At 40.5% G+C, this 72,089-nt stretch overlaps 2 protein-coding genes across 2 annotated transcripts; both read left to right on the forward strand.

The window, feature by feature from the left end:
* Window positions 1–28,999: 28,999 nt before the first annotated feature.
* On the forward strand, window positions 29,000–31,519 carry LOC128298673 (chorion peroxidase-like). Its single transcript, XM_053034443.1, has 7 exons — window positions 29,000–29,096; window positions 29,176–29,263; window positions 29,329–29,661; window positions 29,728–30,766; window positions 30,830–31,018; window positions 31,086–31,275; window positions 31,353–31,519. Exons 1-7 carry the CDS (start codon window positions 29,000–29,002, stop codon window positions 31,517–31,519), a joined length of 2,103 nt encoding a protein of 700 aa, XP_052890403.1.
* A 1,398-nt stretch (window positions 31,520–32,917) lies between these two features.
* Window positions 32,918–35,222, forward strand: LOC128309482 (chorion peroxidase-like). Its single transcript, XM_053045887.1, has 6 exons — window positions 32,918–32,937; window positions 33,013–33,345; window positions 33,408–34,446; window positions 34,520–34,708; window positions 34,798–34,987; window positions 35,056–35,222. Exons 1-6 carry the CDS (start codon window positions 32,918–32,920, stop codon window positions 35,220–35,222), a joined length of 1,938 nt encoding a protein of 645 aa, XP_052901847.1.
* Window positions 35,223–72,089: the final 36,867 nt, after the last annotated feature.

The raw sequence follows: 72,089 nt of genomic DNA on the forward strand, positions 1-72,089 counted from the left end.
TAAAATGTCACCCATTTTTTTTCCTCCTGGAGTGTTGCGATTTAAACTTCTTCTTTTAGCTTTTTTGTTTTTGTTTTCAAACTACACACACCAACAAGGTCCACCCTTGGCTGAGTGAAACGATTTGAGCATTATTTGTGTCGGAAGTTTCTGTTTTGGTTTGTGTTTTGAATTGATTTCAACACAATTGCAAATTTCTGTAGGGTCAAAATTCTAAGCTGTCTCAGGAAGGAATTCGTTTCCGACAAACACAGTCATAACGCTGCTACAATTGGTCATAGGGGAAATTGGAATTGTTTTTAATTACGCTAGCAACATTATTATCTAGTTAGTATATTTATCATCTTTCTCTTACCTTAAAAGATATTAGAGTCAACTCACAACTTTAAGGATAACATAAAACATGCAAATATTTTGCAAATCATTTCCGAGTATTGACTATACGCAATAGCCAATTGATATTTGATTATCTAAAACGAAATCTAAAAAATGAAGAACGCAAACCCTCCTGAGTATCGAGTCAGTAAGATTGAAAAGTAGCTGACCAACTTTGATCCTTCCTTGAAAAATAATTTTCTTCGACGAAAAGCTCTTCCAGCTGAATAGAACATAATGAAAAAGGTTAATAAAGCAAAATGAATTTGAAAACCGCATCCTTAAATAGCGTACCCAAATCCTTATATGTTGCGATTAGCAAATTAGCGGGTACAAATAATGTTTCTCCTACTTTTCCATCAAAGTGAATGTTAAGAAAAACCAACAATCCATTATCGAACGGATCAAAACAAATTTGATGTGTCGAAAAGGATAACGTTTTGATACGTTACAAGCAACTCAACATCGTTTCATGCCGCTGGGGGTTGCGTACTTTCTTGAATCATTTTTGTGGGACCGATTCCTTTTTGAAAACTATTTCATTTTCGATATTGTGCTCAGGAAGGACCATCACACGGGTACATAAAGGTCAAGGAAACCAGAATTAGCGGACATAGACTTCCAAGGATGTAATGGACTAAGACGACGAAGAAGTTTTTTTTATTATAAAACGAAACGATTCAGCTCTTAACATGGTTCGAAGATTGTATTGATGCAGTAATTTTCATATCTTTTCATATCTTATTCTTTTTATTTCTAAACTTTTAAGATTTTTAATTCACGTTTAGGTGATAAAGGCGTAGATTAACTTCGTATTGAAAAACAATTTTTATTTTTCGGTGATAAATAAATAGGAGGGGAAAAAATTCTTTCCCATTGTTGTACTTCCACTGCTGTTCTAAATCATTCGCATGACCTTAATGTTCAAGGTATGATCATTATTCTTCCAAGTTTTTGTTCCTTTCGGTCATTTCGACATTGCTTTCACGGCTTTTGTTCTACAGTAGAAAACCAATATTTAAAAAAAAAGAACATACTCACAAGATTCCAAATAAAGAAACCATAAATTTTTGACCAACTGCCTGCCTTTCGGCACCACTCTTGAGAGATATTTTTTGAACGGCAAGCAGTTTATTATGCAAAAAACCACCGAGTGCAACGCCACGTATGGAAGACCTAGTGGTTCGAAGGCCAACAGGATAATCGAGCCAATAATTCACTCTCAACTTCAGGCTGTGGAGTTGTGGTTTATTTAAAAGAAAAGTGAGAAAGGGTAGCAGTAGATCGTGATTCAACGTACGATGTAGCATATGCATGAAGCATCGAGTGTTAGATGGCAAGATATTAGCAGCATTTATGATCGACTCTGAAAGAAAGTGTGTTGACAAAAAAATCAGAGAAAAAAACACTTCGACATGCTAACAATCAAAACATAGGTAACGTAATGCAACGTTGAAGATGATTTCCAAAACTTCAACTCTCACAAATCGGATTTAATCTTACGAACCTACAGCATGCCTTTTTATTGTTATCCTTCCGGATGGAGCTAGCAGTCTTAATGTGTGGGTTTACGAATTATGCTTGTGTGCCGTATAACCTTACCAATATGACCCTGTTCTTGTTGGGTTCTTACACTCCTTTGCACCCAATTACAGCAGAATGAGAAACGCGGAACTAAGGTACCGGTGTTTTATTGTTAAACTTTTTTAAACACGACCAATAAAAGCTTCCATCCTAATATCCCCGTTCGTTCGGTGAACATTTTGCACGGAAATGCAACACCCAAAAATAAGAGGTTGTAATGCTCTGACAGAATATAGCGTGGCTATTGTTTTTACGCATTGGCACATGACGGGAAAAGGCGAATTTGTGGGAACCATCAAACAACGGAATGCCCGATATATCCCGGATACAGTGCGTCACGCAATTTTTTAACATTTCACACATAGTTTGCAGTTCGTCATGTGGGAACTGTAGCGTTATACTGTTTATAAAATTTATTGTATAGTTTTATACAACTACAGTTGACTTTTTTTTTTCGTTGACTTTCCGAAGTTAGAAATATTTGACCAGCATATGCAGAAGTATCGAGTTCATGTAGCAATATTGGCTTTGTTTATGTTTTTTTTCTAGATGAACTGGTGGAGGTGAAATCTTCCACACTTGTAGTATTTTGTCCTATACGTAAATGTTTCTGTACAAAGCGCGCACGATGAATCCATTCACCATTTCGGAAAGTTTTGCAAGCACTATACCACTTTAACATCGAATATCCTGTAAATGATTTAAGTTTAGATAAATATGACGAATCATGTTTTTTTTAATCAGTGTTATGGTACTTCTATGGTGTTTATATCCTTCTATTCAAACATTACTGATGAACCAACTGCACTATTATTAAATTATATTTGCTACTGACGGTAGTATCCCGGCAGAAATGTTGAAACTTACTGTACCGTTCGAGTTTGGCTGTAAAGGCCACATTGAAGAGCCACCACTAGGAGTAATGATTTATGAACCACAACAGCGATGCTGCACACCAGTCACCAGTTTTCGAGGAGCGCCAGGTATGCTCTCCATGCCACACATCCACCGGTTCGCCTGTACCCTTCCGGCCCACACGAAACCAACCCACACATCCCACACATGTCATTGATTAACGATTCGAGCATTTGGCAAGAGAGTTTTGCTTTATCGTTTATTGCCCTGTGCCTTCCCGCTATGGAGGCAAAATCTGGAATCAGCAATCGGCCCACCGTTTCCGCTTGCCCTTCCTTTCCTTTGCTCTGTTGTGTAAAGCTCCTTGCCCGCTATCGTGTAGGATGGAGTGGTTGGAGATCCGCAGCGGGGTTCGGTTGTTTGGTGGTAAAAAAGGTTAATTGCTCGTAAAATGTCTGCCGTAATTAGCGGCTTAGACGTACGGTTTTATTGAACCTAATTACAGCGTCAAGCGGGGCAGCTTCCGATGGTCGATATATTATCCCGTGCCAGGAAAACTTGGATGCGTTTGGCAGCTGGTACTCGGGTTACTGTTTTGCACTGTACCGGTGTAATTTCGGATGTGCTTCATGGTATGGTGGTAATGATTAAACAATCAGCCCAAAACGTGAATCAATGGACAGCCGAAGGGTTTAAAAATGTAACCAGATGTAATATCAATTCTGTTGAGCGAATAATCGATTACCGTTCAGTGCGTTGCAATTGAACGATGCAAGCGGTACGTTCGTCATCGAGTTAAAGCCGAAACTGATGTGCGTATCATAATCAATGTTGTGGTCTAGATTGATGTGCACTATTTGGTAATTAAACGTGAAATGACTAATTGAAGGTGTTATAGAAAATATTAGAAACTAATTAGTATCATATCAAATGATGCAGCAAACAGTGGTTTCTTGTATAACATATAATCATAATATCTGATTTTTCCGAAAAATAATAGTTGCAATGTTAAATAAAAATAAACTAATCTGATGGTAAAATTGGAAACATTTCTGGATTTGTTTTCGAGTTGAACTGGATTATGCAGAGGTATATGTAGTCGCCTGTTCAAAGGTTTACACATGTTTGAATAGATTTTCTGCAAAGTTTTCTTAACTCTAACACTTGTAAAGCATTTCCACTTGGCGAATGTGTCATTTTACAAATTATAATCCTGAATCAAATTCATTTTTAACAATATTCGGGAAGTGGGGTGGATGCCGAGTACACATACACACCTTTTAGTTCATCAGGAAAAAAATCTAGAAAAGGATCGTTCTGCATCAATTGAACTTCAACCGTAGTTCATTTCACCTGTTGAATATAAATTTGAATATACAAATCTTATGACGTATCTAGACACATAGCTGCCAAATTGCTTCAATTCTAGTATCGTAAACAATAAATGATAAATGTGTACATATGATCGTTTGATTAGAGCTACTCGTTCACCTGCCATTTTATCTTCGATATGACTCGTCAGGTTTCACGAAAATTGCCAACTAAGCAGAAACTTGTACAATGCTATGGTGTGTTATTTATTCATTAAGGTCTCTTCCTTCTGAGCTTCCAATCCTTATAGCTTCATGCCACATTAAGCCCACCATCGAGTTCGTAATTCCCAGTGGAAAAGTGTATTGACTTTGACTGTTGCGATGTTGAAAGAAAATGCAGATCAAATCCAGACAAAGAAAGCTTATCATCCAATCAAAGGCATCAATCTTGGCCCGTTCGATACTGTTGTGCATTATGTTTGTTCATTCACAATAGGGGCGAGATTCACCATCCCTTACGGTATTGTTTCAAATTTGTCCTGAAACGTCAGCATGTCAGCAGTGGGATTATTGCTCTATCTTTCTGTGGCCACTCAAACAAAAAAAACCCCCTCCGTGCAACACTCACGTGCAATATGCTAAGTGGACGAGTGGCCCTCTCCGTTATGCTTAAGCTAAAATAAATAGGGAGAATATTTATTCAAACCATTCCACCATTCCATTCGCGCTGAATGGGTCGGATGGTAGAAAAGGGTTGCGGTGCGCTTTTGGCCTCTTCGCTTGGTCTTATCTTTCGTTCGGATTTTTTTCTTCCGTTTTTCATTCGCCAGCAATCTGTTGCTATCAATCGACATTGTAATACACTGTCTACCGTACGGAGAGTTTCCTTCTTTCCGAATGAATCCGAAATCCCAACGATCGAGGTGGCACATCGAAACCATTCCTCGGGCGCTGTTTTCGAAACGCTGTTAGGTTTTTCTTCCTTCCTTCTTTTCTTCCGTCGACCAATCATTCTTTTCAATAGCTGACTAATCCTTGATTTGGCTCCCGGCGGTGTTTTCTTTTGTGCTCCATTCCTGCTCTGACTATTTTGCATACCGTTTGGTTCTCTCACTGCTGCACTGTGTTTCAAGGGCTTGTGTGCTTTTCCACGAATGGGAAACTTTACACATGAACTGCTTGCGGGTATTTCTGCAACTAATGCAGTTCGAATGCAACTGGCAGAGTTAGAAGGTATGCCGTGGGAGTGGTGAGGAAAAGCTTAAAAATAAAAAATAAACCCCCAAAGCTCATTTGCTCATTGACGCTTAGATTTGCGGCGCATGAGAAAACCATAGCTGAGGATGGAATGAAGTGTGAATGTGGAAAAAAACCAGCTCTGAAAATCTATTTCGCTGCATAGGAATGGATGAACAGTAATCGAACATTTGCCTTCGGGGAGTTTTACATCCGACGTTTGTGCGATCGATTAATCGAAAAATCTCGTACTGCAACACGGACCGAATCGGCAACAAGAGCTTTCAAATTGAACGGAGTGACGCAAAAGACGTATTCACAATCATTGGGATCCACAAATGAAGAAAAAACCTACAATAAAGGTGATGGAAAAAACAACTGGTATGACGTTCATTAGCGCTTAAACCCCTACTGTACACATTCATCGCAAACTGAAGCGAGGATTGTGCACGTGGAGTGGAAGCGACCATCGTCGTTCGTAGCAGATTTGTACGTTGCATGTGCAATAGATATGTTCCTCCCTACGAACCGGTTGGTTAATGAAAAACGGTCGCGACAAAGCGTGACACTCGCCAACACACTATCGCTTCTGTTTTCCGTGACGGAACGTATGGAACGGCAATGGAAGCGAATGGAAGAAGACTTTGCCTTGAACCGTTTTCACCATAAATCAAGTGGTCTTTAGCGGTGACGGTGAACGACGGTGGTACGAAATCTGCCTCCCGGTTGAGTGACAGCTTTATGTCGAGAGAAATGTATTTTTGCTAATGAAAAGGAAACAAGAGATTTCTATTTCGTTTTGTAGTTCGTTTGGATTACAAATATAGGTGCTTTTGTTTTCAGCAGAGAAAATCTTCTTTCAATAAGCTTTTCCACTGGACACACTTTTTTCCCAGAGAAGGAGTTGACAGCATCATTGTAATTCCTTTCACACAAATATCTTAATCATAGCTATAAATTAATTCTAAAATAAAAAAAAAACACAATTTAAAATACAGTATAAATTAATATGTGCCATGATTACGAATGAGAGAAAAAAATGCGATGTGAAATAAACTTTAAAAGGAAAGTTTTATTTGTGATGCATTTTCTTATACAATCGTTAAGATTTGAAGTCTTTAAGGGTTTAGTAAACTTTAAAATTATTACAAATTCCAATCACTTATACATTCTATTAAATTTGCAATAAAATTTAAAGAGGTAGTTCTCGATATAAATCGGTTATGTTATGGTTATGGAAAACTTTCTAGAGTGGCATGATTTTATGATACATAAAGCTTTGTACAAAGATATTATTAACTTGTAAAATGTCCCCTTGTACCTTGATAGATTCCAGCTAAAGAATCAATAAATGGGTCCAACTGAATTCGAAAACCTTGCAAGTCTAAGTATATTTCGTGAAAAAAAAAACAGATTCTATGATGTACAAGTTACCCAAGTGTTCAACGATTAGAATAGTTAGTTTTAAAGCATCTGCTGTATAATGAGCAATGCGTACAATAATAATAGAAAAGATGGAAAACATAGAGGTACAAAAATGCAAAAACATCCCATCCTGTTTAAAGACATGTTTCACATAGAAATTCACAATTCGATTATTCTAACCTAAATGAAATGAATGAAAAAAAAAGAAATAAAATAAAATGTACTAAGAAAATCAAAATATTACACCATCTTCCCCCAAATGAGTCCTTTACAATGCTTAACTGTGCTGTTATTTTTGGCCCAGTAACAATTATGACGTTTTAAGCGCTGGTTGTTTTCACTTGGTCAACGATGTTTTAAGTGGAAAAATCTTTCGATTCGCTTTTTAAAAATTAAAATACAGAAACTTGAACCTGATTGCTTATTGAATAACCGATCGATCGATGCTTATATCAAAACCCCACAACCCTGGCAATGAAACTTTGTTTCGATGCCGAACGGGTGTGTTCCTACTGCTGCTGCTGCTGCTGATCGAATGTAACAGAACGCTTCCCAACGCGGGTGTGTATCCTTTTCTGCACCCGAACAAAACCAGTGATGCCCCGAGGGTAGGCCACGATTAGCAACCCAGCTGGAAGTTTGCAATTTGGAAATCCCGTTCCGAGGCTGCACAAAACTTTCCCTTTGAGGTGAGGAACGTACCGGAAACGGGAACCAGTGACATGGAATGTCTTCTTCAATTCCGGCTTCCAAACCGGGAGGGGGAGTTTTGGTTGTGCGGATGGGCCCAGCAGTCCCTCAAGTGATTTATAACTCCGTTAAGTAGATGAAAGCTAGATAATGTAATTGAAAAGGATACACCGGTGGCACTCGCGTGTTTTCGAATCTTTTGCGCGGATGGCGGTGTCGGCATGGTTGGCAGGTATGTGGCAGCAGGGTATACGTCTTGAAGGTTGGAGTTCGTTCCATGTGCAGGCGGAACGTTCCTCATTCGGCACAACTGACACGGAAGATGAGCGCTGACGGTTTGCCTCTGTTCCAGCTGCCAGCTCCCCAGAGGACAATTCTATTGCCGCAGGCGATGGAAGCGAACGCTTGTGAGCGAGCGGCAGCGTCGGGAAGGCTGGGGGTGAAATCATAAAGCAATAAAATTTAGAACGTGACAGCCAGCACCGCCAGCACGAGAACGGCACTGGTGGAGTTAAGAGCAGTTTGAAACAGAACTTTGCGACAGCGTCGAATCGCCGGCAAACGCTGGCATCCGTAGTCGTCGTCAACAGTTGCAAAAGAGCTGGCCCCGGGTTCAAGTGGAGTTGATTTCTTTTGCCGATACAAATAAAATATTATGTGACATTATATTGTCCCCGAGTGCTCAGGTTCTCGTAACGGTGGTTCGCAACTTCCAGGCAGCGACAACCGGCTACGAACGGAACCATCTACGGTGGCTTCACGTTGGCGTGATGGCACTGTAACGATAGCTAGTTTACTATCCAACAAAGTTGAGCGAAGAGCGAAGGGCTACGAGAAATTGAACCATGTTGACCGAAGCCGGAGTCGCGTAATGGCTGACAGATGCTGCCAACTCGTGCCACACGTTCGAACCATTTACTGTCTCTGCCCTGGTGTAGACCTTGGGTAGCCCTTTTCTGCTGCCGTCATCGGTACCGGTTCTTTGTCTCCCCAACGCCGATCTCAACGCGATTGTTTACTCAAGTTGATCCTTTCATCTTATTTTTCGATCGCTTTGGGGACGCTCCCGGCGCTCCCTGGAAAAAAACACACACACCTACACATGTGGGGCCACGGTTCGGGATTTAATCCTCTTGTCGGTGAGCAACGGCGGTGAAGATTGGTTTGAGCTATCGAAGGATGACAGTCGGAGTAGCTTATCGATAAGCTATTAGATTACGTACAAGACTGCCAGACACATGGGTACACGTGGGGTTCGTGTACGCGTGTGTGTTGATAAATCCTAATGAAGCAAAAATGTGTCGTACTAAAGTGACCCACGTCCCACGTATCGCTCCAGGTTTCGTGTTCGTTAGGAAGATAGACTTTCTATGTTCCCTTTTAGCCGTCCACACTCAAGGGTGAAACCGGCCTCGGACATGTTTTCTTCCCCATTCTTTGTTTTGTTTGTTGCCACCGCATCGTCTTTGTGACTTAAATTGTAATTTGTGTGTGCGAATAGTTCATAAATTGTGAACTTTTACCATTTGTCTTGGCCAACAACTGAGGGCCAAGCGATGGTCGTCACCTCACCCCTCCCAGGCGCGCCACGGTGATTATGACGGACGGTTATGGTGTGTATTAATTTGTCGTTTGTCGCTTCCCGCCGAACCACTTACCAGGTGTGAATGGAGCGTGCGAGTGTGTTGGTGTGTGTGTGTTTTTTTTTTATTTTGTACCAGCGACACCTAATTGAACCGGAAGCAGGACATTAATTCTTCAAGCAAGTTCTTCCACAACAGTCCTCTTCTGCGTGTCATGTTATGGGTTTGGGGTTTAGTTCCTTTTTTTTTCTTCTGCATGTTGGAAAATGTAGAACGATATGGTTTCGTGGTTTAGCAAACGAGCAAACAGGTGGCGAAGTGATGTTAGATAAGAGTTGGAAGATTTATTGCGGTATAAATTGATGGTACACGTATTTTTTCAGTACGCGGTAATGCATTTTAGTAATCAGTAAGGAGAATACGGGAATGAATTATTACCGGACGAATAATTTGAAACCACAAATGTGTTGCTGGGAGATGGTTCTATGAAGGAGACGACTGAATCTCCCTTATTTTACATTTAGTAGCACAATATGATCATTAAACATAGGTTATCACGTAGATACCACTCAATTATGCTTAAAACTCGTTCGGAAGAAACGCGAAACCCTGCAGCAACCATTCATTCATCGACGTATCTCATAAATCCTCCGAACTTAATAAAGAGCAGCTGTACAATGGCAATTCCCAATTCAAACGTACAGCCGAAATTGAAAACTACAAATGAAGTGGAAACTGCCAAAGGTTTCATTACTCCGCAGGTAGCATGAGATACAGAACACGAACTATGATTGGCAACGAATCAGTTGTGTAGCGATGGGAAACATTTACCAATCGATATTATTTTTCCCTTTAAAAAAGTGCTTCGATGGAATTACTCCCTGTACTGTGATCAGCCTGTGTAGAATCTCTTGCTTATAAGTTTGCACAATGGTAGCTGATTTCTTTCGTGTATATTATTCTGACTCAAAATGATGCTAGTGCAGAGAGAGATTGCCGCTGCAAAACACACCCTTAATGCTCCTGGAAATGATTCATCTGTTGCAGTTTTAGTAATACATAATGTGACAGAGGATGAAACGTACTATTTAAAAAAGAATAAAGGATCTACTGTACACGTTCCCACAGTGTTTCGTTGTCCTTGAGCGAAAATAAATCTTATCTATAGCATTTCGAACGGTTCTTGCTCGGTAACAGAATCAACACCGGCTTACTTCTCGCTTACTTTTGAACAGTTTCTTCCCCCGTTCTGTTTGATTACCTGTCAAGAGCTTAACGGATTTGACGAGGATTTAGTTCAACACTGGTGGGCCGCGTTGTAGCTCGCTCAGCAAAACCTTCTGCTTTTCAAAACCATTGCGGTAAATGTGTTCCTATAGGATGATTTTTTTTACTCAATATGAGAATATGAGATTCTGTTTTTTTATCAATTAAGTTTGTTTTCATTCATCCATTTTCCAAAATATATAATTTTAAACGCTCATCGGAACTTTTCCAAGGGAGCAAAAGAGACAAAAGATCAATAAATTTGTGGCATACATTAGGAGCTTAATAATGTATTATTGTAAGTTTATTACACTGGCGAATAAAACTTCTTAAAAAGGTAATTCATTTTTGATAGATGGGTCTATATTGAAGTTTATTGAAATTTCCAGGAGAATACGACACATGCATTCATTGTAGTGAAGGAAAATAGAAAAGATTAAATGAAAGTATGCACTAATTCTGTCTGTATGTTTTGAAAAAAACTTGTCTTCAGCTCGTTGACTGACAGGAGTTATTGTTTGGTATAAAAACACATTATTGCTTAACATAAAAAGCGATTAACATAGTCTTTTCAAATGAGATCAGATTACAGAAATTCAATTCCAGCGCATCACTTTGAATATAAAAGCACACTTTTCACACTGTCAGCTTATGACCTTTATGTTGTTTGTGTTGTTGTATTTGTGTAGATATTCCAAACAATCATACTTTTTATTCTAGCCAGGGCTTTGAACAGTGCCCGTTGCAAAAAAAAAACGCGACGAGTATAAAGTAAATGGAACAGCAAAGTCACACCGGAAATCAACGCTCAACGGTGGAACAGATCGGAACGTAAAAATCAATCGAGAAGTTTCGTTGTTTTCACGAACGGTTTTCATTTGCGGTTCGGTTTTGTGGGGCCAACTTTTTGTGACATTCGATTTGCATTCCGCGATCTCATTTGCCGGTTCACCGGCTCGGACTTTGTTCATCCAATGGTGGTAGGGAACGTCGGGAGGGTCTGTCAGGAAGCATCCTTCTACTTCTCTGGCAAGAGGAGCTTTTTTTTTTTACTACAGAGGCCTTATCGTGGGGAACTTTCTCGGCCACCTTTCACCGACACACTCACATTCAATTTAGTGAAAATCCATCTATCCGTTCAGGTTCAGAAACTGGCAGCGACCAAAGGGAGGATGAGTGGGAAATTGGCTTTTTTTTGTTTTACCTTTTGTTTTGTACACCGGTTTATCCCTCCCTCCGAAGGTGCTATTTGCTGTCCAATGGAAATGCCGCGTATGCGTCGCCTTCATTTCCAATACCGGCTCACAGTACGAATACGAACAATCGTCTCCTTGTCGGAGGCTGTTGGGGGATTCCATGTGCGGGAACTCCGAGTCAAAATTGAGGTTGAGGATTGAAGCTTTTCTATTTGCTCTTGTACCCCTCCGGCAGATGATCCGGTTCGGTATGGCAACGGGCAAGTTGTACCATCGACCGGACGTTTTGGGGATTGTACATTGAAAAGCAATTAAGAGTTTCGTTTTCAATCACGGTTCCCATTCCGGGGTGGTGATAGTACGATCGACAAACGGGTAGGAATGTGGCAATGACATTCGGAATCACCGTTTAAAGATTCTGCAACGTATTCAGCGAATACCATAATTATGTCGTACGGTTTTTCGACGTGTACTGTCGACGAAATCAGCTTGATGTTATTCAGGGTTGGCATTAACATCTAAATTAAATGGCAAGGAATAATGGCGTAAATATACACTGTTTTGTTGGTTTGTAGCATACGAATTCCAATATTCGCTTTAAAAATACTAAAACCTGTAAAGTTTCATTTTATAAGTAAATAATATAAGCGAGAGCATAAGTAGCATTGCATAATAGATCGTTGTTTAACATCAAGTGATTACAAATAAGTTTGCCTCGTGGGTACAGACAAACGGCGAAAAAATGACTCAAGGGTACGATAGTGTTGGTTGGTGTGATATTCTTCGAACATTAAATTAAAACATAATTTCCTACGGTGGTATTGAATTTTAATGGGCAAATGTAAAATTATGAAATGTCGTTCCAAACCTCATTGCCGTTGGAAGGAAGCTTATTTTTCGCCATTTCCCTCGTGAAATTAAAAATGAAAATCAATTACGTAATAAACGGGTGCAAATACTTTTAATCAAATTTCATGAAATTTCCAACACACAGCCTTATGCTTAAATGACGTCAAGAAAATGTTATAAGAGTTTTAAGAGACTTATTGTAGCGTTTGTAAAAAAATCAATATGAAAAGGAAAACATTTGATAAAGCGCATCAATCGAACTTTCGTATCAGTGGTGTAGTGCCTAAAAGAAATTTTTCCAAAATTAAAAAGAAAAGATTCACTGTGATGGCATGTTGAAGGCTAGCAAAGGGTATAATGAAATACATGAAACATACTTCTGATCCGCTTATAAAACTATGCTCAGCACTCATAAGTGTAAAGTAGTATGGACCAAGCATCTCTCCAACCACTGCCAATAGTTGAGTTTGTAATAAAAGATGAAAACTCTTGCGTCGTAGCAGTTGCGCCACAGTTGCAGGCACAGTGTATTGTGAACTTATTCTGTGCCGTTGTTCTCATAAATTGTGTAAATTATGCTGTGATGCATCGTGGAAAAGCAATTGAAGTTGTTTGATTCTTGAATGAAGCTGAATAGCATTAACATTATTTTCGTTGATTTTTTTAATAAATACCTCGGGAGCTGGATATAGTAATAAATGGTAATTTAATTCATGGGTAAAGATTTACCATGGTTAAAGAGATAATGAAATCCAATTATGATCGAAAAATACGATATCTATAGGTATAGTTTAGATTCAGGTAACTGCTAAGGTATGTCAGAAAAAATCAGAAAAATCTCATTGTTAATGACAACGGAAATGACGTTTGTCTATTTGGGCCAAGCAAAGGACAAGGCAAAGGCAAAGGACAAGGCAAAGGCAAAGGCAGGAGATCGTACCTTTGAATTCATGCGAAAATCACTGATAAGCTGAGAACCATAAGCATTTATAGGGTACTGAAGGCTTACCAGCTTTTTTCAAATGCGAATAACTGAAGTAACAATAATTATTTTGTATAATCCTATTTCTGCCTATATGTGTTATACTGTCCTATATCTGCCTTAAAGGTATGGACTTGATGCAAAACGTACAAACGATCATTTCTTAGTCACGATGGAGAGGGTTTGAGGGTCAGAAGGATTTGTGGCTTGAAATTTGCGAAGGACAATGGATGAACTGTTGGGTTTAGCTTTACCAATTTTATTTGAGAGCACTTAGACACTAGTACTGTTCGCCTCGGCGGTCGGAATAATAATAGAATCTATCTCTCGCTGCGATCTTCCCTGTTCCCTGTTCCGTTAATTTTCGGCCCTATTGATTAGCTTCTATGTCCTCTCCTTTTTCATTTACTTCCTATCGTTATCCTTTTCTAAAAAGGCGAACTCTAGCGGACGCTAGCCTAACGTCGTGATTGCAAATACTGGTGATACAATGCCACTTGGCCACAAAACGCAATTGCAGGTGATATAATCAACACAGAACCATTCGAATGAAGAGCTCTATGTGTTACATGATAAACTCTCTCAGCCTAGCTCTGATAGAAATGATTAAAGAATCTACCTTGTGAAATCTTTTTAGGGGGTAGGATGAAATTCCCAGATTATGTTGAGCATTAAACCATTTTCTTTTCATACAATATATTCGAAGCATTGCATATTCCAACAAATTTACTGTGTCACAATTTACAATTTATTAAAACTAACACCTGAAAAGGCGTTAATAGTGTATTGCGTTACGGAAAATGATCCTTTTTGCTTTTCACAACACATGTTTTCGAACAACATTGCAGATGCTATTTCCTAATCGTTTGAAGCAGTTAAAATACTTGTTAACAAAAAAGCAGCAATGTTTAACCGCCAGTACCGATTGCGTGGCCCCAACTTCGCCAACTTGCACGTAGTTCAGCCCGCGAGGCTTTCGGTAATATTTAATCGAAAGTTCAAATTTATGAACACGGGTTCGTGCCACAAACAGGGGATGCAAGCGAAAAGAATTGGTATGAGAGACCTCAACGCCCTACCATCGGGGTACGGGACCCAACGCAAGGAGGAAAACAATATGTTGGCCTGGCCGTGTCATGTTTACGGTTATTGTTTCATGCATAGTAAATGTTTTTTTTTGTTACCACATCATTCGCGCACCACACAACAAGAAAACAGAAGCGTTTGCAACATGCAAAGATATAGAGGCTAGAGGCGCAAAACAAAAACAGAAAAAAAACTGGAGGCAAACATGCTAAGAAACAGACCAAAAACCTCCAGCGGAAAACGTCGTGTACGCTTTGAGAAATGGTGGTGTATCGTGTGCCTTGAAGCGAAAACAAATTTCACAAACACACGTACACATACACCTACATCATGACAACCTTGCCGGTGATCATTTGCTAAAGAGGGTCTTCTACGCGTAATGAATTGCATGATAATGGTGAATACATTTTACCATCGGAGGAATTTTAGCCTCCCTTCGGTTCGTGGATTTTGAAGGGGCTTTGAGCGTTTTCGTAGCATTGTTTGTAAGGATGTCGGTCCGTGTGGCTATGGTTGACTTTCCGATGCGTTTGCCTCGGTCGGTTTGAATGCTATGAATTTAAGCGCGTTTGCCATTTGTCGAAGTGTTTGCCCATGTACTGGATCGTTCATACGTGGTAGGGCAGGGCAGGGAAAGCGTGTGCAGGAGGTAAACAATTCGTGAAAGAAAGCTCACTCCTGGCCAAAATCGGATGCTCAATTGAAGTAAACTCATAATTTCTATTGCTTTATTTGAGAGCCATAAATATGTCACCGTGGTGAAGTGGTCGTTTCTCTTGCACATTGTACCGGGACGAGACACGATCGGGGAAATATGGCATTGTTTTGAGTCGACGTACATCGTCGACGGCGCAACCAAATGGTGGTCTGTCATCGGCCAAAGAACGGAGAAAAAACGGGAACGAGTATCATGTTTTAGAGGTTTGGCGCTTTTCTTGCATGGATGGTGTGTTGTGTGTTTTATGGTGTGTGCGTTTAATGCACTCATATTTTATGAAATTAAATGTTTTTCCCCTTTGCGGTGGGGCTTCACCGGAAGATTAATGATCCGTGAATGTCAGTAAGCTCGTTCTTCATGCTGATACTAATGTGCTCGGTTTTTTTGAGTGCGACTAGCTCGCAACTTGATCATAACGTAGCAGTATGGTAGTGTTTCGGGCGTTCAATATTTTGTTGCACAGAAACGGGCTGCACTAATGGCACTAATAAGGGACATTAGTGACCGGGGGACGTTTCAGTCCAGTCTATGAGTGTGTCTGGTTTATTAGCTTAGTGACCACTGTGGGTTGCAGCTCTAGCCAACGAAACTTTATCAGAAATGTTTGGGGTTGAATAAAATGGCAGTGACTACAAGGTTTTCTTAACAACAATCTTTTTAAGTCATGGGTAAGGTTCTTTATCGAATATGTGATCGTTACTGAGGCTTCGATCTGTTGCACTGGAGTCAGGCGAGTCTAATCCGCTGTACGACATTGAGTTCGTCGTCACAGTATCCTAACACACATACTTCGGCGTATGTGAGCACTGGAACTATATAAGTTCTAAATAGTGTACCAGGGCCGTTGGACTTTGGCTTGCAAATGCCCAACCCGAAATTTTCCACCGCCTGCTCAATGCTTTGGTAAGCATCCGCTTGGTAGAAGGCTCATAAACCATTGATGTCTACGTCTACGTTAATATATTAATTGATATAAAAACGGTGTGTCGATTTGAAGGTTTAAGAATGTACATTAACTTAGTCATGGATGCAATTCTATAACAGATAGTTGTGCACACTGTAAAATTATGTCATCAATCACACCAATTAGTTGTATTGTTCTAATTGTATCGCTGTGTGAATGTTGTGAAGAAGGTGACTATTTACCTCAATTTATATGGTTCCGTTTATATTTGATACGATCACCCCACTCAACGACTGCTTTCACCTCATTCGCCATCGGGTTACCAACTTCTCATCGGCAGAAACCTTTTTTTCCCTTCCCACTGAAAGAAGGCAACGCTTAAAAGCGTTCGATAGCCTAATCGTTTAACGATACTTGGCCGTCCGGATCCCTGGGACCATCCACCGACCAAATCGCTTCCGGGTACTTCGTTTATGGTTAGTCGACACTCACGGCCGACCGTAAAATGATGACCGCCCATTAAGTGGGAACGATTGGAAAATTTATTTTGTTTACGCCATTCCCGCTGTGTGGTGTGAGTCCGTAGGCTGTGGTATGCGTAACTTTTTATCCCCGGTTTATGCAAGCTCGTATTTACCCTTGATCCGGGCAGACGGGTGGACGCGGAAAATCAATCAATCTACATCGATGACGATGGGTTGGGGACGGTTTGCTGGGAAGGTAACGGTACAGGTTTCCTCCTTTTAAAAACAAGAGCTTAAGTATGCCTTTCTTTTGGATTTACTTTTTATACGGTGTCAGCAGCACTGGGTTCCTTACGGGATGATTTATTTCAGAATTCAATTTGTGTGGGGTTGGTTTTGTTTTCTTTTTGCCTTGGTTTATTTTCTTCTAGCTGGAATTGTTTGATTTATACTCATTCTACCATTTCATTGCAACAAGTTTAATATAAAGGGTGGTTCCGGAGGTATAGCTATTGAATGGCTAACGTTGGCTGTTTTGTTGACTATTTGAATTCGCAGAGAACGGCCTGGCCAAGTTGTTTCAAATGGTTAAAGCTATTACACTAAATATTGTTAAGTGTTAATTACTTTGAAACTTATTCTACCTTCGAGCGTAATGTAATTGGCATTAATGATATATAATGGAAAACTACTGTCAAATATATCACATTGTTACCAAGTGACATTGCCCAGATTTTCAAATTTAATTAAGTAAAGACACATAATACCAATCACTTGCTTAACTGCACATTCTACAGTTGGAGTGTTTTTCATTCGAGAAACTGCCTTCAACTTGCCATGTCTAATATTGATTACAATGGATTTCAACCAAATCGAAGTGAATGGACAGAAGAAATTGGAGCAAAATGTCGCATGCATGCACCAGCATGAATAACTTTGACAACGCTAAGAAATCAATAATGCAACGACATTTTCTTTTCCCTTCTGTCGTTTTTACCCGCTTTTTGCTACAGCCGTGCAGTTCGGGAAGTTACTAACTGTGGAGGTACTAATCAATAATTGCAATCGTCTTCCACTGCTTTCGTTGAAAACTTTACCAAGCTGCCGTTAATTTTCTTCAACAAGCCGTTTCCTGCCTTGCCTTGCCTCATTCATCATGAGGACTGACTGGTTGAGTTTGTGTTGTTTTCACGCGGGGCAGAGGAACACATTTTTCTACGTACCAACCAAATGGGTATGGTTATGGAAGCACGGAGCAGCACGATCCAAGAAGTTCTGCTGAGGACATAAATCACGTAGCGAGAGTAACATAATTGAACGGTACCTTCTATTAAAGTTTTTGTCACTTTATTCCATCATTCAAGTTCGGTTTCGGGTGTACTTCGGTATGACGCTTTAGCTTCACGTTAGATTTTAGTTCTAAAATCATCTTTCTCTAACAAAAGATTAAAACAGAGTGTGTCAAAATATACTCTTAATACAACAATTTGCTAGCTAATTCTGGACATTATTTTTGGTTGTGACATAAAGTAAGTTATATTTTTTATTTATTTAATTTTTAATAATATTATTATTTATTTATTCAATTAATATTATGACAGCAATGCCGTATTTTCAAGTTATATTCATTGTATATGATATTTGCGAATGGTATGGCGTAATATGTAATTTAATGTAAATTTATAATAACCTTTTTTTTTTTTTTGTTTTTACCTTTTACCTTTTTTTACACTCTTTTTTTTATAACCTTGCTCGGCAGATATGCTCGTCAGTGGTCGCATGTTGTGTTGTTGTAGGTTCATCAATATTTTCATACAGCGATTTTAAAGTTCCAAACGAAAGAGGATTTATTCACATATACACCCACAATCTCTCGCACACTTTTGATTTATTAGAAATTTTCAGCGCTTAGAATAGAAAACAATTTAGCAAATTAAGTATGTTTGCATTGCCTCTTGTTTCGTTGAACTCATTTTTGTTTCTTAACCAAACAAGAGCTGAACAAGAGTTTGAACATGAGCTATTGGCTGATTTCTTTTTCATTTTGTAGCGACATTTGTGGAAAGTGTAGATTTCAGAAGCTCTTTTAAGGCTAAAAGCTCGTGCTATTTGGTGACACATAGAAATCCCTTATAGTTTTACGGTTTCCGATTATTTTTGATGATTTACGAGTGGATTTCGCATGCTCTCTTCATTTCATCTCTTCATTTAGCGCAATGCTTTATAAAAATCGTTCCTATAAGTAGTAATATATAGTTTGCTTAGTAATATATAAGCCCTGAGAATAATGTGTAAAATGGCCTTAGGTGATATTTGAGAGATAAAACACATTTGCGTTATCCTGTTTCAACAATTTACAATTGTGTATTACTGTTCGAGAAAAATAGAAACCAATAGTATTAAAAGTTAAGGATATTACCTTTGTTTTACTTTTACCAACAATGGTCACGGTTGCAGAAGCTTCATTGCAGCTTTTCTTAAGCTACTCAGGTACCCAGGTCTGGCCGATCCTTCATCATCAACATCAACACCTCATGCATTGGCAGCACCGATTCTTTCGCTTTCTTGGCCCCAAATGTGTGTTTGTGTGTGTTTGTACGCTGTTGAACGAACCGGTCGTTCGGGGCTGTCAGCAATGCTGAACGATATCCTGGCATGATTTATGACGTAGATGAGCCTAAACAAACGACCCGTACAGTAATGCTTATGGAAAAGGAGTACGATCGGGTAAGAGGGTACCCGGCAAGAAAAAATATGTACTCTTGAAAAAAGGGGCAACCATCAAGCTTGACGTCTAGTCGTTGTAATTTGTTTGATGTGTTGCGCATACAATATAGAATAAGGGTAACAGAGAATGTGAGGGAAAAATGGCTACATGAATGAAAAAAAAAAATGGTTGGTTCATCCGACAGATGTGTGACGGTGTGAAAAACGTTCAAGTGCATTACATTGACATGGGTTGAATGGAAATTAGCACCATTGAGGCATGTAAGCGTGCTGTGTCTATTTTGTCTTGGACAGTGTGGGTTTTTTATTTTTGCTCTCTTAAAATAGCATTTAGTATTGGTTAATCTTTCGTGAATGTTTACAAGAGCGATGAAAGTGATGAATCTAAAAATACTACAGAAGGCACAAAATAAACGATGCTCGTATGGGTATTTTTGAATTGGGCTAATGTGAAATTGTAAAACGTATCTAGGATTGTTTGCATTAATATTTGAAATGATAACATTTTTTCAATTCAGTACAGCTATGAGAGCAATTAAAATTAAGCAGCAATCCACACGATCGAAAGATTTTTCATATAGAAAGTATAATTTCAGCTAAGTAGTCCATAGACAGTGTACTCGACATCATTAGTGTTTTTGTGTAATCGAAATTATTGTACAAATATTGGTGGCATAATTAAAGTGTTCGTACTTTTAGGCAAAACCATTCTACCTTTTTATTGTATATATGTACAGTGATGTAATCACACAGAGTTATGGAACGCTGTAAATGACGTTTCATGTTATTCAGCCTCAGCTCGCCTGTTTGAAATAGCATTTTTTCTCTCAACTGTTAATGCCAGTCCGTACCATAGAGGGTACAACCAAAATTCCATGTTTTTCCACACACAAATCTGTCTGCAGAACAGAAGTATAGTAATGAGTTCGTACGGCATATGCCAGCTTATCGGGCATATGCAGGTCATCGTTGTGCGAAACTGTTAGTGAAAGGGTGTGAAACCATAAACTGATGTTCTAGAAACGAAACAGTTGACACATCCACAGGCATTTGAGTGGCCGAATGATGCGCTTGGATCGATGCACAAAATTCTCATTTCCGGTCAGTTATTTGGCATTCTCGATTTCGGTTTATTCCGGTGAGGATGTGGTTTTCGTGCACATTCTGTCAGCTGCATGTTGTAAGCTTTTAAAGGAGTGTACACGAAATGATTTATCTGGGGAAGAAAGGGGATTTTTTATATATTATCCTTTTTACATTGCTTTTTTCAAACTATAATACGGTTTATCTGAGATTGGAAACGGCGTAACAGAATAATAAGTGGCTATGGTCTTATGTTTTTGTTCTGTTTTTTTATCGCATAAGATAATATTTGATTCATGTACGAAATTCATGTTCAACATAAGGTTTATTGAGACTAGTACTACTGCAGAAATATTATCAAGAAAAAAAAATCAGTAAGCGCAATTTAAATCTCACTTGTCTCGTTGTTGTAATAATTATGTTGTATTGGCTAGGATAAATAAGGTTGCAATGAAATATTTATCAAACGCTGATTTTTTGACATCACTGAGATGAGGTTTGGTATTTTGAGAATTTGAACAGTTGGTTACGAGTTCCGAGATGTGCTGTTGTTTATTATTTTTATATAGACTTTGAGCTGGGCAGCACCTTTCACCTCAGAGTTCTGGGATAATTAATGAATCTGAGACATTGAATTCTAAGAAATGTAACTTAAATTTCGCAGCATGAGCATGAGCAACGTAAGATCCATGGATAAACAAATGGATTTTACAAAGTATATAGGGAATTGTGAATAGCTTTTATATTTTTGAGAAATAGTTCTTTCTGCCAATGAAAATGTAAGCATACATAAACAATAAAACAAAATGAAGCCATCTAATTCTGTTTATCCAGTTAATACTTGTTAAACGTTTTGGGTAGTTAAGAATTTTGAACATACCGTTTAGGAACGCTCGATGGGATGCGTATTAAGCATTGAAAGTATTAACTGAACACTTCAGCCATAGAATTTGCGATTGCTTGAGCCAGCTTACCAAACCCCCACGACAGTACGCTCCGTTTCCGTACGCTATCGAACAGACAAACCGCGACCTTTTCCGCACGCTTCACTCTGGGTAGAATATCCATATTTAGTTTCGTTCTCAATTTAACCTCAACTCATAGACGTCAAGCAGGATGGTGACATTTAGTCGAACGATTGTGATCCTTCCAGGAAGTGAAAGTATCACATTTGGTGGTTTTTGTCTTTTCTCATCCCTATCCCATGTACCACGGTGTTTCGTGTTCGTTAGAAACACAACAACCGTCCTGGTTGTTGTAACGTCCTGGAGCGTAACGAAGCGAAACAGGTATTCGTGCCGAGGGTCACCTTACTCGATTCTGGGCTTGATAAAGGTCAGCGTTTGATTGATGCGTTACATTAAGTGGCATTTGATTTGTGCCAAAACTGTTCTCTACCAGCGATGCGAAAAGGTGTTTAGTCTTTTAGTGATCCCGGCTTATTGCGGTTAATCGGTACATCGATACTAAAGTAGAAAAATGAAACAGACAATTGCAAATGGGTGTTTGCTTATAAAGTGAAGTGGAGCTTAAAGTGAACAAAACGTAATAATGGAATATGTGCTGTTTACATCAAGTATATGTGTAATTTTAATGAGCTCAAGAATATGTGAATAAATTCGAAGGACAATCGAATTAACAGAATCAAACGAAAAGCGTAGCGCGTTTGACTGAAATCACCATAACAGAATCAAATCATAAGTTGAAATCGCTTGAGTCTGGTTGACAGCGGAAAACTGTATTTTACTCTAATTTATAAATAATTTATAAAAATATATAATTTTTGTCAAGTTAATAAGTTGATAAGATTAGCTATGGAACAAGTTTATTGAGAACACAATAATAAGCAACATAAATGTGAAGGTTGAATATCATCTTTATTTTTTGACTATTTTATTATATTACTAGCAATAACATAATAAGTCATAAAATTTATTTGTACGAGTGTATTGTTTGTGTTTTAATGTGTTTATGCAAATCTTTGGATCGATGTTTTCGATGAACTATCGATGTTTTTAAAATGTCATCTATACAATCGCTATTGAAATCGTTTCATCATTCGAATCCGAATTGCCAAACTTCCCAAAACTTACCCTCAAGCACCACAGTGAATCAACGTAGTGCACAAACTTATCAACTCGTAACCCACGCACTCTCTTGCCTCACTGGCACTATTTCCAGTTGCACGAAAATTATTCATCAGCCACGTTAACGCCCTTCGGTCCGGTTGTCACGTCTTGGCTTTGGCACCTACCCAGCTGCCTGAAGCGAACGAGAAAATTTTACAATTGTCATTTGATTACAAAAGTAGTCCGACTTGAGGCGTCGGTTGACACTTGCAGGTTGACACACCGGTACACTCCCGGTCCGGGCACATCTCCACCTCAGGTTCGCCGAGGGCAATCAGATTCCGAGTGATTACTGCGGCATTGTCAGTGTCAGAGACTCATCTAACTTTCTGCCGGCGATCGCTGCCAGTTTTCGGAATGATTATGGGAGCAGAGTTTACGAGCCAACCGAGGCAGAGTTTTAAATGTGGCAACCCACGGCAAGGGATGTTGATTACGAAAGTTTTAATTTTTATTTCACAAACTTTCGCTCGGCAAAGGGTTTAGTTTCGTTTCACGTTCAATCACTTCCGTTCGGTTGACTGTTGCTGGAGAGGAAGACGCTTGACTCGCTGCTTTTGATGGTTGTGTTAATATTTTATATCTGAAGAGTGAATTTCAATTTATTTTCAAGCACTTCAAACGATCTTTGACGTGTGCGTTTGAAGCAGCGGTGGAAATTGATTTAAATGAATTACGTTTTCGGTACGGAGGAAGCTTTACAATGAGCTTTGTTATAAAATAAATTGATATTTCAGTTTCCTTATTTCATATTTACACCCCAAAAGTAATGAAATATCCCAACTGAAAGCTCATGGAAAACCAAAAACAATTTACCTCTACGTGTGGCAATGTGCGCCCGAAGAGACTTACATGGGAAAAAAACTGGTCAGGCGCGTTATACTTCATGATGCTGGGCTCCAGCAGTTCGAGAGCCATTCGACTGGAGCCTAATTTCCCGTCTCCATCAAACACAACCCTAATGTCGAGCACCGGAGAGCAAGACGAGCAAAAAATACCCTAGCCGTGTAACAGGATAGCATAGCAGGGAAGCATCGAGCGAAAACAAGCTCGATAATTTTGGCCGAATGATACTGCCACGGTGGATAGACAATGTTCATGCTGATTACTGGCGCGGGCGTGCCCAAGGATGAAAACGGTTTTACCATTCCGAATACTTTGCCCGAAACTATCTCATTAATATTTCATTCAAGATTAGCACCTTGCCGAAGGAAGGATTTTTTGTGTGCGTGTTGTTCTGGTAGGGATTTTTGTAACTCCCGCTCGGTTGTTTTCTGAGTGTGTTTCACTGGAAGGGACATTCCCTTGGAATGGAGCTGTTTTCGCCAAACGGCGCTGGAAGACGTTGATGATTTTCATAAAATTTAGTGTGACTTTTAGATTGCTTCCGGGAGTAGCAAGTACAAATGGCCGTTCGCCGTTGAGGTCAGGAAGAGAAAGTATCAGGAAGTGAAACATTAGGCAGGTACCATTGCTGACGGTGGTACTTAGTTGTCGATGCGATTTGTTATTATGGATTAATTTGCGCCGAGATGATGCGGTCATTGGGTTGGTAAGAAATGGCTCGAACGGGACTGCTGCGATTGAATGAATGTATTTAATGGATCATTACCAGAGGTCGACAATGAAAATGAAAACGCTTAATCTACGGGACCAGGTGATGGTGGATTGGAGTTGGATGGAAGCTAGATAGTCAATTTAACGGGGTTTGCCGTTCAATAATGAGGAACCCGAGGGACAGCTTTAGGTGCTAAATGGAAACGATAGGAAAATATAGCTCCTTCGTGAGTCGATAATGTCGATAAGTAAACGGTTCTTTCGTGAAAATAATTTGTTGTTTTGCTGAGAAAGTTAAAAGATTATTTTACTTCCATCGGAGTACTAAAATACAGTTTTGTTGTGAATGCAAAGAACTTGAAGGCAGTAATTGATTGCTGTTGGTTTGATTACTTACTTACTTATTCGGCGCTACAACTGCTTTGCGGTCACACATATGGGGCCATATGTTTCGTTTAGTCAATCTAATAGTAACTGTTGTATTATTTGTTAAAAAATCTGGCTGTTATCGGATAAGCTGGTAATTTTTATGCTTTCCAGTAACAACATCTCTCTATGTAATTATACTATTTTTGATCGGCATTGGGACTTTTTCGGACGGGACTGGGATATTTGTTTAAACTGTCATAAATAAATGTCAGAGCAGATGTGTGAAAAGTACTTGACAACAGTCAAACGACTTCTAAAGCTCCGAGTGAATGTTGTTAATTATAGTCGTGTAGCTCGAATAGGTCGAAATTAACGCAGCTTAGGTTGATCGTAATTGAAAGGCTGTCCGTAATGTACTAAATAACACTGATATTTCCAATTATTTTACAAACTGGGCAAACAAAATTTACAGTAAAGTATTGTGGATGCATAGTTTCTAAAATAACAGTCTGATGAGTGCGAAAAGCGTAAATTTGTTTTTCCCGGAAATGCACATTAATCCTCTTAATTCTTATTTTTATTTATCGACGAAATTTGCCTGCTCATTCGGGGATATTCAAACTAAATTTTCAATGGTTTTTAAAATCACTTCAAATATTCTATTCCAACTTACACTTCGCTATTTTTCAATGCACGCTATTTTAAAGCATGTGAAAAAGCCCGCGCCAACGCTGCTACACGGTGTACGGCAAACAAATGCACCGCAATTGCACACTGCAGGTCGGATTATTTACTGGGCCACCGAAAATTCGTATAAATTTGTGGTTGCACCGGCACCGCAAAACCGGTTCTAGTATAAACATGTACGCGTGCGGCGCTATGCTAAACGATGTACGGTGTATGCATTCAGCGCGTGCAACCCGGTTGTGCAGCTGCATCGATCGCCGCTTTACAAATATGTTAATGAATGTTAAACTCGCACTACATATTCATAAAATGTCGTCAACTTGTGAGCTCTCGGGACGATTGGAAGACCTTTCGTTGGCGTACGCGATGAGTAGGGCGCTGTGTTGTCAGTTGAGCACACGATGTGAAAGATGCACACAACCATCTCTATCACGCTCCGGGCGTTGTTGATGACGCGATGATGATGTTGTTGTCGGTGAAATTATGGAGTAGAGATGTGGCGCAGATTCACAACAACGGAATCGGAGTTTGAATGTTTGCAAAATGGTAGATTTATGTCCTGCACCAAACGGATGGACTAACCTAGAGGCGACACATAATTTTGTATAATCACCACTGACAACACAACCACCTAACACCCGCACACAAACACACATCGGCTCATAGCGCTGGCATTGGGATGGATGCAGCCACAAATGAATTGTTACATTCATCCTTTCATCCAACTCCCGCACGCTGTGTATACCGCAGGGAATTCTAAAGCCCCAAATGATCCAACATGAAACGCACAGTTACAGCGTGTTGACGAGAGCATCCGAACGGAAGAGTGCCGTAATAGTGTTGTACATTGAACAGCACCACAAGCACCACCGTCAAACAATGCGCACTGGGGCGATACAATCGTACCGAGGATTGTGTAATTACTGAAAATCTTTACACACGGGCATTGGACGAGTGAGAACGGAATGGTCCAAAACTCTTCCACCCTTCAAGATGCAAACGAGGAGATGCAGTAGCCGTGCCCGAAAGCGGCCTACCAAAGTTGCCTGTAATCCGTTTCAAGGGTAGCATTCCTATTCTGTAGGCTTGAGAACGCATTAATTTCAAACGGCACACGATACCCAGAAATGTTCGGATGCGTCCGGATACGGGTATGGCAGGAATGCAATTACGGTGCGTTTTGTTCAGGCTGAAGCTGCGTGCTGAAAGAAGCCGGCCTGTCATTCTCCAATCGGCAGCCGATCGTTGGCTTTGATTTGCGGCCAGCCGATGAGCGAACGCAGCCGGGCATTGGTTGGGTAAGATAATGCGTGAGGGTTGCAATTATGTCATGCTGTGCCGTGTGTGGTGTCAGTGTGTGATAAATTCCATTCCCTGCGTCGAACAATGACATTCCTTCATCCCGGTTCAACACTGTTCGACCCGGGGAGGGATGCGAATACCGGTAGGATTCGATGAATTGTGTGTATGAGGGAGTTTGCATTGTAGAAAGCGACTTGTAGAGCCGGAGCGGTGTGATGAAACGAGGGTGTGATGGGATAGGTGCGTGCGATATGACCGAAATGCACACATTTAATTTACAACGTCATGTCCCCCGGGGGAGTCGGAATGTCGTTGTCTGAAGGAAGTATTGTTTGGTCATGAATGTCGTTAGTGGTTGAGATTGAGTGTTGATGTTTGGCAGATGGAAGTCTGGTTTCGGTGTCCGTTGGGGTAAAGGGAGAGATTAACTACAGGAGTAACGATAAATTGAGCTCGTCTTTAAATTCTTTGTGGAAAGGATAATACCATCATACAGACGGTCGAGCGTCGGAAATGGCATTCAAATGATGTTTGCTTTACCATTTATCTATAATTCAAAGTTTAATTATTCAATCGTTTAATATAAAACCGAAGACGATTCACATAACTTTCTATTTAAGAGAAAAAGAAAATGAGCGTAGAATATGTTATGGAACTAGACATAAATAGCTAAACTGATTTTGTATGATATGAGACGGTCGTGAATTAGATTATGTAACAAATGTTTTATTTTTACCGCACGCTGAGACATTAAATCATTGGACAAAAATTGTTTTAAGTGTAAAAAATACAAATTTAATAAAACAAATTCTCTAATGTATCGTCTTGTGAAAATACCCATAATCATGAACAATAATCCGCGATGGAACCTATGTCGCAACAGTAACAGCTCAGAAAAAAAGAAGTATTTGTCCCTTCGCTATCACGTTTTTCGCAAGCTTTGCAAACAAGAAGGGCGGATGTTCTGTTCGTACAAACTGTACGAAACATGCGAAAAAACGTTCGCAGTGCGCATCAACTTTCCACACAAACGAACGAACCCAAGGCGCAAGGTGACACTGTGGCGGTGGAAAGGCGAGTCACCCAACGGTGAACAATAAATATTAGCAAGTGGTTGTATTTATGGAAAAAGTTTCACGTGCAACACAAAACACAACTGCACTGCTAGCGGCCATACTTATGGGAGCGAATCTTGGGAAACTTCTCGCAAACAGCGTCGGAAGATGTAACCTGACAGATGGCTGGGCAGTAAGCAGTGAGCATCATAAACTTCTCACGATAATACCTATCTTCCCGACGTTATGTCCCGATTGTTTTTCAAAGGAATGGTTAAAGTTAGGTGTGTTTGTTGAAATTATATGAATATTTAATTACAATTTGCATGTGTGTTTCTGGCCTTGTAAATGACACTAATGAGATGTGTGCAGTTCATGCCTAATCATTTACGATTTGTGGTTTCACGAAGCACTACGGAGTAGTTTTTTAACTTATTGCTATATAATGACTCTACTGTTTTGTATTTTGATTGTTTGATCAAAGTACCATACGAACCTTGAACTAGTGCTTTCGAATATTTCATTTTAGTGGTGTTGCGTTTAAGCGATATGGATTTTAGTTACAGTTGATATATTTTTGATAAAAAGCAAAAAAAAAAGGCTGAGGGTTTCCCACTAGCAGCTCCATTGGTGAAAACAGCGAGTGCAGGGAAATAATGATGCAGGGACATGATACCTTAATTGATTTCTGCGACTTCATAGCAAAGATATCTACATGCATGATGCTAACACTAACCATATTTCTCATAAGTCAGAAGATAAGTGCTTAGAGTTTGTTCGATTGCGTAATTTAATTAGCTAATTTATATTATTTATTTCTCTCTCTCTCTCTATTTGGCGTAACGACCTACTAGGTCATGCCTTTTATTTATGGCTCGCTAGACTTAATTTTACCACGTAGCCCAAGAGTCAATCCTTGCTACGGGGGATTGGTCCAGATGGAGTTTTGGACCGGCGCCGCCACCGTCATGCTACCGGGCCACCCCAATTGTCTAATAGTCCTAAAATCGGTTAAATGAATGAATATTAAATGTCTTCCTTTGTAGCTGCTTATATACGGCATTGTTATGTTAGCCTTAACAGTTCAGTTCTCGTGAAGGATAAATGTTAGACTTTACCAGTAAAAACCACAAATAAAGAAACAAAACTAAAGAATGCGCACGTCTTGGCAGATTTTTTTTTCTTTGCTGCACTTGTTCATGCACTTGTGTTTCGCTTCTTTAACACCACCTCAGCCCAGCCCATACCGGAAACATGAAACGACAAAACAACAGCTACAATCGGGCGCCGGTACATGGCGTTTATTTTTGTTACGAATCGTCGCTTCATTCCAAGGAATGGTTTCAGTTAAATAGTATCTTTTTGCTACCGATAATGCGAGAATGAAATGAGAATGGCTGTAGGTCGGGGTACGGAATGATACCATGCACACGCCCACAGAGTGATAGCTTTTCCTGAGGGCCGTATATAAATTAGCTCTACCACGAGCCCACGCGTTCTATTGCAACACGGTGGACCCAGTGAGGTGTACAATTGCAGAAGGTAAGGTTCGCTGAGATCGAAGATGGTGCAGGTGTACCTCGGTTGTTCCCAACGGACGAAAGGCTTGTCGATTCTGTGTGGAATCCTTGCAGTGTTACATATTGTGGAAGCTTCATTTGGTATGGAAAATATGTGCAATAATTGAACGTAGAACATGAGAACAGATTCCCATTATGCATTATGCACTTGTTCTTGCAGTCAACTACCAGCTAAATGGGAACCCGGTGACATACGATGCGTACAACAAGCAGTGTGGTTTACAACTTAAGTGTTTCGATGATAAAAGGTTCCTTTTTGAAGTGAATAAAATAAGTTTAATTTTGATAGCCTAACCGGTCGCTTGTTTCGTAGCTGTCCATCACTACAGGAGCTGGGAAGCTTAGAGAAGGAAGCCCTCGAGAAAGCGATACATGAGCTGCTCAACAACGAAGCAGCTTCAAACGATCCTCGCTTTCTGATCGATGAATCTGAGTTTGATCATGGGTTTCATCAGACGAAGCCTATCCATCCAAACGAGCAGTTGGGTGTAACGCGAACTCTCACCACACAGAAGGTACTGGAAGCATTAGCCAAACGGTACAGCTGCTGTCAGCTAAAAAACCTGCTAGATGGCAAGTGTTACTCAAACGTAACGCTTCCCTGCTGTACAGGCAGTGAGGGAGTACAATGCGATCCTGCTTATCCGTAAGTGAAGCAAGTGCTGATTAATTGTTGGTTAATAACGCTGTTTGTTCACTATTCTCAAAATAGATATCGTAGCTACGATGGGACTTGCAACAATCTACGCCATCCCACCTGGGGAAAGCGTGGAAATGCACTGAAGCATCCCATTGCGCCGTGTTTTAGCGATTTGGTCGCGCAGCCGGCTCGCAGCAAATCAGGTGCATCGTTACCACAAAACCGAAATCTCATCTCCGGGCTGGCCGATGCACTGAGAAAGCGGGAAATTAAAGTCACCTCCCGTCTGAACATGTTTTCCGTGTTTTTTAGTGAGTTCATTAATTCTGACATGATCGGCCGAGCGAACAAGCGAACCAAACGAGCTACAAAAGGTTTTCGCGGTTGTCTTGCGGACGGATCCGATCGCAGTCCTTTTACCACGCCACTGTCCAACCCACTGCTGGTGCAGCCCGATGATTCTTACGATGGGAAGCTTGGAGTGCGCTGTCTCAACTTAAGCCCGCAAGAAAAGGCAAACGACCGGTGCGAGTTGAAGCACGTAGCCGAACGAAATCTTGAGACCCCTTTTCTCGACTTGTCGAGCTTGCTGGGCGATACGGCCAATTATGATGTGTTTGGCAGATTGATTCTGGAGTTGTGTGGTGCCACCAAGCCAGTCGTCAACTCGGAACCCGTTTCGGTGCATTTTATTGCGATTGCTGGTCTGTTTGGCCAGCTGCATAACTACTGTGTGGATCGTGCTAGTACGTGCTTGCAGAGTCCGGGTCCGGTACAGGAACGGTGCCGTGCGTTTACAATAGCCGTGTATCAGAAGATTGTGACGGAGCAGCTACTGCCGGTATTGTTTGGTGATGAGTTTTACAAGCAGTGTGATTTCAATTGCGAGTATAATCCGCACGATGAGACGGTCGTTTCCATGGCGTATAGGAATGGGCTGGGACGATTCCAGCACATATGGATACCGGAGAGCATGTTGTACAGCCCACAAGGGCAGACGCAATCGTTGCCATTTAACACGTTCTTCCATGATCACGAACAGTTTGATTGTAGCGGTGTACTAGACGGGGTCCTGGAATCTCCAATTCACATAGGAAACTTATCCAGAGCGGTAAGTGTCGGGGAAGCAAACCGCGTGGGGATGGAACAGTTGTTGATAGATTTCTATTGCTAGAATGTGGACAAGTTTTATACCGTCGATGGAACACGCGGAACCTGTCTGCCATGCATCGATCTGTCACGTAACCGTGACTCTGGGATGTGTCCGTTGGTGACCTACAAACACTATCTTGATCAGCTATTTGGAGACGAAACCAAGTGTTACGATGCGTTCGAGGACCTGAGCGATATATTTAGAGATGATGTGAGTCTCTGTGATGTGCTTGGAAGATCATTCGATTCACAGTGTGACATTTATTACATTTTTGTAGGTTATCGAATATTTCTCCAAGCGCTATGAACACCCGTCAGATATTGATTTGCTATTTGGAATGCTGGATCGCAGACTCCTGTCCGGTGGTTTTCTCCCCAAAATTGTAGCCCAAGCCACCTGTCTTGAGTTTAAGCGGCTCAAATGCACGGATCGGTTCTTCTACACGTGGAATCCGTACCTCGGTGAAGGTAAGCCAGCGTGCTGACTAATCTTGTACACTGTTTCGATTTCTCACTGTATCTTGCTTATTCGTTATACTTTTTAGGAACTCGTCATCTTGTCAACGTTTTCGATTTTACATCATTATTGGCACTGTTTACGCAGATGAGTTCTGTTCCTTTAGATCCTTTCTTCGTCGGTAGTTCTAGAGTAGCTTCGAGCGACGTTAGAAATTACTTGCAAACTTTGGACTATCTTTTCTGTCATCTCTAGAGTTTGCTTTTACTAGTACTAGGCTGTTAACGACATAATAAAAGTAAAACGATAAAACATTCATTCAAAGAATCAGTTCTTGTCTTGTTCGAAAGAAGTAACCCTTGCATTGTGCATTACATTTTACGTGGTATTTAATAACTGTTCAACAAACAGCAAACAGTAAAAAAACTCAAACAATTTTCAAGAGGCCATGAGTATGGGGTGAAAAAGCAGCTTGTTGTATGTTAACCAAAACATTATGGGTATGATTTGGCTGGCAAGCACGCGTGTCACCAACAAGACACAACGTGAAGCGCCAAAAACGTAAACAACCAACCATCGGTAAAGCAAAACAATTAAACAAAACCCCACAGCGGGCGGAATCTTATAAAACCACCTGTACTGGTACGCGCCATTCAGTAAAGGTTGCACCAGCAGTTGTGCTGGTGGCACAGTAGTGATTTCCGTTGTTAGAAGTGTCATTTGTGTACTCTAGCGCCTTGCAGCAAAGATTTTCCTAATGATGGCATTCATGCTTGGGAGATGGTTTCCAATGCATGCAACAGTGCTGGTGTTAGTGCCGTGTCTGCTTCTGTGTGTACAATTATCTTCAGCAGACCCATTCGGTATGATTCTATTGTTCATAATTATTGCAAATAAACCAGTTGACAAAGTAAGCAAGGTGTAAATTTCGTAAAAAAACAACGAATAGTGACATTGAGAATGGAAAAAAAAGAACTGTTAACATATGTCTGAGAGCCCAGAACAGAAACGATGTGCTGTACAGGTGTTGTGTTTAGTGCATTGATTGTTTGTAAACAAGCGCTCAGCTCAACTTCAAGCGCCGGACGTGCTTTATCGTAGTATGACTGTTTTTACGTGACATGGTGTAACAGAAAGAGAAAAAAGTGACTGTTGAACTCATGTGGACTTGGAAGGCGAATACAAAATTATAAAATGGGAAAAATTTAGACCTGCTGGAATGCGATCTACAGATCTGAAATAAGAATGTAAACACATTGAAAATGGGTTTAAAGAGTACATTATATTTTTATCTTGTTGTTAACGAATGTGTAATTTAAAATTAAATTATTGGGTTGGTATATAACACGCATCACTGTGCAGTGGAGTTACGCGACTCATAAACTTTAATGAACGATCACTGACACGATTCGGTACATACTACTCTTAACTTCATCTGCCTATTTTAATTGTTAATAACATAATATAGTAGTTGCAATACGGCCTGGCCGTCTATGAATAAATAAAAAAAAAAAAAAACATAATATAGTAACAAAACATATTCGATTTGTATTGAATGAACTATTTACTTTGCGTTTTATGATAGATAAATACTACTTATCTGAAGTCCCAAAGTATTATGGCGGGTATGACAAACAATGTGGATATGATCCAATGTGTCACGATGATCAAAGGTAAATCAGGGTGTTTATCTCTCTAGCAATAGATATACAATAATGCTTCCTACTTCCCACGACCTTAACTTCCAGCTGTCCTGATCAGGAGCTGTTTGGAGAATACGAAAAAGAAGCTTTCATCAAGGCGGTCGCCGAGTTGCTAAGCAACGAAGAGAAAGCACAAAACAGTTGCTACCGCATTGGGGACAGTGAATTCGACTTTGGACTCTTCCAAACGTTGCCAATCAAACCAAATGAAGATCTGGACGTGCGACGGACGCTTACGACGGACAAGTTTTTGAAGACACTGGCAAAAAAATTGACCAAGTGTCAGTTGAGAAATCTGCTCGATGGTAAATGTTACACAAATGTAACGCTCTCCTGTTGTAATGGCGCCGAGCAAATTACCTGCGATCCGGACGATCCGTAAGTGTGTGATAGATTTCTATGCGTTCTGTTGCCTTTACATAGTTATTGCCAACTTTCAGATATCGCAGTTACGATGGAAGTTGTAATAATCTACAGCATCCCACCTGGGGAAGGCGTGGAAATGCACTGAAGCATCCGATCGCACCGTGTTATAGCGATCTCGTGTCGAAACCGGCACGCAGCAAATCAGGTGCACCGTTACCACAAAATCGAAAGGTGGTTTCCGAGCTGGCCGACTTCCTGGACAAGTACGGTCCCACCACGTCTTCTTCACTAAACATGTTCATGGTGTTCTGGATGGAAACGATCAGTTCGGATATGATTGGCCGAACGAACAAGCGTGCGCAATGCCCGACCCAAGGTTTTCGCGGCTGTCGTGCGGATGGACGGGATCGAAGCGCTTTCGTGTCTATGCTGTCGAATCCTTTACGCATGCCGCTGGATGATCTGTACTGTGGAGAGTCCGGTATAAGCTGTCTTAATTTTAGTCCGCAAGAAAAGGCAAACGATCGGTGTGAAATCAAACATGTGGCCGAGCGTAACATGCAGAGTAGCTACCTGGATCTATCCAGCTTGTACGGTGACACTCCGGACTATGATGAAGAAGGAAAGTTGCCACTGTACCACTGTGGAGCCACGGACCCAGTTTCTCAGTCGGCACCTACCACCGTGCAGTTTGCAGCCATAATCGGTTTATTCGGTAAATTGCATAACTATTGTGTGGATCGTATTCGATCCTGTCCAAAGTCACAGGGTTCGGTACAGGAACGCTGCAGGGCGCTTACGATTGGTGTTTATCAAAAGATCATTTACGGACAGTTGTTGCCGCTTCTGTTTGGAGAGGAACTGTACAATTTGTGTGGTTTAGATTGTGAATATAATCCATACGCGGAGAGCACTGTTTCCCAGACGTACAAGAATGGGCCCGGTAGATTCCCGCACGTATGGATTACGGATGAGGTAATGTATAAGCATGAAGGAAAGTCACAATGGCGACCGTTCAACGAGTACTTCCGCAATCACGAGTCGTTCGATTGCACAGCAACGTTAGCAGGAGCGTTGGAAACACCTATCAAGACTGATCGACTGGCCGATGCGGTAAGATATTGAGATTTGGAGGTAAAATAGAAACAATACAATATGTATAATCTGGGACGATTTTTCGCTGTAGATTGTAAACAAATTCTATACCGTTGATGGAAAGCGTGGTAGCTGTCTGCCCTGTATTGATTTGGCACGTAATCGTGATTCGGGATTGTGTCCGTTGGTGACCTACAAACACTTCATCGAACAAGTTGCCGGGGAGGAAAGCAAGTGCTACGGTACATTCGAGGACCTGAGTGACATGTTTAGTCCGGAGGTGAGTGTGAGGTCGTGAGATGCGGGACGAGAAGGACAACGGATGATTATGTTTTTACTAATTTCGGTTTTGTTTTTCGTTTCGTGCAGTTGATAGAGTTTTTTGCACAGCATTATGAGTATCCCGGAGACATCGATGTGCTGTTTGCCAACATGGATCAGCGTGCTTATTCTGGATCGAACTTGCCAAAACTAGTGTCGCAATCTACCTGCCTTGAGTTCAAGCGGCTCAAATGTACGGATCGCTTTTTCTACACGTGGAATCAGAACTTGGGAGAAGGTATGCCATTCTTGATTTATCCATTTGCGTAGGAGTTAAGAATTATAATGTGTTTGATCTTTGTTTAGGAGCTCAACATCTGATCGAGATATTAGATTTCACTGCGTTATTGGCACTATTTACTGAGATGGCCGAGGTCCCACTGGAACCATTCTTAGTTGACAGTCCTAAAGTTGCCGCATTGGATGTGAAAACATATCTGGAAAGTGTGGACTACCTTTACTGTCAGATGTGATCTAGTTTTAATTTAAAAACATTATAACAAAGCTTATCACACAGTGTTTTTTTCGTAGTTATGACCTTGAGAATTTGTGGAATTTGAGTCAATGAAATGTTCTCGAAAGCGTGGACGTTCTTTGCTACTGATCCACATTATACAGAAACAGCTGCGTTGGGAACCTTTCAATAGTCAGGAAATAAGGTTCCAAAGATTTATCAGAAAGTAGCAGAACACCAACAGTAATCAGAAAATAAGAACAAAAATCATCGTATAAAAACTGTCGCATGATGCACCGGAAAACACCAATAAAACACAAAATCTACTTTACGTTCCTACTATCCCTTCGTTCTAATAACTTTAATAGATTATTTTATCAAATGAAACATGAAAGATATCAATTAGTACTTAAAAACTTAACAATAAAAATACAGTATTAAATGTAGTGCTATATTCATCCATTTAAAATAATTGTTTTTTTTTTCTACAATTTAGTTCAAATCACATGACACATATGTTTTTCTAACTCTAGAAATAATGCGAAGTGGTTTTTTAAAATATGTACAAATTATGATAAACTTACTGTTATTTATTTGAATACATCTGAAGATGCAAATCTAAAAAACTCTTTTTTACATCAAAAAACAAACCTCACAAAAATGGTATATTAGGTCGATTGCATTCCTCTCGTTCAGTATGCATACCTTTGAGCTCAAAATCTAGTTTGTTCAATTGTATGAACAGGAAATAGTTTAAAGTGAATTGTTCCGATCGAAACATTCAGTCCTATGCTTCTTTCAATCTTGATTTGTGGTAATCACATAACATTGCTAGAGCACTTTTTACTTTATTTGCTTTTCCATGATGACGACATTTGGCGTATTGTCTGTTACTGTACATCTATTTGGGGAAAATATCTTCGTCATTCTTCCGCCTCTATGTGACGAAAATTGGAACTCAACAACGAGTTTTGAACGGAAATCATATAACCGGGAAAAGTGAATTGAATTTAAGAAATATGTGAGAAAAAAGATGTTCATCAAAGAATCTTTAAGTTTAAGTGAGAAATGATTTATTCAAATAAATATGCTAATTTTGTTAGATACTAATACAGCCCATAAAGGCGAAAGATCGTGCCTGGCATTGAGTTACGCATCAACATTTCATCCGGATGGGTATAAATCAAGATTATGGATGATAAATGCGCTTTCCGACCAACCCGAAAGTGCATTAAGGTTGCAGTAGGAAAAAGCGAACAAACTGTTAGGTTACGGATTTGGAATATGTATATGTTTGAGTGCTACGAGCAAATAATTTTGGCAGTACATAATTTAGCATCAAACTCTATAATTTGAGAAATCTAATGTTCTGTCGAATGATCGATTCATTTACCATTGCCATTGGTTTGCACATACTAGGAGGATAAATTGGGTTTAAAAATATTAGAAAGCAGAATATTAGAAAGACTTGAGCATTGACTGCAATGTTCAAAAAGACTACAGTGATTTTGTTGTTAATAAAACAACGTATAAGATCGTGTGCAGTGTTACAATGTTGTAGCAGATGTACTATGTTTTTATTAATTTGTTTCAAGACTATTGCAACGAAACAATGCATTTATTAAATAGTTTTTTTGTCTATATATTTGTATGCTGATTTATTTGAAATGTATAAACCTTTTGTATGTTATCAGTAAACAATAAATATTTATCTAATTGATTGATTTGCTACATAACATAGAGAGGTTATAAGAAATCAGTATATTTTTAAAATTTAAAGCATAGCTACAATTACTTCGTTTCTGAGTGCATAGTTTCAAATTGCATTTCAAATATCGGAATGAAGACAACATTTTTTTTTTAAATGAAATGAATTTGGACGCTCGTGTTCGTCCTGTGAACCACCAGGAAGTAAAAGCAATGGTATGCTAGTTGTTGCAACATTTCTACGCTTCCGGCACTTGTTCGAATGTACAAAGAAATGGAACGATTACGGTTATTAATGATTCCAGGATCAGGATCGAATTTATCATCATTACAAATGTGGCCAGCCGAATCGAACGCGCTCGTTTCGAAGACAGCTGAGACCGGCTCGGTACGCGTACGTACAGATATCGCACAGCGATTCGTACCAATCGGCGCACCGTCGGCATCCATTCATCCGATTTAACGTTCGTTTGCAGTCGTTGCAGTGGGTCATTAAAAAAAACCTCGTAGCATTCCTTTCCCTGGGTCTGAGATTGCGATTATCGTTCGGTAGTGGATTGCTGTTGAGCTTGTTTGGCAACGGTATTGACCAGCGATGACACCACCATTCTGGACCCAAAACGATCCAACGAATGGAGCGCAAAAAAGGCTGATCCAGCAGTTCGGTATGAATTGTGACCGTTATCGGCTACCCGGTTTCTCACATTCCTTGTTCGTACAAGGCTGCGGACATGCTGCTTTTTCTGAGAATGGGAATAGAAGGAAGAATACGAAAGCGAATCAGCCGGGCACATTCGATGCATTCCGAGTGTTCTTCATTGCTGCCGGCAGTTGCGAGGTTTTCCCCAGCCGTAGTAGTTGTGTGCAAACTGTGTTTGTGTGTCTGTGTTGAGTATATTCCGTAAAAAAATAGGAGCGTGTGAGGAAACGACCGAACACGATTCTGTTCGAGCGTTTGCGTAATTGAAGCAAATTGAGCGATAATTTTAATCATGATTTACTGAAATGCCAATTTGTCTCCGTTGCCAGTCGAATTTGTGCATTTTGCGAAAGGATGCTCATCGTTGCTTAACTGATTGTTCCACGTTTAGTTATTGTGCAGTTGACCTCAAAATAAAATCGCATTTGGAGGGAAACCGGAATACAATCAGAGAAAAAAAAAATATGAAGCTCAGAGTAATACATGAAAAAATGAATATAAATTTCTACCAAAATCTGATCAAACAAACAGGTCAACCAAGAAACTATATCACAAATGCTGGGTTTAATAAACTTATTTGCTTACTTTACTTATCTGGCGCTACAACCGCTTCGCGGTATTGGCCTGCTGCATGAGTCCTCTAAATCGTTCAGCGCCTTTGTCTGCCAATCCATCCTCAATCGGATCCTACCTCATTACAGAGCGGGTTTAATATACAGCTTAGGGAAAATAAAGTAAACAAATGCTGAAAATGTAAAATGTTCGAATGCAAAAAAGGTGCGTACAAGATCAATGATTAAAAGGACTACAGGATTAAAAAAAAATAAGAATAACCTTTTTATATAATTTGTTCGCTCAAATTTACATTCCTTAAACCATATTGCATTTCCTTAGATAACGCTTTTCCTTCCTTTCATCTTAATTATCTTCGGGGGCAAAACTGTGTACTGCAATTAATGCCAGAATTCGCCAATATCAATGCCTGTATATCCTTCATATCAAATAGCTCCAATATTCAAAGCTCAGTAAATCGGCAACGTTGTGAGAAATCAAGCGACAAAGAAAAAAACAACAATTCATACCGCTTTTCTTGCAGGTGAACAATTTTGATGTTTTATGTTTGGCCAAATGTTGAGCTGCTGGAAGCAGGAAAAAAAAACGAATGTTGCCATGACTTTCCAGTACTTGCTTTATTCGATCTACGGTAACGGATGTAGCACTGCTGACACTGCTGCCAGTGCTTGGTACGCTTCTTGCTTCGTGCTTGCGTTCCATTTTCTTACACTTAAACTGCTACATCATCTTGGCAGCTCGTACGCTGGCCCGGGTGCTTCGTTCGATTTATTTTCCGTGGATCTTCCAGTGGTGAGAAAACATTCCCATACCATCGAGGCATTCCCCGGATGCAAATCGTAAAATTCCTATTTACAATTCGTCGCTAGCAGTGAGCGAGAGGAATAAAAAAAAGGAAACAACACAAACCCCTGTTCCGGTTTGCGGAACCGCGGTGGTAAGTATTTCGTTTTTATTTTCTTCGCCTGTATGTGTTTGAACCGAGTATGTGCATAAAGCACTTACTTGGAGGTGGAGGAAAAGCGCAATATAAAATCCGTCCCCTGTAGCATTCCACACCGGCTGTGGCTGTGTGTCGTACGCACCCAGCACGGGCGCGCACCCCGTAGTGTTTGATTTATTTCTTCCGGCTGCCATTTACGGCGGCTTTTACGCTTTTACGCGGAGGTTTTCCACCGAGGCGCGTGTGTTTGCATTGGAATAATGCAAAATGCATGATTTTGCCTTTTTGCAGCACTGAAGATTTTTTTTATACCATCTCCCCAGTCAGCTGTTTTCCGGTTTCGACTCGGTGGTGTTGGTGGTGATGCATGGAGTTGGATGTTGTATACCAGTTCGGTCAAAACAACGAACGTACGCAGCCGGTGTGCGGTTTGTTAGAAGAAAAGGAATTAGTTTTCTTTTTATTACACTTTTTTCTTGCATTCGTGCTTGCTCCGTGTGCTTGCTCTTGGGGAAAACAAACCGGTTCCATTTCTTCGTTCCGGCTTCGTTCTGGTCGTCTTGAGAAATGTTTGTTGTTTGCCGGGGGTGACATCTTGCAAATGCACGCCATTCCGGCGAGGGATCGATGGACGGGAGCGGAAGTTTAATTATGCCCAAGTCGAAATCGTGTGCCCGTTTTTTATGGGGCAATATCAGATTGTACGCACATAAAACATTGCCGTGATCGCGGCGCAGCGAATGCTAATGCGCTCGTCGAATCGGTGCAACGTTTCCAGCCACAACCGCAGCAACGGTTTCTGTTGGTGTAGGCAAGGGCCTGGGTTGGGGGTTTATTAATGGATTGTTGTGGGATGGGACGCAATGGTGGTTTAAAAATCAATGTAAATTCCAGATGTGCCGCTTGTTGGTACACGATGTTTTTCCACCAGAACAATGCGTTGCGACAGCATACAGCATGTGTAAACGTGAAATGGAAGAAGGTTTGAGAAGCTTTAATGCAGTTTCAGTTCTGAGTAGCTATTTTGAAGAAAATTTGATTTGCATTTAGTACAAAAGTAGTCAAAATCTGCAGTTAAAATTCATGCACATCCTTGATCGCCATGGAAGTAGCGCTTAATTCCTACTCAACATTAAACATATATACGGCATTAAATGTGACCAGCTAAGATTGTGGACACCCATCATTCGATCACCCGTCTTTTTTGTAGAATTATTAATTTGTGACATATTCCAGATCAACACTCTTTGAAATCAGTTTCAGAAATAGTTACATGTGTTTTTAAAGATGCAAAATCATTTTCTAGTTCTTACAAAAAGAAAAAAATACACTACCGCAGTACAACCTCGGTCCACTTTTATTGCCTTTGCATGAGATGGCTCTTTGTTGCTTCAAGATTTCACATGTTTCTCATTTCGTTTTATGACTTTTTGCTGCATATACAAACAAGCAAGCACAGTTTGCGGCGAAAAAGGATTCGAATTTTTCAAGCAAAATAGAAAAAAAAAATATAGATCCGTAAACTAGAGCAATGTTTGGGAATTTTTCGTGTTGTTTCAACAGCATTTTTTGTCTTAAAATGTTCCAATCTCTGCAGTGTGGCTGCATCACATCATTGCATCATTGAGCGTTTTAGAGGATGGTTTTATAATTTCAATTTTTTCATCTTTTTTAACTAAGTTTTAATTTTCATACTGTTTTGTTGAAATATTAAAATAGACGAGTTTTGCACAGTTACTGGGAAAAGGTTCTTCTTGGAATTAGTCTTGGAATTCGTAAGTAGTAGCAAGTCTAGTGAATTATAATCCGCTGATTTGCCGTTTGATGTTCGCACTGCAATCATGCCCTGACGTTTTACGGCTTCCAACGACGCCCCGGCTTCGTGCCGGATTCTCAGGGCCTGAGCGAACTACATCGACCGCAGCTGGTGCAAAGCTGGTAAAGATGTGACTGTTGACTTGGGTGCGCGTTTCACAAATCCCTTGCACTCCCTTCCCCCTAGCCCAATACCCACTAACGTGCTGCACTAACGAATGCTAATCAGACAAAGCGTTCCGACCTAGTACCATTAGCAGGATGCTACGGCGCTGCAGCACGACAGTAATATGGCTCCGGAGAACATCGTTTCTCAGCACACGTGGAACATCGAAATTTTGCAATCTGCGCTCCCTAAGGGAAAAGTTGCAGTTTCTTCCCATCCCGTCTGTGCACAGCATTCGTTTGCAGGAGCTTCGACGTTGGGATAGTTTCCTTCTGTACGGGAATGCGAAAAAAGTGACGGTAGCAAACTCTTTCGTGCCGGGTAAAATTTCACTCGTGGCAAGGGGTGGACTCGAACATGAGTTCGACAGAACGTGCGGAATGCAAGCTTGCTCGGGAAGCCTGCATAAGCTTTCGGAATACCGGCCCGGAACAAATGGTACTCCACTCTTCGGGCGTGTTTTGGATTAGGCCTGATGTTGCCCATGCATCTAGCTTCCGGCAGATCATCGTTTTATGCTGCAACGAAAAAAAAACTGTAGCGGCTGTATCGAAGAAGCCGAACCCGAAAGTGCAAGTCGGTTCTCCGCAAAGCAGCTTGCTTAATCTGGTCGGCCTGAAAACTGCTACCCGTTGTTCAAAAGTTTGCACCCATAAAACACTCAATAAACTGCATCTGGAATAAAATTTATTTTACGTACCGGTGGTTGCACCGAACTTTGGCTCGAGGTCGTGTTTCGACCTTTTGCTAAGCTGGAAAGTTTTGGATGCCGGTGGATCTTTTCCTTGCCTGTTATGTACCTGTACTGTGGAAGAAACTAGCAAAGGAACTTAATGTTTTTTTCGTGTATTTTTGATATTATGGTCGTTTGGTTTAACCATAAGCCACCGATCGGAAACATGGCGTAAAGGTTTTAGCTGCAGTAGCATCCCAGTATCGGTTGGAAGACTTGGAAAAGGCACATCTGTTGCAGTGGTTTTTATTTGCAGTACATTTCGTTTATTTGGAATGGCAAATGCAGGAAAAAGATTGCAATTCAGTGATATCATCTATTTGATTTAGAAATAATTTGCACAATACAGTTCAATGATGAGGTCAATGGAATGGAATGGGCAATGGAAGTGTACGCTTTTACGTTTCGACGAAATTGTAACTGATTTGGTGGATTATGCGTGATGTACTGATGAAAGCAGCTTTCTATTTTAGGAAATTTTTGTATGTTTTGTATGTATGATTGCATTTTATGTGAATAGAACTTAGCGTGTGTATCACAAAAATGCCTTCAATAAATAAAGGCGTTAAGATGATCTCTTATTAAAAATAATCATGTGTTTCATTTCCTATCACGTCTGGTGATGTTTTTCAAGTTAACCAAAATGAATCCAATTTATCGGAAAACCTTCACCCAGCGTGTTGAAGCTATGCCAAAAATCTTCACATACGCTCAATCCAATCACCGTCACGGCCGTCATGAGTAAAAGTGCACCATTAAACTCAGCAATAAACGGTCAACGGAGTGACTTTGGTTTCATCTTCACCCAAACACCGCCGGAGGACGTTGATGCTCACTGCAAGCGTGGTACCATTAAACCAGCCGTCGACATACCGGCAACGGGCGTGATTTTACGAGCTTGCATTTTTAGGCCAAAAGCTAGCCCTCCGGATGCATGGGCAACAACGATCTGGTACGGACCGGCGCGCAGCAGTTATGGTGGAAGTCAAAGTTTTTGCCAACGCCAATACCGCCACCATTAAACCGGGTCGGCTCGGAGGGTAAAGTGATTGTGAAAGTTCGCACATCATAAAATGCATCCATTTGCGGGCAAGCGGTAGATGAGGCGTAACAGCTTCCAGTATATCTAGCACCGGAAAGATATGAAGATGGTGCGAGGTTTTTAAATGCCACTACAGTGCTTTTCCTTACCTGAGTTGAATGGGAGTAACGGTTGAGAGTGAAAGTGATTATGTATTGAATTAGAAAGATGTTACTTATGTTTAATTCGGCGTAATGATAAAAACATAGTCAGAATGGTTAGTTCGATTAGTTTGTTTTATTCAATTTTCATTTCATTAAAACTATTAAGCTGAACCACTGAATACCACAAACATATAGTTGCATTTCAATTCTATTATCATCTTCTTTGGCATATTCACATTCGTATTTGGTAAAGAAATAATTTGCTTGAAAGTTTGTTAAGTCTGTAACATTGCCATAAAATAAATACAACATTTCATTTTAGCAAGTAGTGTTTCTTATTTATTTATGGTAAATAATAGTAATGTAATTTTTTCAAATAATTTGTTTGCATTTCTGTGCATGTTGTCACCTACTTTCATTATTGAAGAATATTCTGGCATTAACTACGCTATGGTTCCACATTGCACAGATTGAGCTAGATTGGTTTTTATGTCAAATTAACAAAATAAATAAACGACAATAGGCCAAAGACAAATGAAAAAGAAAATAAGTAGAGAGAAATCATTACAAAATGAAAATATTTCTTATAAATTTAATTGTGTTTTATATCATAATCATTATCAAACACTTTCTTCTGAGATAGGTTTTTTTGATTGTTCACAATGCAAAAGAAGATAAATTTAGTATTTACCGTTCCCGAATGGTCTTTCTGAATGCCGATCTACGATTTGCATGTGATGATTTGCATAACACACCACGTCTCACAACTACACCAACCAATACAACCGTGTCGAGTTGAGCGTAGTGTGAATGTAACAGCCGAGCCGTAGTGGTATGTTGGAAAAGTGGCCCCGGTTTAATGTGCTTGCTTTGCAGTCGTGCCTGAGAAGAAAAGCCGAATTGTAAACGACCATTTTCGGTTGATTTGACGTGGTGTGAGGTTATGGCCACTCGACACGGGTAGGCCGACAAGTGAACATTACACAAAACATCCGTTATATCGTCATCCGGAGAGCGATTATGAAGATTAAGGTGTGCTAATTGTGGAAAGGCGGGTTATCGTCGCGGCCATTCGGAACGAGCTTAACCGCTTTCGATACCTACCAAGGCAGCGTGTTTGTTTGAGATGCTTTCGATACACGCACATTGAAATGTGCTAACATGTGCTGTGATAGTTAATGTTGTTGTTTTTACCATTTCCACATGAATAAAATATGAAGCTGCAAAAAATTATTTGGACTGGAGCGATTTGGGATATGATATCGTTTTCGACGAACGTCACTCACTTGCATGAGGTAGAAATAAACAATTTTCTACAATGAGCTTATTGAGTGTTTTATCGGAATGTGTTATGCACTTGTGCAAAGGGGAATTTATTTAAAGCTAATTGTTATTTGTGCTTATCTATTTATTGTTCGTTGAGGTCCACGAACAGTTTTTTGTTTTTTATCTTATAGCTATAAATAATTATTATTTTTGTTCGTTCATGTTGGAAAATATTGTTGTTTGTTCATTAAATAAATTAAATTCGTTCGTTGCTTCGTTCCGATATCAAATCACATTACCCTCAACTGTTTCAGCTTTCAGAGACATTCACAAACCGCAAAATGTCACTGCGCTTACAATCAACTGCTTTCTTGACTGCAAAATGTAACGACGGCTCAACAGTCGATTGTGGTTTTGTTGGGATTAGAAGCTGTCTGGTACAGCATTCGCAAAATGCAAGCTTAACACAGTGAAAAACAAACCAAAAATCACTCCGCACCGGGAACGCCTTCGAACAGAAGCGGATTGTTTCGAGCGCTGAAATGCGATCAAAGAAAAATCCGCTTTTCCACCTCATACGGAAGTCCCAAGAGCCAGGAGAAGCAACAGTTCTCCAAACCGTGGAACAACAGCAAGAAGAAAACGATACCCTTTTGCCAAGTGGTGCACTGTATCCGTTGTGCGTAGCAAACCGATTGAACGACGACGAAACGACAAACATGGTACACGTGGCCCGATGGAGGCGCCCAGTTGCTTTGGGCACAAGCAACACGTGGGCGAATGTGTGTACGTGGTAAAGTGTGACACATAGGACGTAAACCGGAGGCGTTTTGCCGGCAATTGAATCGAACCGAATCAAGCACTCGTGAAACGCACTCACACTCGTTGAAGGAAAGAAAATAGCACCCCACGCGCTTCGGTGTTTGTTTCGCTCTGGAGGCTTGCGGTTTGGGTTTAGGGTTTGGTGTTCCCCGGCAGACGTGAACTTTGCGGTCATGGTGGATAACTTTCAAGACCGGCGAAAAATCGCAAAGATATGTGAGAGTAAGAAAGATGATGTCGCACATTGACGTAAATGTTTATTTGCGAAATGTAACGCTTGAAGCTGACACCTCCTTTTCCCGTTTGATGGGAAGATGATGTAATCGATGAACCTTTTGGTATGAAGTATCGATGAAGTATTATATTTAAGATGTAGCTGATTTTTCATACCTTCAATAAGGAAAAGTTTATAAATGTGTTTATATATGTTTATAAAATTTTAATAAATTTTTAACTTTAATAATCAACGTCATCCATAACGAATAAAGCGAACATTCGAAAAATATTCCAGTCTACAATTTCGTCACTGTAAAACATATAAATTTGTTGTACTTTTATTTTATTTTTTCTTTACGTTTGTTTATTTTTATATTTTTATTTTTTATTTTTTCGCTAACCTCTATTCTCCATATCGAATCTGCATTCTCAGTGACATCTGCATGTTTTATGCAGGAATGTAATAACGATGCTGTTTTCGATGATTCAATTATTGGTCCCATTTTTTTTTGTTCTCAACAACAATCATCGCTGATGTCCAGTGTGGCATGTTGTGAATATCAATCACTTCAACAAGTGCATGATGACACTTGGCAATATCTTCAGTGTCGGAAACAAATTACAAAACCGAGGCCACTTCCTTATTCAAAGCCGACTTGCTCTTTGCACTTATAGCGCAGGAAGGAAAAAAAGCACCGTCGCAAAGGCAATATCAAAAGCGAAAAAAGGCAGAAATATGACTGAACCACCTTGGCTCCGAGCTGCGAACGCGACAATGAATGCGGAAGCATACTGTCACGCTACCATGGGTAACAATATCCGACAGCGGAGCGAATGCAAATCAGTCATTCTGGGCATAATTGAATATTTCTTTCACCCAATCCGTGGCCCAAGTCGCTAAGGACCTGCGATCCCGTAACAGCGCGCCATATCGGGAGTCGATCGATAGGTCAAAGTTGAAACAAAGTTTGAGAGTAGAGAGTGAAAGAAACAGCGCGGGAAGCACTGGTGACTGTGGCAATAGGTTGCAAAGCATTGAAAAGCCAACTGTAGGTCGGTCCGGACAGGAAACCAATCATTCCCCTCGATTTCTCAGTTTGTGATTCGTCGTTGGCATTTTACGCTGTGAGTAGGAAACACGCAACGGTAAAGTTCGAACGAACAATCTGCATTGGATGGTTTATTTAACTTTTCCCTTCGATGAGCGTTAGGAATGGGCGAGGGAAATTAAGGAGAGTAAAATAACGCCTGAACGCACCGGAGTGGATCAGCCAAGCGTGCGAACTCATAATCGGCACTTAGCGAAGCAGACTGACGCTCTGGATGGTTAGTGATTTGTGATGGCTTCGTTCGATGGTGTGGCGAAGAGAATTGCTTCATGATGATTGATGTTTGGCAGGGTTTAGAAAGGCACGGGATGAGAAGGTGTTGGATAAAATAGAGATGTATTTTTTTTTATTTGTTTAAGCTTGAGCTTCTTCCAGCCGTGGATGGAAGGACAAACGAAATAAATTTATTCTTCCAGCAGCCTAATCAGGGCAAACACGGAAGCAGAGATAAAAGGTTAAAGACACGGTTGACTTTAATTAGAATGTTAAAATATTGACGACATTTTGGTGTCAGAATGATTAGAGGTGATGAATGGCACGGCCTAAGCATGAAGGCTAATTAGCCTATGGCACTTGTTGACAGTCGTTTAAGACTTTGTTTACTATCGTTGAAGGGTGTGTAATGTTTATAGTTTGGCATAACGAAAATGAATAGAATTCAAAGGACGACCTAGCATGCTTAAAGACGAGACAATTTTTGGAGGTGCGGATTATTACCAATCTTTATCCGATTTATTCTATCAAACACAGAAATAATTTTCCAGCTATGGGATCGATCATACCTTCCATTACTTTTTCTATGTCTGTTTTGACGTTTGGATGCCTATATGTTGTCAGCCTCTCATATAAATTGGAAAGCCAAAGTAAGCTATTAAAAGAGGGGTAGATGATTTTGTAAATAAAAGTTTCGGTCAGCTAATCGATAAATCTCAAAACAGAGCATTTTGAGCCTAGTTAGGTTTTATATACGGCATGATAATAATAAAAACATAAATGTAAAATAATGAAACTAACTTTAAATTTTTAAATAATTCAACCACTATCGTTTCCAGTCTGCGTGTGTATCGTAAACACACACAGCAGAAAATCGAAAAAAACGGAGAAGATCGTAGATATTAATAAACTACATAACAAAGATTTGCAATCAAGGTTTATAGTGCTTTACCCTTACTGAAAGGATGTTGGTATGAAATAGAAGCATTGTGGTTATTTTCATGGCGTATCATAAATATGCCATACAGGAATGCAAATATTGCTTAAAAGTCGTATCATGGGTAGAGCGACGCATTCATCACAACGGATGATCCGTGATGTTCGAGATACGCGTCGTTAAGTCGTACAATATCATTTGAAGAATACTCGAACGTACTATTATTCTTATTATTTTCTTCCATCTTTGCCTTCATCGATGTGAAAAATGTCACAGACATCCTCACACCAGTACTATCACCCGGTTCCTTCGCTTTTACTGAATCTCTGTACAGATGAGCTAAACCCTTCCATCACCGAGGCCCAACGGAATGTGCAGAGGATGCAACGCTTCACTGTCGTTGACACACGGACACAACACAAACCAAACGATGAAATGTGTTTGCATAAATCAGCAAAACGTAATGTGGCTTCGAACGCTGTAGCCCACAGCAGTATGTTGCTGTGCGGCTTTTCGTAAGGGTTGTCAATATTTTTGCTACACTTTCCACTTCGTCGCTCGATCCAACATTGGAGCTATTGGATGGCGTTAGCCGGGCTTGCCCGAGGGATAAAGTGTTGAAGTCAGCAAGCCCATCTCGGGTTTGGCCAAACTGACGCTTGAGTTCCTTCGGCAGGGTAAATAAATATGCCAGGATAGAGCAGACAGCACTCGGTCAACCAGGACCAGAACGATGGCAGATGTTACCGGTGGCCGGGCGAAAGCCGGTACCGTTCTGCGTTCGTGTGTGTTGGAATCTGAGAGAAGTTGTGAGATGGTGTTCCTCCCAGGATGGAAACATCCTTAGGGAAAACTGCTTGAATCGACAAGGGAATTAGAAGGCACTTCGGTGACTTCTCAACTTTCCAGCATCGTCTCGTAGAGCAACTCCCGACAATCAAGTAGTACTCGAAAGTCTTGCTAGGTTCGAGAACCTAATGCCCATCCATCGCACCAGCACATGCACCCGAAATCACATGCACACATGGACACATGCTTGCACGAAGCAGCACGAAGCAACTGGCAGGCAATGCCGTTGTCGTTGTCCATTAGTGAGATGCTGCGAGGGTTTCCTTCCGGTGTTTGGACGTACGCTCTCCTGGCCAGCGGGATGCATTTCCGGAAGGCAAACGAACCACCCTTGCAGTGCAACAATGGAGCAGGTTTGTCAACAGCCAAGCATCTGGTGAAGCGGTCTCCGGGAATGGAGCCCGAAGAAGAAAAGAGGCTTAAGGGTTTTCATATTAAAACAACAAGTAGCATTAATGAATTGTTCGAGTGCGTTGGAGTTTAAGCGGAAAATATGATACGCTGCAGTGTGGCATGGAACTATTAGTGAGTAAGGGAAACAGACCATATGTTTCCAGTTCTCACTTCAACGTATTTGCCTTTGCTTGATGACAACAGTAATAGACGTTGAACTATTTAAGTCCAATTTTATTACAATTTCCGACAGGTAGTTGATGAGATCGAAGAATATTGTTAAAAAGTACACAGGACAGTTAGAATTCCATTGACGAATTGATAATAAATAACATAATCGACAGAGTGAAACCAGCTATAAGCGAAGAATAAGGATGATTAGAGTCTCTCTATGTCTTTTATGATGTTTTAAAAATTGAACAATAACTATATTTTAAGTATTGCATAAGAATTGCATCACCTTTACAGATACACCTTTTATGGGTGTTACTTTATTAAAAAATCCGTTTTATTCGTCTATCACGGCTTATCATGCTTATCATTTTGCAACACTGACTTGCGTTACAACTGTTTTCTTCTCCAGACAGCTAGCGATAATGAACATTCCGATGTGATGGATCTGAGCCGTCGGAAGAAAATTCGTTGCTGAGAACGACGTTCCGGAGCAGTACAAAAGATTTCATGCTAGTGCCTTGTTGCAGGCAGGTTCTTCCGGTGCTCGGTGAACGATAACAACACCCTCACTAGTCGCTAAAGGTTTTGCACGATTTGATACGGTCTGGTGCATAAATTGCATCCCATTTCAAGAGTAATTGTCATCCGGCAGATTTATTCTCTCTGTCGCTCGTTTTTTTCTGCATGTTTCTTCCTGCCATTCGTTACCCTTAAACGACAACGCCTTAGAATCTGTCACAGTGCAGCTATCGTGTGCTGCTAGCGCAGGAGTTTCGAAATATTGCTGACAAATAAGAACGCGTTGTAAATTGTTCTGTTACAAAGTTGCGAACATTTTGGACGACAAACGTGTAGCCAATGGCTGTTGTAATAATTGTGCACTAATATAGCTTGAAGAAGGGGATCGTTTAGGAAGAGAAATAAAAACAGCGGTGGACCAATATAGAACGTGATTGTTGTAAAAGAATTCACTTTCCTCATAATCACGCTCTTTTGCGGTTGCTTGGGTCAGCATGTTTGAAACAATTATTTAGTTTCTTTTTGTGGCGAAGAAAAAAGGTTAGTATTAACCGATTTTAGTTACCATCTTTTATTGCTGCATCTGGTATCATTATTTTTTTTCATTCTTGCAGTATAATAAATCTAAATTTTGTGATGTTAAAGTTATTTTTTGAAAACATTTGTTTTTACTTCTAGTTCAACGACCAACATGTCATTTACTCATTAATTATCCTTCTGCATAAGTGTCAAATAGGCTGTCAATAGCATTGAACGAACGTAATCTCACCTATTAAATCGGTCGTGTCAGTGCCGTATACCACGTGGTGACAACGTCCGATACATTATTAACGTGTGGAGAGAATGGCATTAATCATAGAGCTGTCTTTCACATTGCTTAGCTTTTCGGAACATTGCTTAACCCTGTTGGATCTAAAACACACAAGAAAACAATCAATTACGAATAATCGCGTTCCAAAGAGGAAAACAGATTGTATTGTTTTCTCATTTAATGATATTCAAGGTTACGTCGGTTTTGAAACGTCTGGGTGTGTTGAGCAAAACATGGAACATAAACAATTGGCTTACTGAAAAACTAACGAACCAACAAAGAGTTTATCTGTCACCTAAATATAAATATATAATACTCATATTTGGTTAGTGTTTTAACCGAATGTGCTTTTCGTACAAAAAGTTTAAGACAAGTTATATTCCAATTTATGATCGTGAATAAATTGATTAATAATATTTGATCCAAAATCGAAAAGATCATCACATCACCAATTAGGCACTTTGTACAACAAATGATATGTTGTGAATTTATGAGCAATTAAAATGTTTAAAATATAAAGTTTTTACATTTGATCCAAGTAATCCATGAATTGCATAAACGCATGAAGGAAAAAAACACAAATTTTTCAAAGGAATGCAATTTAGTTAACAAATTACATGATAGAATTTGTCGCAAATGCCGTGATAGTGGAAAATTAAATAAATTTAATTAAAATGTTTTTAATCTTAGCGTGAATGTAATTAGTAGCTAGAAGCTACTGTACATACTATCTGATATTTACATTTCTATTTCGCCTGCTTCCGTGCACCTTCTAACCACTACGAACTCTTCTCCTGCTCTATAGGCATAACACGCTTGAATTAATAATCTCACTATCAATCATCCTATCTCAGGAGAAGATAAACGCACCCGATCGGAATCGGTCACGGTGGGCGCGTGTGTAAGTGTCAGTAGTTGCGGTGTGGCTAGGAAGGGGCGGAAGTAAAGCTAATAAAATAAACTTTTCCCTTGTCTGACTTTTCCGTTCATTCTCGGCCATTTTTCATCCACTTCAGCTACCACTCTGAACGGGCCAGTTCGAATGAAACTCGATCCGGTGCAAAATCGCTCACGTGTGCAAACAGTGCGCAATGTAATCAAATTTCCCTCCGTATCGCCGTCTGCGCCGTCTGGATGGTTTGGAGTAGTAAGGGCGTTTGCTTTCCTTTTTTCTCGCCAATATATTTGTTCGCCTTTTCAATGGGATCTGCATCCGGGTGTGTTGTGGGGTTTTTTTTTCTTTCTCGTCCATCCTCAGCGTTCAATCCATCATGTAGCATTGGCGAGGCGGTACCGATCGTCGATGATTGGTTTGGAGTTTTGGTATCAGTTAGCTTCGGTGTTCGCGGTCGTAGAAATAAAAAGGTTCCATAAAGACGGAGGATGGAAAGATATGCTGCTGGTCTCGGATTTGGCAAATGGTAAGAATCTCATAAATAAGAGCGTAACCATTGAACCTCCAACAGAGCCGTGTGGTCCGACCTGTGTTACGCGGGAAACAAATCAATTATGTAGCGAATGAATACGGTTGAAAGATATTTTTTGTGGCCGCGATGAAGAAGGTAATTGCTTTTATTTGATTCGTTTCTTCGTGTGTAGAGCAACATGAATGAATTAGTAGTACTTTTTTGCAAAATGTATCGATCGAAAGCGTTTGTTGAAATGTTGCGAAAGCTATTGATATGATAAAGTAAGTACGTATGGGAAGAAGTAATCGTATTTTGTTCGAAGTTTTGTAAACAATAATTAAAACTTGTAAAGATGATCTTTGAATAAATTATGCAATTGAAAATACTTTTCTTAATATTAGGACTATCTATACATAATAAAAGCACAGTTCTATGTTTTATATTACAAATTGCATTGTACACGAGCGTTTTTGAGCATTACTAATACTTTAAAAAAAGTCAAAAATGGCATGTAATATTGTAGTTTTGTATATTTTAAATTTTATATTGCTCGATATAAATTCATTAATTTCTGTATAAACTTTTTCTAAAACAACTAAACTAAACTAACATAGGTGTGTAAAGAATTTGATTCCGTTATGAGAAAAAATAATACCTTATTACTTATTTCCTTATTATAAGTTAAATAAAGTTCTTAAGAATTCGAAAAATAATTTAGATAACACGATGTTATATGACTTATTTTCGAGGAAAAAATAACTTAAAGGCCTTGCTCTATTTTCATAAATCTGTTCTCGTCTGAATGATAAAAAATTAACAGGAATAGTCATTCCTTAGGTTACCATTAAGCCCGAATGCTCTCGTCATTAAATCGCTTTTACTTTACGACAAGGGTCATCTCCCTTAAAGTTGAAAGTGAATGTGAGCATCAAAAAGTTTGTGATACAGCTTTACACAACTGCAAGGCACCAAAAGGATTGTCTTGTAACGGGCACTTAAGAGCTACAGTAAAACTGGTCTACCTTAAGCTTTAGCTGAGTAGCCTGAAATGTGTTTGAATTATATGTTTGCCATGGTCTGGATGAATCTTGCGAAAGGTAATTTAATGTTCATTAAGCTTTCTGTACCTGTTTTGTTGCTTTGTTTTAAATCTGTTTAGTATCCTTTGGAACATAAAAAAGGGAATGAAAAGGATGCAAGAGAAACATTTTACAAAACCAATAAGCACCACGCGTCCAGTCACCGGCTGTCAATGACGGTTCGATGTAGACTTTTGTTTGTATTCCTCCGGAAAACGAAACGTAAAAAATATCCATTGCAAGAAGGAACGTGACGATCTAGCACGATCACTACTGAGAAAAGATGTAAACAGAGTTCTGGGTGGAATGGGCAAATAAAACGGACCACCTTGTGCGTTTTAGGTGTTCGGACGATGTAAATGTAGCCAAACGAGAGGGAACGAGATGTGAAGCGTTCTGTCTTCTTCCATCCGCTGAAAATTGAATGGATCTATGTTGTTTTTTTTTTTAACAGCGTTTAGTCTGACCGTTGTGTAAATGTGGTAAATTGGAATTTATAGTTGTAGATTGACCGCCATATAACTATTTATGCTAGCAGCAAGTGAGAAAATTTGAGTATTTTAGAAGTTATATTTAATAATTGACGAAAAATAGTGTATAGGTCACAATGTTTGATTTTTTTGTTCAACGAGAATTTCAATCAAACTTTAAAAGTTTAAAAATCACATCTATTGTTATTGATAAAATGTGACATTTATCAAACCTGCTGCATACGCTGATAACATAGTTGAGACAATAATAACTCTATTATTATTAATTAATGATTTCTATGAGTTGAATTATAATTTCATCTAGTCTAATTATGAAGTAAATGTGGGCCGATGGCGTTTTGAGTAGCGACGTCGATCCTACACGGCAGAACAGAGAAAAAATTCCACTTGGATCGTTCTCCTGTAGCAAGCACTGTCTATTTGACTACAAACATCTAGGAAGCCATAAATGGAAGTCAAGACCAAGTAGGTCGTTATACCAAGTAGAAGAATCATAATGCATTCTCATGCATATCAATCGTACTGCAATCTTGAATATTTCATTTATTTTCCCAAGTGTCGTAGCATAAATACAGATGATTTTTTTTTAAATAAACCAACCAAAACTTAAAAGAGGTGCATACTAAAGAAACATAAATAATAACTTTGAATATAGCTGTTCATTTGCCTGCAATGTATTATTAAACATGGCTAAATATCTGATATTCAGTTGCAAAGAATTTTTCAAAATATATTTCCGATCCGAATTGATAAGCAGGGACTGGGTAACAGTGTGGTTTCTATGCTAAAAAGATGCTAAAATTTCTATGTTTCTAAGTTTCACTAGGTTTCTAAGCACAAAAGACACTTAAATTTGTGTAGCCATTCAAACTGGTTTGCTTTCTTTTGCTAACAAGAATCTTAGGGTTCACATAAAACAATTTTGCTAGGTTCTAGCTAGACATTTTGGGAGAGTGCATTTCTCAGTATAAGGTTAGCTCAGCTGATTGTCGTGTGCTTCAATTAAGATTCCCTTTGATATCATTGGATCTAAAATAAGTATTAAATCCGCTTTAAAATGAGGTGTATGTTCGTGTGTGTGTTTGTGTCAAAGTTCCATTCGGTTCTAGATTCCATGTCCACTTCACGAATCATTCCACTCCATAAAATCCGATCCGTATGAAATTTATAATGGCTCTCAGAGATGCTTTACCGTCTACTTTGAGCTGTGGTTTTGTCTATCCGTCCACAGCTAGACCTAATCCGGTGATTCACGTTTGCACCGAAGATGGAATGCGCCACATGCACGATAAATGGTACGAATGGCACAAAGCAAACATCAAGAAGCGTACAGCGTTGCCGTTCCATTTTTGCCGTAAGAACATACCGCTTCGTACCGTAAGAATTGCAACCAAAGATCATCTTGCACATTTGCTGACACTTTGTATGCTGTCAGTGGTGGAAACACGTTTCGCCGTATTAAAGAAGAAGGTAAAAACTCCAGTGACATAAGTTGCAATGCGAAAAAGGTGCGATGAAACGTTGCATCGACGAAAACTCGCCCAACCGTTACGGTGGAAGTACACTTTTCCGTTCAAGTTACTATTACATTTCTAGCGGCCTTCTACTGTGACACAACCGGTGCTTGCGAGCTGTCCAGTGTGGATTTACCACGTGTCGTCTTCCCCGGGTCAGGCGTACGGTTGCATGTAAGCCGGAAGCTTCCCGGTAGCACTGTGCTGCTTTCTGCGTTGGAAAAATTCAGCAACGTCAGACATTGCAACGAGACTCGGTCCCGGTGACAGCCTGCCCGTGTCCGGAAGTTGTGCGTGCGGGTTGCCGGTACCAGACGGTGCACTGTCCGGTCTGGGTGCCCGAGGTTAAAGGTCTTTCAGTCCCCGAAAGGGTAGCACTATTTGCACGCGTCATATCTTATCGCACGCTAGCGAGAGCTGGGAAAAGAGATCGGTAAGGCAGGTGCAATGTTACGAGTCCCAATCTTCCCATTGGTGCTGAGTAAGGGAAAAATGGTACATTCTTTTTCTCCGGTCAGTTACGAGCTCGTGGGATTTCCTTTTCTATTTCTAATTTCCCATTTCAGCCGTCTTACATTGAAGTGGAATTCAATTTTCCACCTGCGAATGAATATCATTCGCAATGCTATGAAAGCACAGAACAACTACTGGAGTGACGGTATGCTACCGTTATAGAACCGGCTACAGAGTGAAGGATGCAAAGGGCGCACACACAGGATAAAATCCGTCCTTTCAGATAAGATAAACCGAGGCGGAAATTTATTGTAAAAGATTCGTTCCAGTGTCGGATTTTCCGATCATCGACTATCCATGGACTGGGGATCTTTCGTACGAATGGCGTGGTGAAGTCTGGATTTCTGTGGGTGAATAGAAATGAATGGATTGAATAGTGTCGTAAAGATGCTTTACTGGAGGGCAGTCCTACTAGTTGGCTGAAATGCAGAGGGCTTTCCAAAAGGCAAGAAAATTTTTTCTTCACATTCGAAAAGTGTTACCATTTGAATTTCGATTGAAGAAGCACTTAACGGGTGAATGGTATAATCGGTTTTTTCTTCATCATTTTTGACCGTTTGCGCTTTCATTACTCTTCCAAATGCGCCTTTGCGCTTGAAAAGTGAACCTCTTTGTGGAAGCTTTAGCAGCAAACAGAGGTGCGATTAAGTATAATAAAAGAAATTTTGTTTAGTTTTCATAGAACGTAAAACCAATCTTTAGCCTCGGTGTTAAAGCTATAAGTATAAAGTGCGTGATTTGTGTGTCGTGGCTAACTGTTGAATCAACTTTAGGTTGGTTGAGCATGTTATAGTAGAAAGTACTTCCGCAATATGCAATTTAAAAAATCATTGATTTTTTTAGGGTACTTCATAACATTCTATTACTTTTTATTTTACAACCACATGAAGTCTAGGCCTTAGGGTGAATTCGTGGAGCTTTCAAACTTCTAGACTGTTAGTGATATCTGCTATTGATCGTGTCGTGTGAAAGCCGCTACCGCTAAAGAACATAGATGTCAAGCAATATTTTTAACCTTCTAATTACGTTCAACGTTCAACTACTTAGATAAAAGTGTTTTTATGTAAAGTTTCGTTTACAAAAGGAAAACTTTTTCCAACATATAAAAGTAGCGTTTTCGTAAGAAAATTTCGTTTTTGTACAAAAATTTGTCGCAAAGTCAAGCATGAAGTATTCAGTATAAAATCTACCACTCGTTGAGCTTAGAATTTATAGCTATTTCAGCAGAACATCAGTTTTTTTTTCTTTAAATTATAGATATTAACATTTTTTGTAATTTATTTTTTTTTAAATTGTTGCGCTGATGGGACAGTTATGAATGAATATTTAATGGGTTTTGTATTATATGAAGCAAACTGCCTTAAATGCCTTATTTAACTGAAAAAAAAATACTTTGAAAATTTTGATTCATGGATATTTTTCCTGATCACATATTTATATTTTAAAAACGGTTCGTTAAACGGCTAACTATTTAAATTTTGTAATGAATTATTGAACAATTTAGTCAAGCACATAAAACTTTACCAAAAAATGTATGATAATATTTATAAATACACTAGCAGAAAAGAAATGGGAATTTATGGGTAAAACAAATGAATCTTTTTAAACATAAACTTAATCACTGGCAGTGGCTCGCAATACAATATGCGCTCGTATATTTTGGTTGGTTTCATTTCCAGCATACAAATAGAAACCGTCGAGCCGTATCCTTGCTTCACTGCCGGTGAACGGTTCATTTTTCTTGCTTAAAAAAAATTAACACCTACCAATCGGAAAGAAACAATATAAACCAAACCGATCGAACCGTCTTGCTGGAAGAAACGAAAAATATCTTCCAGGATGTAACCGATCGACGGTTTCCATCCGGAATCACAATTCTTCCACACTCGACGTGGTGGCGCGGGAAGTAAATTATTTGCCGCCCTTTCGAGGCAGCTACCCCGTTGTCCCCGTGGGACATAAATCTAGGGGATGCGAGCGTAATACTGCACAGGGTGAAATAAACCACCTCTTACCACCTTTAGGATGGAGTTTCCCATGTTTTTTTTGTACCCTTCGCGTGTCGATTTGTTACGTTCGAAAGTTTTTCATTTTGGGGTAACGTGATGCGTCGCCGCTCTGCGCGCACTTTTCATGCAAGGCACGTGTTGAAGGCATAAGAAATCCACTGTGTGGTTGGAATTTAAATTTTTCCCCAGCGCACCATAGTAACGGTCGCTATTGCAACATTGTTGTTCACCGTTTGCTTTGGAAAGCCTTCTGTATCTCTCGTCACCCTGCGCGTGCCATGGCTTCGGACTCACTAGGAACATTCTTTTTTTTGTTTGTTGAGTGTGAAAAAACGTAATCGACGCAAGGAGATAATTTATCAAATAGGATGAACAGCGGAAATAAATCCACCTTCGCCAGGTGGTTGCCAAATTTCGGTGTTTTGTGTGATCGTGAGAAGTGGTGTCGGTGAGGAATGTTTTGAATGCGTGAGTTTTCAATGCAAGAATGTATCAGGAAACAAAGTCAATTAGGGAAATGGTATTGGTTAGTCTATCTACAAGGCTTGTCGAAAAGATATTGTGGATTACGTAGCAACGTTTTATTTTATTGACTTTAACGTGTGGATTAATGTGTATAAATTTTTAACAGTGAAGGGTGTTTTTAAGCAACCTTTTTATTAGATTTTCTTATTGCTCATTGCAGAATATTTCATTGAATAGGTCCAATTCAGTGATGTTCTGGTTGATTTGATCCTTTCTTTATGATTAGCAACTGTTGCAATTAAAGTGTCTACTTGAATGCATTATGCAAACGTTTTGCTATGTTTTCATTTAATCTAAATGTTAAATTAAATTAATTCTAAAATTTAATCGCATAATACAAGTTCATTCCTTAAAGCTTATATCGATAAAAAGCCTTTTTTTAACTAAGTTTTAAGATGCAAAGATACTAGTATAGAAAAACGATTTTCTTAAAGCTAGATAGAAAAAAAACTGTTCAATAAAGCAAAAGAAAGAAATCGAAAAAGATGTCAAGCTACGGTAAGTAAGCGAAGTTGCCGCGAAAATGATCCCCCAGGGAGTTCTTCATCTGCAGACGACAACCGCTAGCCGCCAAATAATCTTGGGACTCATTGAAAAATCAACAAAACCCACAATCTGATCCACGTTGGCGCGTTTACTCCTTTTTTAAGAATTAAATTCCACTTTGTTGTAGGCTCCCGGAGGGAAAGCGTCTCGCCTGTGTTGGTGTTGGTTCATTCAAAACAGCAGTCTGTTTCTGTCAGACCAACTAACCCCAAAGGGAAGGTGATATTTTCTGCCGCCCTGAAGTAATATCCGGCAAAGAGGTTTTTAGTTTTATAAGGGTTTACGAGAAAGGCATCTTTAGACGGTTCATTAATTATTTTGTTCAAAAGCGACAACGTTTGCTTGCGGTATTGGACGAATTGCGTAAGCACAGCGGTTGTGGTGACATTAGTTTTGCAAGACCTGTTGGTGTGAATTTTTCGGTCCTAAAAAGAAACCACTAACCGATTTCAGTGAAAGTTAGCGTTGTCGTCTCGTAAAACCATTCTAGAAAAAGGGCGAAAGCATTAGTCCCCTGAGGAGAGCGGAACCATAAACGCTGCACAAAAGCGGAAACACTCAGCCCGATTATCAAAAGCTTGAGTCCATTAAATAGCCGTCGTGTCCTAATGGATTAACATACCGGGAAGGCGATAAGGATGAAGCTTTTAAAAACATGCTGAGCGATGATGAAAATAATCAACCACATTATGTAGGATAAATACTTTGGATTTGGTGCCTTTACTTCCACGATGGCAAACGGTGCCGATTAGAACAAAGCTCGTTTTTACGTTTTTTTTCATACTAAATCAACTTTTTATTCCTGATTTGGTAGCTGCGGTCTGTTGCTCACCTGCCCTGGTTGTAATGGAACGAGTGTCGACCAAAATGTCAATAGACTCTTAGTTGCCTTGCGTTGTCTGTCATCGTGGCAGTGTGCTGTGCTGTCATCGTTGTTGGGAAATGAAAGTTTAATGTTTACGCCTTCCATTCCCATTCGACTAATAGTCTTTCATTCGCTTCGAGTCATTGTTTTGCGGTGGATGAGCGCATTCGTCTGTTGTTAAATCGTCGCTAGCTTCATTCTCTGTGGGAATTGTAATAGGATGTGTAGACGCCATGATCTGCTTCAGCTTCGTCCGTGTCCACCCTTTTTGGTTTGTGTGACCTTCTGGAAGTTGTGGAAATCGATCAATCGGTTGGAAACCTGGTCGGTTGTTTTACCCCACCCTAGTGCGAGGGTGTTGATGGTTGATGAGGTTGACGACGTCATCCGAACCGGCGCAGTACGGTATCCCCATAAATTACCCCATGACACTGGCAGTCAATCAAGCCGACGCCACCGACAAACCGAGCTAACCGACAAGAAACATACTTAATGATCCAGAAGATACTGGAATTTAGGCAAACCTGCGGAGAGTTGGTTGGAGCACGTGCCGAGCGTAGTGTTGGTACATGTTGGTTTAGTACACGGCCAGCGACCCGTACGCAGTCTCGATGTCGTTTGCTTTTGCAAAACCCTTGTTTTGCTTATACTTGCCGAGGGCATAGTGCGGCAGGAGCTTTGCCTGCTGGACAGCGGTTGGAAGGAAAACCGTTCGACTTTACCGAGGTCAGCTTCATGCGTTTGGCATGCTATCAATCTTAATTAAAAGCATTTTGGTTTGCGATTTCTGTCGCGAGCGATTGTGATAAGAGCTGTTCATCCATTTTATTTGATCCATTTCCGGACCCGAAACAAAAGGTAGGATCGAGGACGGACGCCGGGACTGATGATTGACTAGTGCAAGGCGTTACCCATTCGTCGGGAGCTTACAAACGTCAGATGGTACGGATCGCTGGCAACCGGTCAAGTAGATTTGAATAGATTGCAATGGTCGATTGATGTGTCAAGGATTAGCGAAATTGACGGGAAGCGTTTTATCAAACGTAACGGATTGGGTGGCATTTTGGTTACCGTTCCGTGACTATGTCTTGAACGAATTCCATAATGTTTGTCTTAATGGATATTTCGTTTGATTGCACAATTTGTAAGCATCATATGGTCCTGATCAAAATTAATAATTTGATGTAAAGAAATATTAATAATAAAAGCAATACTATAACTTTTCAATTCTGTAACAATACCAAAGCGATACTAGGATCTGTTCGAAATAATAATATAAAATTCGCCTAGTAAATTAGATCATTCAATCATTAGACAGTGTTTATTGTGTACCGGTATCGCTGGTACTGGTACTTAACTCAACAATTTTTGTTCTTACTTACGAATCCGGCTCTACAATTTGACCTACTGTAGGAGTTTTCTCAGCCACTCACGGTCGAGTGCCGTCGCCTGTCAACCCATTATCTCGGTCTTTCTGGCCAACGTATCAACGCCATAGCTCCATCTCAAATTGAGCCTACCACGTCTCATGACATGACCATTGGAATTAACCCCAATGATTCGATTCTAGCGAGTCTCCAAAGTGACTAGAGATCATCGTACAGCTCAAAGATCTCGTCACATTAACGGCTCCTCCATTGTTCTTCTACACATAGCGGGTCAAAAATCCCCTCAAAGCATCGTATTCATGAACATGGCTATAAGGGTTTCATTAGAAATGGACAAAGGTCTTGTATCAGACGCTAATGTTATCATTCAACCTAAAGTACATAATTTGTTAAGAAAGCTATAAATAAATAGAGTAATAAAAGCACCTAAAAATTCTAAATTAAATTAAAGCATGATGTGCAGCTAATTTGAAGTATAAACAATAATCTATCCTTATTTTCCCACTATTTTAAATCGTATATATTGCAGTCATAGCTCAAAATAGTCATAAAATCATAGCTGTACAGCAAAATTCACATCGAACAATATCAAATAAAAACCTTCTCACGTTGCACGGTAGCGCGCCACTGGCAATCGATTTCCGAGCAATAAAAATAAACATAGCAAGTGTCAAAAACGAACTGAAAAATATGATATTATATGAAATAACATCTTCGATAGCTATCGATACAAACAAGCGCAATCCGGTAAAGTGTATTGTACCAGCAGGCAAACCTATCGATATCGGGACAATATGAAACATCATAAACTGTAACGAAGGAAAGAAAAGGTATTGGAGTAAACTGGTGCTGGCTAACAGGGATAGCCATTTCATTTCGTTTTTATTTCCATTCGCAGCAAACACTATCATCAGCTCGTGCTCGGATCAGTTTGGGTACACGAAGCGTTTGACTGAAATCGTTCGGTTGGTAGGTTAAGAGACAAGCGGAACAGCAGCGAAACTCAAGAAATCATTTTCCACAAATCGTTACCGGTAATGGGGGCGACTAAGGCGGGCAATAACTGAACGGTTATCGGTTTTATCGATTGTTAACAAAGTGCAAGATTGTTGTGACTCCCGTGCAGCCGCTGGGTAGGTTCCCACGAAGAAAAGCCCGGCCCAGTTATAAGCGAGATTATCGCAGAGCGAACGTGGAAAACAACGGCAACCGGTTTAGCCGTGTACAAATACGCTTTCGATTGGATTTATTAAGGTAATACGAGCAAAGCTCGAATACGGTACAGGCTTGAAATAGGCAGGTTGGTGGGAGTATAAAGGGAGTAAAAGGATCTTGTTTTATTTTACAACACACCTGACCCTTTCCTCCGATTGCAAATGTTTTCCTTTGGGAGATTACCACCTTCCTAAGCGTACCGGGGTAAAGTGGATGCTGGCGGTTTCCTTTCTTTAGCAGTGGTGGTTTTTCGAAGGAAAATCCTCACACCATCGGCAACCAAGCTTAGGATGGTGGTGTGTAATACCGATCACCGTGAACCGGAGCAACCGAAGCGGGGTAAAAAATGAACTTTCGAGCCTGCTTGACGTCTAGGTTTGGGAATTCCTTTAGCCGAATTGAGCACTTTTTTGGGCACGGCCTATAACTCTGCTATTGCACAGTACAAAGCAAAAAAAAAAAACCATTGATCCCGCCCAAAATAGGAAGGGCAAAACATTGAACCCTGGATGTTAAACTGATTCATAAACAAAGCATCCATCTCGAACCGGCATACCGTTGACCGGTTTCGGCCGAGTACTGATAAACTTCTGACCATTCCGACGGGGTTAGCCGATTGAACAGTCTTTAAATTTAACGATCTGACCGCGCTAGAAGATTGTTGCTTTATCGGCAATATTTTAACGATCAGCTATGAATGGTTCAATAGTTTTTGGGGGTTTTCCTTTCGGCAAATTGTTGCGCCCGTTTACCAGCGTGTTTGGTGGTTTGGTTCGTTAAATGATGTGCAATCAAAATTTAAGTGGTTTGCGGAGAATGAGAATGATTTTTTCTCTGTATATTGTTGATGATGGTTCAAATCAATGGAGTGGTATAATGGGTGAGTTGTGCAATTTTATGGTGAAATAAAGCTGACATATCGGTAAGTTGAACGTAATAGACACAAAAGGGGGTTTTGGGTAGAAAAATTGGAAGTCGATCAATGAGAAGTATGATTACAACCCTCTAGGGGTTGATGTTTGACGAGGTTACTTTGAGCGCAGAAGAAAATTTACGCGAAGGCATTCATAACGCGAAGGTATCATAAAATCGGAGTTGATTTTAAAACGCTCATAATTGTGGATATTAAATAGGATCGTGGAGATTGCTGAGGTAAAATCAGTGAAATTTGCATATTTCTTCTCATCATGATATTACAAGTTATTATTTAAGATATTTCAACAGTCTACTCAAATACCCTGTTCATGCTTTGTCCGCAATTACATTCAGGAGAACGGAACGCAATGAGGTATGTTAAAAAATCAAAACGAAAATTGTTTCTGTTCAATTCCCCGTGCAAGTGATAATACTCTAGCTACATTGTTTCTTGAACAAATTCTTCTTACTTCTTAAGCAACAAAACACGCCAAATCTGGTCTAATTTTTCATCATCACCACCAAGAGAAGGTGAGCAACGGTGATGAATGGAAGACGCCATTCCAGAGGCGAAGAAATCTTGGCGCAATGCGTCCGAATTTTCCCGGAACAAAGTCACTTCTCTCGGCACGAAATGGACGTAACATTCAACCGGGACCAAGGGCCACAGGTCAGGCGGAGAAGCGAGCAGGTGAATTCAATTTTCCAAGCCCCAGCTCAATTCCCTTGTTCACCTTTCATCATACCAGCGCCAGTGGGTGTGGTGCGATTGGTACGCTGGTTTTCATGGCAACTCGTTTCGTTGGTTCCGGCACCGAAGCAGCATCAACATTATCGTAATCTTGTTTATTGCACACCATTTGCGAAAGGGTGGAGTTTGGCATGAGGGAGGAAGGACTGTGGGAAGGCACTGTTAATCTCACACCGAGTCGACAAATACTGCGACAAAGTCGCGAAATACGCCTCCAGCCTTGGAGCCCATGATCTTGTCGCGGCAAGGACGAAAGCGGGAAACCATCCGCCCAATCCGCCAACGCCATCGTGATAGTGGTGTCGCAGGTTCTTGTGAAGATTGTAAGCCGCCACCCGAACCATTTGTCTTGTTGATTTCCGGGCTCTTCGGGCCCGTTTTTCATGGTACACACCTACGGTACGGTACGGTATCGCCTCACAAGAGAGTGGCTAGAAACAAAAACTGAGACATTACAAGGGACGTGTGATTGTGAGTGTTTGTGCGTGTGTACGAGCGCTTCCGTTTGCCACCGTTTGCCCGGAAGGGTGACAGGTGACAGTGGTGGTTCAATGTTTTTGTGAACCTTTTGTTCGATGAAAAATGATCCCCGGAGCCGGAGGTTGTGCAAAGGACATCGATTGGCTGGGACGCCAATTCCTTACCGCTACATGGCGATACGGTAGAATATCCGTTTCCAGCGGACCAAAACTAACATTATTGGATGTGGTTGTAGCATAACGGGTGTAGGTGAGTATCGCCTCACCGCCCAGGTGAGGTATGGGCCGGTTCAACCATCGCACATCACCCGAGCACTCTTGTGCCTAGGTGTCCTTACCGAGAACCGGGCGTTGCGTGTGAAGTTGACCAGAAGTAAGTCGTTTCCTGCCCCTGACACGCAGTTTTCTTCGGAGAAGTGTATTGCAGCTTCAAGTGTGATGAAAGATATTCGGGCACGGTCACACAGATTACCCGGGGGTTGGCTCGGTGTTTTATGGGCCCGATTGGTTGGCCGTTGTACACCATTGAATGTGATTCAGATATACGTGTACCGTTCTGTTTGTGTTTTTTGTAGTAGAATGAGGTCGGTAATATGTGACCGAACCGGACTGTACTAAGGGCTGTACGAAAATCGTTTTTCATTTTTATGCTTTAATAAATTATGTGTATCCTTTTTTTCTCTCTCGCTGAAGTCGATAAAAAAGGTAATGTGTTATTTCATTCATGCATGACTGGTACACATTTTGGCGAAAAAATCTTTTTATGAGTAGTTTTTGGAAGTTAGAATCGTTAAATGACAAATAAAAGTTTCAAAATTTTATAACAATTAGAATTGTACAAACAGAGCCCTAAGCAATGTTCTGATGAGCTGTAAAGTATTTCGTTTGAATTATGTATCGTTAACAATTTTCTTTACATTTTTTAAATTTTCAAGTTTTTTCTTTAAATTCATATCGTGTTTTTCTATTTCAATAAAAAAGTATTAGCAAAGAAGTGTATCATGCCGAACATCCATCAAAATTCTTCGGAGTTAAGTTTAACATACAATAAAATAAAATTTTCGTCATTTGGAAGCAATCACTATGCTTTAAGCTTAATTAGCTAATAGTCAACAAGTTCAAGGATCATTTTTGTAGCAATTTTTCGTCGGAGCACGTATTTGTTGCGTTTACGACCAACGATCAAGCATTAATCCCCTCCGACAATTATGTCGAACCGAAGGTTAAAGGTATGCACATCCACTCAGTTCGCACGTCGGACAGTCTCAATTTTCCCACCAACCAATCAATTATCGTCGAGTTCCTGGCAAACCTTCATCGTCGGCAGAGAGTCACCATCCGGGTGGTGTTAAGTGCATTACCGGACAGGAAATTGTGATGCGGCAGCTTATTGAAATTTCCCTGCCGTCCGTTAAGAAGCCCGTTTTGATCAAGGCCATAGGCAAGATGGAATTGAAATAAGGAAACCAAATGCCGCGCCACCTACCGAACAGTTGGGTCCACTAATTTGCACCTTCTTCCGTTGAGGCCATCCACTCTTCTTCCATCATCGGCCTTCAATAGTTCAGAACCTTCTGGTATGTGCTTCAACGCAGGGGACGCAGTAGAGCGACGCCGTCAACGGTTCCATTTAAATGCTTTGTTTACCCTGTCAAACCGGACACGGTACGCGCAGGAAGGGCCAGATCTTACCGGACAAAAGGCTTCAAGAACCGGGCCGCTGTACGACAGTAAGTACTTTGGCCGAGGAAACACAATTATTCCTAACTTTATTACCGCATTCGACGTCACGTAGTCACGGTCCCGCTTGTCCCGCACGGGATCAAATTTCCACGCCCACGTCCGTGTCCTACGGTAGGAACAAACAGCTGAACTGGCAATCAGAGCTCGTTTTGACTGTTTGCTTGTTTGCTCACGGCAGGATGACGGATGAATCGAGTGGAGAGGCTGTGCGGGTTGCGAACGGTTCGAGCATCGTCCCGATTACGTACCAGCCAGTATGATACCTGAACCTTCCACTGCGAATGTCCACGGTGACAGCGCATTTCATCAGCTTCCGCGTCGGATGGGACAGTTCCAAGCATCTTGCACGGGGATTGCTCGACCGTTTCGCCCCTTTGAAACGACAAACAACAGCTTCCCGATGGTACCGTCTGTTGTGAGTCCTGTTTTCCGAATCACCTTTTTTCCCCAGACAGGTAGTTTGCAGGGCTTCCTTAGTTAGCCCAAATGAAGCTGTGACGAAGCTTAAGTGTCTGTGTTCCCTATTGGCTGCATTTCCTGTACGACGACAACGGAAAGCCAGCATTTTCAAAGAATAAGCTTACAATCTATGCGCTTTCTGTAAGTTTTTTTTGCGAATTGGTAGATATTGCGCTCATTACAATCAATCAAGAATGGCTGGGTGGTAGAGGACTTGAAACTCTGGAAGATGATTTTTGTGGGACTTGTTGAAGATGATCTACTGGATAGAGTAAACGAGTTAAATGCATACAATGTTTTTTGAAGCAGAGGAACTATTAGATACAATTTTTGTACATTTCACAAATACAATTTGTTAACAAAACACAATGTTTAAAATGAATTTATTTTTTACTGTTACTGAAAGTATGATGCATGTTGCTAAAAATTGAATGATTATAATACGATTCCTCAGGTTGCATCTTTTCGTCACGGGAATGAAATACATCAGCTACTTACTGAAAACAAAACTCAAACGAAACGGTTGAAATTGCAAAGATCCACAAATCCTGTGACATCATTTACAGCTCAATCCCTGCATCCGTGTTGCCAGTTCGTGTCTGTTACTTATTTTGTGCGCTTTGTCGACCATGCTAGGATACTCGTAATGAAATTAAATTGTTTTTGTTTACCCCTCTACGGTTCTGCATTGCAGAAAAGTTCTAATCCGCTTACTGACCGCTTCGTTTTTGTGTCCTTTCGCGTCCCATTCCACCGAGACCCATCCGTCATCTGACGTGATGGACAGGATCATTGGCGTACTGCGAGAAAAGTTACCGGTCATTCATTTCGTTAGTTTTGAACGATCGGCAACGCTTTGGTTGCACAAACACACACACACACACCCACTCTTGGACAACGGACTCCCATCTGAGAGAGGAGCTGAGGAGCCAAGGCATCCGTTAGGGACAATTCAGCCACTCGCACCCGCACGGGAATGTAAGGCTTCACCTCAGGACTTGGGATTTATTGAAGCATTTGTTACATTCCATCTTCTCCTGCCAGCCGAGTGTCAAAGGACACTGTGGCCCAGCTTTCCCGGAGTACTTTCGCTCGACTCTCGATAATCCCGTAGAAAAAAGTTATGGCACCGTTGGTTTGGTGAATCAAACGAAACAACAGCGTCTCGGTTGGGCGAGAGGGTGGTGCGACACCCAGACCCAACAGTTGGCTAATCCCTTACCCGGTTGAGTTACATTAAGCTGTCCCGTTGGTGGGTAGGCCGAACGAAACAAACTACCAACACGGTGTGACACGAAGGCGCATGGAATTAGTACAGGAAATTGAGAAATGGCTAATACCCTGCAGGAGCTGCTGTGGCACGAAATGTTTGTATGCGATGATACGTTTCCGGGTTCTTTTGGATCGGGAAATAGGTTGAGCAAGCAAAACGAAGCCCTGAACGAAGACTGAGGGAGCTGAATTGCATACAAAGCGGTAATTATGGTCTTTAGTTGTTTGAAATTAGTGGGCGAAGTGTATTGGGTGACAATACACAAGGATAATGGAAAAATAAGACAATTGTACGCAAGATCCGTAAAGATTGTTGAAGAAATTAAATGCCGCTTATGAGATTGATGATATGGTGATGATGAATTCTACAAAGATGTTATGATATTATTCTATTAAAAAAATATGTTTACTTACTGATTAAGCAGATTTTTCTTCGACGTTCTAGGAATATTTCATAAACAACTGTCTTGAAATCTTTGCCAATAGTAAAATCTTCTAAAGCGATCGTGATCAAGCGGTTTTACTCAGCAGATAGCGAGCATTGTTGTGAGCAAATTCAATGTTCAACAGTAAGATCATCGTATAATTCAGGGGATATAAGCAGTAAGATATAAGTTATAATATAAGGTGATTTAAGCAATTTGCAGTGAGAGTTTTTATCTTCTTAATGCAAAAACATTTAAATGCCAAGAAGTAATCAAAAATCCTATTTTCTAATGATTTTCGAATGATCTCCTGTACCGCGACAGAGATAATGTACAAACAAGCTCATTCATCCGATTCAAATATTTATCTATCAATGATTAGTCCCTGAGTTCTCATGTTGGATTTCCACCAGAGAGCAAGAAAATATGTCCAACAATCCATTTTTATTTGAAAATGTACGACAAAAAAAAACAATTTCTGCGAATCATGCTGCAATGGAAAGGACAACGGCTAATTACATTTGTAAACGATCGAATGTTACTGCCAAGATGATTAAATCACAAATAAATGATGTATTCCGGAAAATGAGTAAACCCAACAGCAATCGGTCCAGCTGTTGCATATCGCTTATAATCGCTGAAACTTTTCCACTGTTAAACCGCTGTCTCGCTTTTTGTTGCACACTTGACGCCCATCAATTCCAAGCCACCATGAATAACGGACACGAAACATCGAAGCGTTTCCTTCCTGTTTATTATTCGACGCGATCATCCCGGAAAGTATCATCATTATCCGAAAATTTGTTTTCTATTGGCCCGACCCCAAACACCTTCGGTTGGGGAAAATCGAGCAGGGTAAGAAAGCACACAAAATCCGTGCAGAATAAAGTGAATCCTTGGAACGTTTCCTCCTATTTGCTTCGGTTCGCTTGAACCCGCCAGAGTGAAAGCCACAAAAAAACGGGTTATTTACCCTTGCCGAGATGAATTTCATCAGTGGAAAAGTAAACATAAACGAACGAAAAAGGAATGGAAAACACTCCCTTTCTCTAACGCAGCAACGGTCACCACGGTCACCATGGGTGTTTTTGCCTTGTGTCAGAAGTGGAGGAGAAAACTTTCCCAGCCCGAGACAAGCAGACCGCCTCCTTGATTGTGGATGCGGATGCATGAAATCAATCATTTCCTGTAATATGGGATGCCGTGGACGGCGTGCGTTTCTCTCACAGTCTGGCTTAGACACACGGCCTCAGTAAACGCATCCTGTCTCTTGAAGCTGCTTTCCGTTTTTGTCCACGCAAAACGACGATGGCTGTAATGGTCTTGTTTTGCAAGCTGCGATACAAAAAAGCAAAGCCGTCTGAGCGGTGACTTCACTCAATGTTGGCCGGTACAACACTGCCCCAAACGCTTGAAGGGTACATGGCGGCATAGACTTGCCTTTTCCTCAAGTAACCGTACGAGAATTCGAAAGTCTTCGGGAACGACACAACACGAGAGCAAAAGCTTCACTTCGGCTAAAAAGCTTGCTGTCGTGTAGTTCGAAAATGAGGGGAATTGCTGACACAGTGAGAGAACAAACATTTTCCAGGACATCAGCCAACGTATCGAGCCGGAGAACAGTTGCATTTTCCACCGTTGGATGCTCGGAGCGAAGATGGAGCCTTTCCCCCCCTACATACACACATACACACACGCGTGTTCACGAATCGGCCAGGTGTTTCGGAGCTGGCATGCAGTTTTCGGTTCAGTGTACGGTTTGGCATCGAGCCCGAAGGACACGCACTAAAGGATACACCGTCTACGATTGCCGGCAATCTCAAAAGCAAACGTGTCAATGCCACCTGCTTCTCGAGCTGGCCAGTGAGTACGTTGAGAAAAGGTTCAATCGCAACGGAATAGGGTGGTTGCGTTTGAAGGAAGCAATGAAAACATTGTGAAAACAAAAACAAAACAAAAAACCCTAGCGCAAGCAAATAAAACGAACGAACGGAATTATGTGGTTACGCTGGCGACGGTACAAAGAAACATGAAAAGGTGGTGTGAATAAAACTTTGGATCTTCAAATTTATGTGCGAAACTCTCCATCCATCTGTGGTGGGTAGGTTGAAACCGAGACCGTGGCGTGAGATATTGTCCGAAGGCTTCCAAAAGTTGTGTGTTTGTGTGCAGGGGAATGTCACAAATGGAAACATTCATTTTTCTCTCCTACTGAAGTTTCAATACCATAAGGGAGGAAGGGACGAGTGGATAGGTTGACCGGTTGATTATGTGATCCGTGTCCGAGTTGAAACTTGAAAGAAATAACAGCGCTGCTAAAGTTGTAAACCGTCCGCCCATTCATCTTGCGGCAAGTGAAACGTGTGCCTGGGTAAGGTCTATGTGTGTGTGAGTGTGACAAATGAGACAGTGTGTAGTGTGCAGAAGGAAAGCAAAGGATTTATGCGAATTGTTGCCTGCCAAGGTTTAATGTGCATGGATATAAAGTAGGTTAGGAAAACCGAAACTAATACAAACGAAAAAGCATAAAAAACCTACTAAGCCCAACGAAGCAACAGGAGTGCAACGCGCCTAAAAGTATGCAATGGTATTACCAAAGGACAGCGATTCGAATTCTATTGCACAAAACAGGATTGTTTTTGAAAATGGAAACAGTTTTACTCCATATCACCACCGCAAATATCCGGTGTAGTGCACGAAACGAAAGATAATACTCAAATGGTACACTGTTTGTTTTGCGGTTTTGTGGCGTTCGTGGCGGTAAAATGGGTGATGTTGTTGTGCTGCTCTTCAGTTCCCACGATATGTGCACTTTGAAGCATTTGCCAGTGAGATAAGTTATCAATTGTACATAAAACCACGCTCGTCTAGCCCCGCAAATGTGTCCCATCGGAGACGAACAGAGAGTTAAATTCAAATTCACAAAACAAAAAAAAATCAACGCACAGATGTTAACATTGTCAAAAGTGTTCAACATACTCATACATTTCAAATAACCGCGGGCAGTACGGGCGGCTGTGTTATGGAGAGACAGATCAACAATGTGTGTGATGTTGTGTTGCGCTGCGAGGTGACACAGCCAATTTTCGGTTTTTCCTCGAACCCAAAGCAGTCGGGATGGATAGAGATACCGATACACACGTACAAACAAATACCAAAAACACAACAAGGATGCGCAGCACAACGGACAAAAGCGTGAGGATGTAGCTATCGTTTGGGGGCAATTTTAGGTTCCCTGAACCGCCGAAAGCCCACCGATCTCACCAATTTCATTTGGCAACACGAAGGGATTTTTTTATTCCATTCGTTTTCTCTCTCCCTCTCTCTCTCACTCTCTGTCTGTCACCCACAAAGCCCAACATAAAAGGGCTCTAGGAAATAAGTCCTCGGAGAGAGGAAATTGTAATAAAAATGAATGGAAAAGAACTGACACCTCTAATCAAAGGCTCATTCACATCAATCGTGTTTTGGATTCATGTTTCCTGTGTGTGTGTGGGTGCGAGTTTTTTGTTGTGGCACGACAGCCACAGACAGTTACTGCTGCCCTAAATATTTGCCTAGTGTGTCTAGTGGTTGAGGTTGTGCGAAACGGGTGCTCCATTTGCAACACTCAGACACAAAGTCGCTAAAAGGAAGAAAGGATAATTGCTTGGCTGTGTGTGAAGTAAGCTCTGACGTTATATAAACGCACACACACACCCGCACACTGTTCGCAGAAGGTAATCGGGCGGAGTTGGAAAACTCCGGTACAACATAATTGACGTTCGATTCTACTTCACACACCATCCGTTGGATCGTTTTCCATTTTTTTGTTGTACACTTTTTCCCAAAACACCAAAGCGAAAAGAGCGGGCAAATGTGCGCATAAAAAGTAATAGAAACGAGCTTGACGATAAACCTGTGAATTGCTGATAGTGGCTGTGATCACAAACCATCGATATGCTAATTATGTGTTGCACCAAGGGAAAGGATGTACCTTTTTTGTGAATGATTTTTTTTTAATATTTATGTTTTTCTCTTTGTGCAAATGTGTTGAAGGTGACCAAAAGGTTTTTGGTGCATGAAGCGACAAGTGATAGACCGTGTTAAGGTTCACTTCAGCTGAGCGTTGTAGGTGGGTGACGTGTTTCTGTCATTTCGGATGGGGAAAATTTGTT

The sequence above is a fragment of the Anopheles moucheti genome, chromosome 2, assembly GCF_943734755.1.
Source record: "Anopheles moucheti chromosome 2, idAnoMoucSN_F20_07, whole genome shotgun sequence".
Lineage (NCBI taxonomy): Eukaryota > Metazoa > Arthropoda > Insecta > Diptera > Culicidae > Anopheles > Anopheles moucheti.

What these genes read in the sequence shown, in the direction of transcription:
- LOC128298673 (XM_053034443.1), top strand. Translation starts at nt 29,000, where the DNA reads ATGGTGCAGGTGTACCTCGGTTGTTCCCAACGGACGAAAGGCTTGTCG. An exon ending in TAGGAAACTTATCCAGAGCG is followed by an intron (nt 30,767 to 30,829) that starts GTAAGTGTCGGG and finishes TTCTATTGCTAG; the next exon opens with AATGTGGACAAGTTTTATAC. An exon ending in GCGATATATTTAGAGATGAT is followed by an intron (nt 31,019 to 31,085) that starts GTGAGTCTCTGT and finishes ACATTTTTGTAG; the next exon opens with GTTATCGAATATTTCTCCAA.
- LOC128309482 (XM_053045887.1), top strand. Translation starts at nt 32,918, where the DNA reads ATGTGTCACGATGATCAAAG. An exon ending in CTGATCGACTGGCCGATGCG is followed by an intron (nt 34,447 to 34,519) that starts GTAAGATATTGA and finishes TTTTCGCTGTAG; the next exon opens with ATTGTAAACAAATTCTATAC. An exon ending in GTGACATGTTTAGTCCGGAG is followed by an intron (nt 34,709 to 34,797) that starts GTGAGTGTGAGG and finishes CGTTTCGTGCAG; the next exon opens with TTGATAGAGTTTTTTGCACA.